The 72,089-nt window shown below is 42.8% G+C and overlaps 1 protein-coding gene across 1 annotated transcript; it reads left to right on the top strand.

The window, feature by feature from the left end:
* The first annotated feature begins 16,641 nt into the window (after positions 1–16,641).
* LOC111251752 (uncharacterized) lies at positions 16,642–65,093 on the top strand. The gene is made up of 7 exons (XM_086990480.1): positions 16,642–16,716; positions 20,140–20,349; positions 21,410–21,488; positions 50,808–51,013; positions 55,398–55,539; positions 60,467–60,606; positions 61,415–65,093. The coding sequence occupies exons 1-7, from the start codon at positions 16,642–16,644 to the stop codon at positions 62,165–62,167; spliced, it is 1,605 nt and encodes a 534-aa protein (XP_086846606.1). The 3' UTR covers positions 62,168–65,093.
* Positions 65,094–72,089: the final 6,996 nt, after the last annotated feature.

The raw sequence follows: 72,089 nt of genomic DNA, 5'->3' as shown, positions 1-72,089 counted from the left end.
CAGAAAAAAATGAAAAAGAGTGAACTATGCAACAGTATTTATTGGAGTACACGTCGGTGTCAGCGAGATGAGCCAACAGTTCGACATGAGGTAGAACCGGAAGAAACACCGGAATCGAAATATTGTAAATAAATTAAAAAAACGTATTAATTGTAAGTTTTATTTATTTTTTTTATTTATGATCAGATTAAAGTTTAAATAGAAGGGTTAATGTATTGTTGACAATAAACTAAATAACTTTTCCGCTGTCAACTTTCCGTAAATCAAACATATATCGTAAACCCAATGCACATTTCATGTCTCCATTATAGCTTGACAGCGTAATAAATACTATTGCCATGTAATCGCTAGGGAATCCTCACGGTTCTTATCATTTATGGGGAAGCGTACATTCAGGGATCCATTTGAAAACGCTTTGGCTTGATCCATCACTCGGACCCTCTGTTACCCTCCTGCTGTCTGAATAGAGGGCGACATTATAGAGAAACAAAAAACAGTAAAGCCTCTATGCCCAGGAACCTCCGCAGTTCACTTCGCTGGTTTGGCACAAACTGAGCTTCATAATAGATTAATTACTCTTGCTCTTTTCAATTTTTTTTAATCATTTGTTGTTCCAACGACATTTTAGTATATTTCACTGCTCCTGCGCTTGTTCTTTTATAAAGAACCAGAACAGCGATTGTTCTTATTGTCTGAAACGACAAGATATGCCACATTCTATTATAGAGAGAATAGACACTTTTATTTATCTTGCAGGACGCTATCGCTAAGCTTAGTTTCTCTACGACTAAGTCTGATTGCTCACCCGTGACATACTTATCATTTCTTTCGTTTGTTTCCGTTTCGTCACAGAGGTAGCCAGCTTGAAGTTCAAGGCGTCTAGGCCCTTGCACAGTCAGTATAGCACGAATCTGCGAAGACTGACTTTTTGACGCTGCCCCATTAATTCCCATTATCGACCAGTGGTATATAGACACGCACCTATGCACCACTGTTTATCTTCTTCACTCTTCTTCTTGTTCATCTCGATCATCCTGTCACTGTTTGGTGCCCGCCAATACTCGCACACGTTTACAACTCTTCGTAGAAACAATCAGGTCTCCTGCGCCGCTTTAGCGGCGCACATGCGACTGGGCTATCGTTTCGTAGCGGTGGTTTTCGCTGTTGACTACGAATTTGCATCCCCACAAAAGTGCCATAGCCGGCGGACACGTAGACAAAGAGCGGACGAGTTACGGCAAATTGACGCTCTTCGATCTCGTGACGTCTCTAAATATGTGTATTCAAATCTACGGATAGTACACAGGGAACTGTGTGAAGCGACTGACCTGTTAGGGCCGAGATATACGTCGCATCCAGCTAGAACCTGCAATAACAGTCCTCAGACCATCAGCAGCACGTTCTTCAGGCGAGAGATTACGACGAAGATGACGAAGGCACCGTCACAAGCGTCTTACAGAATACGAGATGAAAATGCACGCGCTTCAAAGGGCGAATGATAGAAGATGAGAAAAGGAGCAGGCCAAGATAATGTCAGGATACGCTATACAAGTGATCGTTGCTATCGATGTAGCTGCTGATACTTCTGTTAAGCTACGAAACATGGACCCTCACCGAAGATTTCTCACGATTCACTGTCTGGGTGGCACCCATCGTTTACGGGCGCTACTACCGGCAGCACCCCGAGGCCACACATACTGACGCTACGCTTGCTCTCCTAGTTAGATAGATTGATATACATAAAATAGCTCACAGAAGAAGTGCGATGGGTGCCCTAACTCATTATGATCTAGCTGACTGACGGACTTTTCGACTGGCTGACTGCGACCGTCGACAACGATGATGATGGCTCTGCAGGATAACGAAAAGAAACAGAATCGAAAGGACCAGAACACTTCGTTCGAAGAAAGCGATGGTCCGTAGGTACTCTATATAAACAGTGACACATACAGAGATCTGTACTAATCCACTATGTGACTGCTACTGGATTCGCCACGACGCAGACTACACGCGCCGGTCTCCTGATCGGTCGCTTTTAGGACGATCAAAAGCACAGTTTTATAGTGGGATTAACTTGGGCCGAGCACTTTTACAGCAACTGTAGCCAAAAAGCAAACTTATTGATTAATTGATACATGCCGTCATATTGCACGCAGCAGATATTGATAATAAACGCGAGTGGAATAGTTGGCGTTTGAGACAACAGAAATAATGATGTTGCCTTTCAGTCCATATTTGGAATAGACTTGGCTTCAGCATATGTGACTGTTTCTGTGCGTACAAACATCTTTTCTAGGTTCACGTTATGTAACAATAAAAACTAAAAAAAAAATACGTGCAGAACTTAATACCCGTACCGGCTAGGTAAACTCATTATTACCTAAAATTGCACAGGGCTTTTAGCATGGCTGGCAACTGTGACTGTGATGTTGGTATAGACTCTGAATGGTTTTAAACATCCTCCTCACTAGAGTCTTCATTGCTGCTAAAAAGCGTTCTTACTAGAGAGTTTTTTTTGTATATTTTGTTGTAGTCGTTATAGATTTTTTAGGGTGTGCTTTAAAAATTATGCTCTAGCGATGTCTGTGCTTTATTTATTCGTGAGTCGTTTGCATGTATGTTCTATCAATCTTGAGTTAGACCTTCGTGCTGATTTCCTAAGGACGAATTGTTGACGATAGGACCTTGTCACACCGTGATCCGGTCGAGTTCAGCGCCACCACGATCAACCACCCATGAGGCCAAGTCTTGTTTTTTACTTATCTTCTTTAAGGAGTGCGAGAGTTTGACCCAAGAAGAAACCGATTGCTCGACTGAAACTGCGTTTCAGGTTACGTGCGGGGTGATTCTTTATGAGAACATTCAATCTAGTGGAGTAGACGTCTAGGTGCCTTGGGTGCCATGATGAGGCCACCCAGTCAGATTAGCCCATCCTTATCCACCGAGGCCAAATATATCTGCATTTGATGTTACACAACCTCGCCGCAAATATGGTATGCTTCGTTCGCAACCTACTTGATTTTGTCGAGACCGACTACGCGAGGGATAGTGTGGCATGGTTCGAGTACAGACACAGCACGCGACATATCGGATCGGGCGACCAACTGAGGTGAAAAAGAAAAGGGGGAGATGCGTCATCTAACTGAAATTCTGATCATCCGCTAGGCACATCAGTCAATGGCGCCGCCGGGGTCCAGCTACAGCAACTCCGATAGTGATGATAACAGTGCTCCCATATCAAGGACAACAAAGGCCAACGATGATAATCACATCATTAGGGGATGGGCTGTTTGTTAATCATAACCTGATCCACATAGCAAGTAACGAATTAGGTACGATTAAACGCACAGATAGCCAGCCTCAGCTAATATTAAGAAGGCTGCTGTATTCTCTTGTGTACTCGTTTCGTATGTCTGTGACACGGTCGTCCGTCGCCCGTCGCCCTGTATGGTCGTTCGTTACCTCTGTGTGCCTATGAATCTCTTTTCTTTTCAGTTCCTCCTTCGTCGCCGTGATGTCTCCAAACGCGGCAGTGGCGATTTCGCGAAGCTGTATTTGATCTTTTCCGTGCCGCCGTCGCTGCTGTTGTGACGATACTATCGTCGGCCCGTCACCAACATAATGCTTCTCTCGAATGACCCAGCTACAGCTTCGCTAATGTAGCCCATTCGTGTGAAGCTTCAATCGTTTCTCCCCACTTTCTACTCACTTTGAAGCGGACCAAGAACGTTAGCTCACGCCGAGTGAGTCCAGAAACGTTAGGCTGAGCGGGATCTACGGAAGAACCTAAGGCTCTCACCGAATCAGGCAACGATTCAATTTTTTGTCAATACAATGAGACTTCCGCCACGTCTTTAGCATTTTTTTTTGTTTCCTAACGAAGTAACCAGCAACCGGACGGTTTCGTTTGTCGCAACTATCGTTTGTATCGATAATGTAAATACGTCGCTGAGTTCTCTTTGAAGCTGGTGAGATTTGGATCGGGTATGAGAAGACGCCGATGAGTGGCTGCATCGGCGGGATTCAGCTGCAATTGTTTTCATCGGTGGTGACCGTCTAATATCGTGCGTGAAGCTGTTTGACTGACAAGGGATGGGCATCGAAGATTAAATATCTTTTCACCGTTTGGCCTCTCCGCCACTGTATTCTTGAACATCGCACACTTGAACGTGTTCGGGACAGAATAGATAAAGATGAAATAACGAAGGTGTAACTTAAAATGAGAATGAAATGCATCAATCTACAACCTCATTCCACTCATCCCTGAACACTGGCTCATCGTACGCTGGCCTGTTAGCGCCAATTTGACCCTTTTTTTTCAGTGCCGCAGCTAATTTCACATTGAACTTCGTTTCATCCTATTTGTCTCGGTGCTTCTATATGTAATATCGTCACTATGACGTCTGAACAGCATCAGATAGCCATGTGCATCCATGTCGATAGCCAGATTAACTATTGAGGAAGAAATATGTAGATAAATTCATCTTGCCGCTTGAAGAACGCAGAAATATACGTGCAATTTACGTGCATACATTCATATTATTCTTCTATTACTGCTCTGTAGTTCCCTAACGAGGCTGACTAGCTTGCTAGGTAGAATGTCTCAGTCGAGGCTTCACTCATTTATTCCTATTCGTGTTAAGTAAGCAATCGTAGGACGATCGTCGTACTGAAATCACATCTACGATACCTATCGTACGTCTGAAGAACCAGATTTTTACCGAAAATTTCAAAAAAATTCTAGTGTTAGTCAGCTTATTCATACAATATTGTAGTGTAACTATTTCTATTCGTTGGACGTCAAGACTTCAGAGGCCGCTTCATGCCCCATACAAACGATGGCAGTGTTTAACTTACCAAGTGACTCAGACAAAATTATTGTGTCGAAAATATGACAGTGCCTTTTTTTCTAGCATATAAAAAAACAGCCGAAGTCTCTGTCCTCGAATCCACATATATATATATATATATGTGGATTATTCATTTTGAGTAGCTGCCAGACAAGCTTGCCGTTACGGGGTACGCTAGGGGTGAAGAAACGACACGGATCTGTCGACATATTTTTAAGCACACTTTAAAATCGATTGATAAAGAACACAATAACTATATACATTTACACACGACGTGAGTCTATCGAATTGGCTAATGTCAATTTCAACTCTGCGATACGAACTCGGCATGTTCAAGCTAGATAGAAAGATACGCTTCGTACGAAGATGGCTGAAACTATCTTCTCGTAAATATACATCTTGTGAGACGTCTCATACTTTTGAACGGTACGAAAAACGTATGACTTCAATTATTCAAATTAGTGCCACAGATATATATATATATACTTCACACAGTTCATTACATGCATCACAATGGGCTACATAATAAATAGTGGTAAGTTCGAATTCTAGGACTATAGTCTGATCGATACACCCGAGATGCAAATTGGATACATTATATACGGGACATTTACCTTATAAACACTGGTTATGTAGAAACATTCGGCTGGAACCGCTCGAATCTCCCAATTAAATACTCATCAGTATAACACTGACAGTATCAATAAGTGGACCATTAACACAGCCCCTGTGTCCTCTGCTTCCACTATCAAATATTCTGAGTCTACAGTTATAATATTAGCGATAATATATAAGTACTGCGCGCACTCACCTAAAGTAGGCCAATACCCGAAATAGGAAGCGCACTTCGGGTTTACTGAGAGGTTGGGAGCGTACGTAAAGTCAATCATCTAATGTGACACCATACTCGTCGCTAGGATAATAATGCACAAAATGCAACGTCTGTAAGCCCCGAACCATTAGTCCGGCCATCATCTCGCACGCTGTTCTTATGAACAGCGTGCTTGGATCTCATACGTATGTCTGCACCCTGTGTCGGTGGCACGGTGTATTAGCGTTATACAAACATGCCCTTCAGTGTCGGATAAGAAGTCTTCGTCTGAGTAAAAACGAATATTCCTCAACCTTTCAATTCGATTTGCACTCCGTAAGGCTGTTTCCTGACAGCAAAAAAAGACAACGGCAGTATCTGTAAAGGATAGTATACGACGACACTTTTGTCAGCAATAAAACAGTCGATTTAGGTATGTGTGCGTATAATTTTTATGTCTAAGATGGCCACAGTTTTGTTTGTTGTTCCTTGTGTATGCGTGCATCGTGTCATACGGTTATAGTCTGCTAGTCCCTCTAAAATTATACGCTACATTCATGTCATCTCTATTCGCTGATCTCTTATCAATAGTTCCCTCTTTCGGCCCCCTGATGCTCGCAGTCGTGAGTAGGAGTAGGAATTGTCGACCAGGACGTAGTCCGTTAGGTAGGCGTTCGCTTGTTCCACTTTCACCCACGTTTGTACAAACTATATGGAACTGGGAGTTGAGAGACTACACGGGGTATTATTGAGCCATCACCATGAGGCAGTTTGGCATCGGCGTTTCACTCATTGCTAACATTTAATTCCCCTACAGATTGCACTGGTGATGGTACTGAACTGATCAAATAGAGAAACAAGTCCACTCGTTAGTTGTACGCTTTGTATTCCGCCGCCGGTGCTTTACGAGCAGCGTTTAACATGAAACACATCGTGAAGCTTAACGACTGGTATTCTTAAACGGCAAGTGGATTAGTAAATTAAGCTAGATATAAGGGTCCTAGGCACCGAAGCGAGGATATCTCCTCGGTTAGCATTTAGACTTATTGAGCCCGCTGTCGATGCTGTTCTTCTGGTTGCTGAAACTGATTTACTATGCCTGTGCACAGATCCGGCTCCATCTCCGATCACACTGGCCGACTAAATCCAGCCGTAGGGTCTCTTTCCGTTCTGGTGACTGTGCGGTGCACTTATGTGGCCCACAGCAAGGCTTGAATCGAGAACGTGAGGGCTCATAAAAAGCGAAAGAAGCGTCGGGGACCGCTCTGTTGTGGCGTCATGCAGGACATTGCAGCAGGAACTGTGATACTAATGTGAAACGCTATCAACAATTATTACTCACACAGTAATGACCAACCAGCACTATACTGTTCTAAACTACGTTAGTCATCATATACTACAGGACCTGGCAAAAGCAAATGTAGATAAACTAACGTACATCACAGTAACGTTCCTTCAAATAGTAGTATCACAAACGATGTCCCCACGGAATTATTTTTCAACCGCCCCAATTTATCGTTCTCAGATACGTAACAACACCGCAGATCTCAAACTCAGAAGCTGTGACGAGAACTACATGTAATCCTGCAATAATCAAAGTAATCACGAAATCGGTTATGTCATCATGTTGTTTCCACTTTACCCTGCTGCTTCTTATATTGTCATGCTTTGACCCTATCTCACGACCCTGGCTTTAGCAGACAACGATGATGCCGTGGATAACAGTAAAGAGGTATCAATTCTCATACTACTGATACACAGCCAATACTGGTGATTTAGCAAAATTAAGCTGCTCACGCTACGCTCGATAAGTGAATCGCTATGAGTCTTTGTTCTCGCGAACACGAGACTTCCCCTATTCCCGTTCCATCGTTTGAATCTACTCCTGGATACCTTCCTGGCGCTAGGTCTTGAACATTGTTCTCGAAGGATGTCTATGTGCAACGGAGCGTCACGGCCACGTTGCCTAGTATAGTTTTTTGCGATTCGATTACAGCCATTGGACGGGGGACGGGGGACGGGCACGAAGGCTGTGCCAGTGGGAATAACCTATCAAACTAGATTCGTTTGTCGTTCACTTCTCGAATGCACCGGACTTTCCTCGACTTCACGATGCTCTGCTGTTTCACTAGAGTATGCAAACGAGAAGCAGGAGTAGAGATGGAACCGCTTTCAAGATCATCGTCAGAAATCGACGACACCCTAGTTACGCCAGTGTTGCCGTAGTCATCGTGGGAACTTTGCGATGCACCAATGAGCCATAGTATCCATGCATAGTGGTACTGCGTTACCTACGATTAGCTAAGTAGACATAACACGTATCGAGCGTATGCTATATACATAGTACATGTCCTGCAAAGGAAGAGAGCTGCGAGAAAGGACTACAATTTAGTGTACAATAAGCTTCTCTAAAGGTGAATAGACGATAATAAGAATAAGTATTGCAAATTACTGACGACGGTCATCCATATAATAGGACTAAACACGTTTTATCCTCTGCTGCAGTTGGCCAAAAAAAAAGGTTACAGTCAGGCCCATTGTCGCTGTCGTGATTATAAAACTTCACATGATTTTTGGTCTTTTAAAAGTATAGATAGTTTCTGAAATTGGCTACATCGACTTCTGCTCAAAATTCGCTAGCAGAAGTATACTAATTTCGACCAGTGACTTAACGTTTTCGATTTCGTACATCTATTTTCGATTCTGAGAAATATCCCTACTTGTGATCAGAATTTTTTAATGATTTTTTCGAATTATTCCTTTTCCGCAATAAAGTAAAGTATATCTTTAATTAATTTTTCAATCGTTCCTCAATTTTATTTTTCCTTTAAATATGATGTTAATTTTGAATAGAATGATGACACGCTCTCATTTTGAAAGACCGTATCAAAACATCGATTTTGAAAGCTTGAAAATCGATTTTGTGTGAAAACACTTAAATATATTACTTTCATGTATAGTACGTTTGGTTTGTTGTTTGGCGGATGTCCTTCATCTAGTAATTGCCATACATGCATGTACTAATAAAAATATAGAAAGGGATTGTATCGAGCAGCTACGATCTGCGTGTGGATAAAATTTAGGCCTTAAAGCCTCAACCGCTATTGATAACGCTCGTTAACGGTAATGATGCCATACTATAAGGGGAATAGGTAGCGGTCAAACAGAAACAATGATAGGTACGTTATCTGCTATTGGATTGCAGTGAAAGAAAAAAAGAGCAAAAATTGATGCGATAAAGATTTCTTCGTTGCGCAGATACCTGATTACCGCTTTCAGGATCTGTTTCTGGCATTTCGCTAAAGCTCCCATACCGTTATTACTATAGCACTATTGCCGTTATTAAACGATACGTAAAAGTCCTTTTCGTTGATTTCGGACATTCACCAGTGATGACAAATTACGACGGCAATGTTCGTGATAACTGCAAGCTCTTGTAATAACAATATATATACTTATTATATTACGTTACGCATCCTATTGTTACCGTTATACTCAATAAAATCTATTTGGATCGACACATTTGCCTATTGTTAATTACAAGCTTGAAAACCCGAGCGAACCCCGAAAAAAGAATTAGTTTGACACCGCTATTGCTATCCTTATTATTATTGCTTGAGGCTTGGGCTTTAAGTTCTCAAAGTCTAGGTGTTTAACGTCAAGTTGAGCTGTAATTCGAGCATTACAAGTACTATAGATGACTCAGAAGGATATTGCCACTATGTGTTTAGCACCGCAGACCCTGCTGCCGTTCTTCTACGGCGATTTCAACCCTCTAAGTCGGGTCCGATCTCGATTCTGTTAACTTATGACGACCTAAAGACACTTTGTTCTTAGATGTTCATGAGTTAGGCTGGCATGTATACGCGCTAGACAACTGGCAACCTTCATGATGACGAATACAACGCAGAAAAATCTACAGTTAGATTTACAAAATGCTTACAACTGAACAAAAGCTATTCTCATGCTTAAAAGCATTGTCACCAAGGGTTTTCCTGCGTAGATGGCCTGACCACGATAATGGCGCAATAGTGTTAGGCATGCTGCAGTGCCTTGGAATTGTATTGAAACAGTACAATACAGGCCCAATGCATGTAATTTTATTTATAGGAATTTTATCATAGCATAAATTTTTTGATTACGATACGCGTTGTACATATATCCGTTGTGAATATCGTTGCACTTTGATTCTTTTCGCTGTAAATGACAAACTGAAATATATTCCTTTGATGGCCCTTTACGTCTATGCTACAGAAGGGGCAACAGGCAACATTCCCTTGATAGACGCATATTATTTTTAAACAAGATCCAGCTTCTCCTCACGGAGATCTTTGCAGTTTTGGTTTCCAGCCGGGAGACCCTCCACAACCATTCAGCTATATGTAAGGTAATCATATCACATGGATCTTATTGTGCGGCATCGTGTACAGCGTAGGCTGCTGCCATCCCGGTGCAGGACTCTAGTATACATTCACACACGGGCACTTACATGTAGAGCACACTGTGTGCAATACAATGTGTGTCGATGTTGTTCCGCAAACAGCAATCCTTTCGGGTACCGCCCTCTGACACCGTTCCTAGCTTGTCCGACTGTTGTCGTCTTCTCGTTACATTATTTCTGTGGGACTCCCCGCCCTACCGTTACTTCCCTCTGTCCTGTTTTGCTTCAAAGGAAACAAGAGAAAGCTTGAGTGTCTGCATCATGTTTTCCTGTGTGTCCCAATATAGTTATAGCGGCAGTGGTGGCGCTCGTGCTAGTATAGTTATCTTACCCCTCACTAGTAGCATACACAAGATCGCATATATACATATAAACATACATCCTTTGCACTCACACCAGCACAACGCACCTTTCTTTTTTTTTTAGCCTGTCGTAGCTGCAGCCTTATCACGTTGTCCACCTAAGCCACCCGCTGTTCCGTTTGCTACATTTGGCTATTCCAGATATTTTACCCCACCCTTTCGCCCCAGCCCCCATCCTCCTCACCGGCGTTCTCTTGCCAATGGGATAACGACGGGGTTTAGTTAGACGCATCACTAGCCGGTAGGCCTGGTAGGATGAGGGTAATGTCCAACGCTAGTAGCACCTTCAATCAGAAGACTGTTTTTCGCTGGTGCGTCGTAGCCCGTTAGCTTCGACATATGAGGTCCAGATTATAGAAATCGTAGTAGATACTTGGGGGCAAAGGGAGACTCCAGCAAGAAGGCTTTCTGAAGAGTGTTCTTCATTCTTTTTCCACAGTTGGCTGCACCTGAGTTGGCTAGTTCTCGTTTACTTGGACAACTTAGACCAATCTCCTGCTGTTGTGTCCATGCTAACAAGGGGTGTCACTACGTCCTTTTATATCTGGATGTTCCCATCCTTCTTAAAGGCGAGCAAGCGCAAAAAAGGAGCTAAGAACGGCTGTTTTCGAGTGCCCCAGCGAGCCCCAAAATGAGCCCCTCTTTATCACAGGAAACCCCATAGCAGTGATGTCTGAAGTAGCGATGCTGGCTGTGATAGCATCTCTGAGTGGCTTCCGGTGGCAGCGCTGCGCGCTTCCAAAGGGAGAGAAATTTGACTTCTTGCTAATGTTGAGCAGTAGGCCCCACCGGAGAATAAAAATGAACTCAAAAGTTCATACTGCAGCTACTGCTGGTGGGCTACTGGCGATACAGCGGCTATCGGCTGCGCCAGCTACTAACAGCCGCTACTTCTTTTGTTGGCTGTCACGGATGAGCTGGCCATTGGGCTGGCGACCACAGAGGTCAGGCAAAATGGGGTTCATTTTCTCTGTTTAGCGCAGCCTATCCCTCTCCTTCCCTGTTCTGCCCGATGCAGACCATAACCAACGATGCAAGCTAGAACCATACTAGCTATTTCCCCAAGCCTCATACACACACACACGCACACACGACGAACCGAACCTTTTGTCCTACCCTTACCGTACTGATGGATTTAATTCTCAATGGCAGCCATCCAGCTTCGCTGTGGGTAGTGCCAAGGGACATAAGAACGCACGTGTACAGTCAAACACATAAGCAGATCCACAAATCCAGGACACCGAGGAGCTATTTAGTAATGGCCCTGGCTGTTGGCCGCAGGATACTCATCATCTTCATCTATAACCAATTAGAAGCAGCACCATAACAGAGCACTCAAGTAGTTCGTTTCTTATGTCTGCGACCGTTGCTTGCCGCCTTACCCTAAGAAGTAGTGCGCTAGACCTATGGGCTAACATCGCCTGTGCCCAAAGATGGTCTTCTGGTCCAAGAATAGGATCGCCTTTACAAGGCCGCGATCTCGTTTCCATTGCAACAACGGTATTGTTGCAGATATAAAGTGGTTGACTTAGTCAGCTTATTTGTTTGCTTCCAGGACTGTAGATGAATTGAGGAGACACCATTCGAACTGCTAGGTAGAAAATATATCACACGCCTTAACGCAATCTGATCCGATGTGATCAGAATGTTATGGTAGCTATTGTGAACGATTCAATTCGCTCATGTGGTCTTGTGACGGACTTCAGATGCGATATACGCTGTTTTGATTTTTAGAATGCCTTGGTTACGGATAGGCATTTCGAAGATGATTCAGCAGTTGCATCAGATAGCTGTGAATCCTGCACAAGCCTGACGTGGAAGCTCTACGGTAGTCAGTCCCTTACTGAATTATTCGTCAGCATCAAAAACATCAGCCATCTCGTCGCTGTCATCACTCTCCGGATACCCGTACAGAAGTACTCTACTCCGTGAGTCATCCACCTTCTTTCTGCCATCTAGCCGCCGTATGTTGTTCAGTAACGTTATGCCTTATGAGTCTCATGTTGTCGTACATATCGTGTTGTTGTGCACCGTCACTTGTCATCTCCGAGCAATATATTAGTGTTGGACATGGACTCTTTTCTCGGCATCGGCTGGTCTCTGTCGTTCACTGGCTCTTGGATTGCAACTGAGTATGAACAGCACCGATGTATGAGGGGATGGCGAGACGCACGAGGTAGTGCGATTTGTCGATGAAAATAGTCGGTATCTGGGCTGTAGTGCTGTCTCGTAGCGCTTTCGCGGTGTCCGCTAAAGCTACAACCAGCGTCCCCACTGACAAGGCAAACGTTACCGACCACAAGCCAGACAGGGAACATGCAGAAAGAGACTGGCTGCATGGCGGTACTTGGGTCTGGGCCAGTTTTGTGCTTTGGCACTCCTAAGGGGTACAACAGGGGACCATACTAACATTTCGCTCATTGCCTGCCATATCCTCTGCTTAAAAGATGAGGATGATGACGACGAAGCTAGATTTCTTGTCTACCAAAATAAATGCGAGAGAGAAAGAGTGAGAAAAGCTGCTGGTGCGTTGTGCTGTTCCAGTATAAACCTGCATTGCGTGTCAACAGAGCCACACCCCCATGCCATACAGGGGGTTCAGCTGTCATTTCAGTCAATCCCGGTTTCCTCTTCTTCTCCGTTACCTCATCCCTGCTGTGGCACAATTACATGAGGTTTGGCATGTATATAAGGATCTATGCACGCCTTTAGGTACAATCCGAAGCATTTTCTACAGCGGCCCGTGTGAGGCTAGCTGTAAAGTTCGACCAGCTGACCAGCTTAGTTTCAACCTAGTTGCCCCCCGCAGAGTAAAAAGGGATGATTGAGTGAGGAGTCTCTGCGGCATATCCTGCTGCGCAAATGCTGTTTCTGCTTCTGAGCCTGCTCGCCTCCTTTAAAGATCACTCTTGCTCAGCAACCATATCCAAACCCTCTAACTTTCTAAGTATCCCGCTATTTTCTTTTCGCTGCTATCTGTCCCGTCACTTCAGATCTCCCAAGTAGAAGAATCTTGACGTCTTTCATAGCAAAGGAGCATAGGCTGCGGGAAGTCTTGAAACGTCCAGAGATGCTCGGCCGGTGACTGACAACATCGTTCTTTGGCTTGACGTCCTACTGCTGCAGGCCACTCATTCTGAGTGCCGAATAGAGTAGATTAGAAACGAGTAGAGAAAGAGTCGTAATTAGGTCAATCGGTCGGTGGGGTGAAAGTTAAAATTCGGGTCAGGTTCCGCCATCGTCGTTATCTTTGTAGCCGACTTCGAGTAAAGCTGCAGGTGTTCAGTTGGTCTGTTGCCGCCTAGCTATACAGGCCAATTTCCGCACTCGCGGTCAATAGAAATACACACAGCGAATATGAAAGAGTAAAGCTAGAATAAAAAAAAGAGTATCGAACCGAGACCGCGGGTAGAAAAAGTAATATCGAGAAGCAACCGCGGGCCTGCAATAGAGGCAAAAGCAATGACGAGGTAGTGCGGCCAAACCGGTTTCTATTTTGGCCGTATCGGGTCCAACACTGACCATAATTGTTTATATCTCATAATTTAAGCCAAAGCCAAACAGAAGTCGCGACGAGGAGCAACGCTGCTCTGCGGCGGAGTGAACAGAAGGGTATACATCAAAGCTTTTCATCCTTTTTTTCTTTCGTATACAGACGATAAGACATGCCTCACCGGCAACTGAATTGTTCTTTGGATTCGCGTACCTCCCTGCCTTAATTACCTGTCGATAGGTGTAGCTCGTGTCTATTGCTTTCTTAAATGCTTTTATTAGAAACATTACTGGGTATGAGTGATGTGTATTTCAATGGCAGTAATTACCCTATATAACGATTGTCGTCCATATGAACTTACTATCACTATATGCCGACTGTTAGAGTATACCATAAAATATTGTCAATTTAATACGATGCATAGAATTGCTGGAAAAACCGGTTGATATTTTCGGAAAATCAACTGAAACGCCTGAAAACAGAGTATAAACTTACTAAAGCTCGTACCTTAAGGCACGCTTAAGTGTACGTATTTCTGAGTTAAGAGAGAGATCTAGATAACACAGTTAGTAATTTTTATGCCAAGAAGGTAAACGCTTATCGGAACTTTTTATTTTACATGTGGCCGCATATGGATCCGGTGTTCTTTCCTAAAGCAAGATTTTAATGTCTAGAGACTCGCACCTGTTACTTTCGAGCGCCTCATCATCAGCCTGCGTCATCTTGTTTTGTAGTGTGAGTCAAGCGGTTGGTGCATGTTACGCCTTCACAGAGCCCACAGAGTGAAGTATTATATGCATCACACAATCCGTTAGTGGAGTTTTACTAGCTAAGTTAAGTTACGTCTTGATTAATTTTTGACGGAGAAAAAATAAACCGAAACGATCGTCTTTTTTTTTTCTTTTTTTTTTTATTGATTTCAAACACTCCTTTGCTGAGAGCGTGTTTGTAAATTAAAGATTCCGTAGCCTTATAGTCAATGAAGCCTATTTTCATTTAAAGGTGACTCTAGGTAACATGCTTGTAGAAAGCTTTTCACTCAATTGATCCAACTCGGATGCCCGCGCCCATCGAATACTCTCTTTATATATATATATATGTGTGTGGTCTGTAGCGTGCTCACACATGGTATGGCTAAGTCGAAAATTATAAACACGGCTAGTAAAATAAAGTTCATGGCTTTAATGTGCTCACAAATCTATTTCCGTCGCCCCCCCTTCTTGCTTCTACTTGCTTATTCTCGCTACGCTGTTTCTTTATCTGCTCTGTGGGGCTCGTTGCCTCTTTGCCTTCCCCTGAATCTGTTTTTTCACTCTTGTGTTGGTGCTCCACATTTAGAAAAGGTTAGACATTTTCTTTTGTGAGCATTTGCTCCTTTTCTAGAACTAACAGAAGGCTCCCGAGTGACCCAGCTCTAGGAAGGAGAAGCAGTAGCGATACCAGTGGCAGACTGTATACTATCTTTCTCCGCCGGTTAGAGACGACGGCGAAAGAAAGGAGAGCAGAGGTGGGTAAAATGTGTTGAATGAATGAATGATGTCCCCTCGAACCCCCATTTAGCCCGCGATGTTAGCTAACTCAGTTTCATGTCGTCCCAACTCGACCTCTCCTATTCGATCCAGAAACTTTTATCGTTCTTTAACTTTCTGACTCGTTTGTTTTCTATTTCCCTTTATAGCGTCTTTCGCATCTTTTTCGTGATGTGTCTTTGAGCGTGTGCTTCTCATCGTATATTTCATACGCAGACATACTCGTGCACTGTATTATAGCGTGCGTAGACTAAGCGAATGTGAGGTCGCAGTGCGAAACGGGTACCAGTTTACGCCGTGGCCGGCTGGCGGAGCTGTGGACAGGCTTTACTTGCTCATGCCGGCCGATGAGAAGGCAATGAACATAAAATGGGCCTCCCCGCTCGAGGACACCATTGAACCACGACTAGGCCTGCCAGGCCTTCCTCCCGAATGACAGAGCAAGCAAGGGACCAACTAACACGCCAATGGACGATAAGCTTATTTGTGGCTATGGGAGCCACCGCTGCTGCTGCAGCCGCGGTTACCGTCACGGCTGTGATGGACAAACGCTCGAATGGACTGTTATTCATTCGCCGTCGTAAGGCGCTTCATCTTCACGCAAGATGCACGCAGAGCAGTGTAGACCGCTGCAGTGGCAGTGGTAATTGTGTTAATATGACAGTCGTCATTATTGTTATGTGCTCATCATCGTCATACCGTGCTTCCGTTGTGCGATCACCGCGTTGTTAGGCTTACCTCTATATTAGCTAAGATGAAGGAAAAGAACAGTAGAGAATGAGTAAGCGGCAAATGTTTTGGCGTACTTCGAGAAGGGGGCGGTTTGTACGTCCTGAAAACCAATTACAGCGCAATGAAGAATCTCCGCTTCACACATAGGTTGATTGACTTTTTTCGGTAGAAATTCATGACGCAAGTTTGTCAGAAGATCACAACCTACTGTGTTACCAGCGAGCACACGGTGTCTAAACAAAATTTCGTTACATGACGCATTATTATCGACAAATTCTAGTAAACTAGGGCTTGACGATGATAATATATAGCGAGGGCAGGTCGTACGCCAGTAAGTAGTCGACCCTGTCGGAACGGCCGCGCTGTCTGACCGACTTGTGGACAGTGTTGACTTAAAAAATACCAGAATTAACGATCTCTATAATGGTTGAAGTAAAAAACGGAGGGGTTGAAAAACGGAAAAGAGGGGCGGAGAGGCGCGGCGAAAAGTGTTTGCGGGTGAGTATATTTCAACGTCCGCAACAGTAGCGAAATTGAACTATGGGCTTGGATCTTATAGATTTCGGTTTATAATACGGCGACAGAGAGAAAAAAGCTTAACTGCGGTGTCCTTTATATTGATGTGCATAATTAACAGTATAAAGAGTAGACTTTGTGAGATTTACTTTCGCGCAGAAATGTGCGGACATGAACACAATATGTGTGGGAATTTAGCGCTATTTAATGTTGTCTTCGCCGCGAAATCATTTGAAAACAGGGCACTTTTGTATGTTAAAAAAAAAAAAAATATATATATATATATATATATGTATATAGAATAAGTTTAGAATCGTATCTACAAGGTCAACGAAGTGGCTTAGGATCTAATTCTGTCGTTTTATTAGCCTTGGTATAAACTTGGCTAGCAACTGTTTATACTAAGCCAGAGCTTATACGTGACCCGTGGAAGCACACGACTAAAAAGCAGGAGCTAAAATATCTAGATGAAGCGGAAAGCAATCAACTCAAAAAAGTAACTGTCTTCTATGGGGACGTTCAAGTCATGTATTGTGTATGTAGTCGTGATTACGTGCAGTTGCCAGTAGTTCTTGTTGCCGTCTGCCTATTAAGAGTAACCAGCGATATGAGACCGTACAACAGCTCCTAAGAGTAGCAACGATGGTAACATGTATATAGAATCACTGCGTTGGAGTTGCGAGAGCAGTGAAAACAGTTGGAGAGACTCACTTCCCGCTATGTATCGTTTGCTGATCCATACAATATATATATATATATATATATATATATATGTAGTAGATGAAATAAAAGAGTAGTGAACGAAACAAAGGAAGTACTGCGGATGCGTATGGCAGGCGGGTGGAATGCTCACCCCCACGTGCGGGGCCAAGGTCGCAGCGGAAACGTTTTGGCAGCTAAACAGACATCCCCTCGCCAACTACGGATAATGTATTCGCATCTCTATATATATATATATATATATATATATATACGCGTATATATATGATGTACATGCTAGCGACGACTGCAGGAGCACCGCAAGCGAACCGCCATCGGGAGTCGCTTAAGCCAACGTATCGTACCAACATCAGCCACGATATGTCTGAAAGAGCTGCATTGACCTAAATAGCCGCTCTAGGACAATTCCCTATAGAAGGACATTTGACTACCCTATTCGATACTGTACGCGTTTATTCGGCTATCTCTGTTTTGTGGCCTAGAAGAGACTGTAGTGTGGTTCCTATTGGCGCACGACTGCACTACTGCCAATCTGTTAGTTCAACATGATTAGTAGACGAAATGATAAGACAGAATATCCGATTATGTGTAGGCTTCAGAAAAACTGTAAATTTGGAAAATAAACGGCAACAACTCCGCAAACGATCGAACGATATTTAATCTCTATGTATTTAAACGGCGATAGCTATAAAGGATCATTTAGGACATTATTAGGATGACTGGCGGTTTATTCCGCTAGTCAATATAGTGGTCGGTTCAGCGTCCTGATCGACCGTGTCGAGCTCTAATGAATGGAAGTTATTTGTCAGAGAATGAAAATACGTGCGCCCAAATGGTAGCCCCGTGGCAAATCGATATATTTTTGTGTGAAAAAAGCGGCAGAAAACGGTTCCTAACTGTAGAAATTTGGTACACTATTTGTTGAAGCTGCTTCTCTGTTTCCCTGTTGACTGGGCACATTTATTAGATATTGTTTTTTTTATGAGGTGCAATCATTGATGTCACATGAATCAAGTTAAAGTGATTATTACGATCTCAAGACCACCCAATAACATGCTCGATTTCTCTATCTACAAGATGTTAATTGTTTACGCTGGTTACTGTATATCACTCAAGTTTATATGATATTTGTTTATCCTAACTTAAAATGACTGCAGTTAGTTTTAACGGCTTCCGATGCTATATTTTCCGTTCATTTCAACAATTTGTTGTATCTGCAACTAGCCGTCAAAAAGGAACTTTCAAGAGCGATTTAATCAAAATGCTCCAGCCCAGATCATTGTCGTTCCTTAGCCAAATAAAGAGTTAACAGGATTTCACAGATTGTCGGCTCGACGAGCTAAATTAGTTCACAAACAACCCCCCATTGACAGCAAAACCGAAAAAGCAGATTTTGATATAGCCATTTGATAAAAGCCAAACGCTTATATCAAAACAAGCAGCCTTTTTTGTGCGGGGGATCTGCTCGTCCTCTTATACCTGCAGAGTCAATGCTGACAGCCTGGCCAGGTAAAGAAGTGTCTCTCAGCGTTCAGTTTGTGAGGCAAATATTTCAATGTAACAAATGCATTTTTGGATTCCGCCGTCTACAAATAACAGTCACTAGTAAAACTTGCAGTTCCGATACAACAAAAATATCGGATCCGACCCATTCCAATATTCCGCCCTCTGGATCAATCGCATTTGCCATCTGCAGTATACCACAGCAAGCACACACGCCGTGCCCATACCATAGCTACATGGGTTTCTCATAGACAATACTTCGTCGAATAGATTCGCGGACGAAGGCCTCTAACGTAGGACTGGTAGGATGGAAGGTGTTCCGGATCGAAAGAATAGGTCAAATAATGACGAGGAGGTGTGAACTCTATAGAACAGGTATTTTCCCTTTTCTGTTCGTTATGCACTGAAAAGGGACGGGGACAACGTTGAGAGTTGTTTCCTTTCAACATCAGGATCAACTAGGAACCAGCGTTTCGAACGTTTTTCAAATTTTCAATGATTAGGTCAAATGATTGTAATAATAGGACTACAAAGGTAGCACTAGAAATAAAGTCACGTAGATGGGACCACATCGATTCTAACTAATCCATCAATAAGTTATTGACTATATACAGTAGTAACTGAAGAAGTGAGTTCCTTAACCGTTTCAGAACAAACATAGTAGATAACTTAATTGACATCATTTTCTTTAATAGCACTCCGTTATTCACTTCGGCTAGTTTTAGGAAATCCTGGCATCAGACGAATCCTTTTCCGGCGGTCTTCTGCTACTCTCTGTCTGTTTCAGCAGTCGACACCCGCAGCGATGATCTCTTTATCTACTTATTTTTTCTTATTCAATGGCGCTTTGTTGACTCTCTATCTCTCTCATGTATACGAAGGAACCTTTCCGAGAAACTTCTTTTCATACCTGTGACGCTTGTTCTCGCGGTGCCCTACCGAGGCCTTTTCTGGGCTCAAAGTAGAGGAAAACCACCCTGTCGAGAGGGTGGCCGAGTTTCTCTACCGAAAAGGGCTTCTTGTCAAAGCGTGTCAAACAACCGCGCTCCCGCTGACTGTGAATGAACCGGGCTCGCGACTCGTCGACGACGCAACGTTGAAGCAACGGCGGCGGCGGCGGCGGCGGCGGCAGAACAACTAGCCACTGGTGGTGCGTTCTGACGGTGACGGGTTCTTTGAAAGGGCAGCTGCTACAGAAGGCGATGGCGGAGTGGAAAGGACAAAAGTGGCAAGAGTAGAAACTGCCGCCTGAACAACCGTCGCAACAACAGTATCAAAAGAACCCCGCGCAGCAACGGCTGTGACAACCCTCACTCCGGAACGGTCCTGCTAACCGGCGCGCTGTCTTTCCCCATAAATAAAACATCGTATCATCAGAAGGATTACCGGTCGGTATGTCGGTCTTTCATATTTCCATTGGCAGCAGATTTCGATCACCTCCAGCCGCTTCGAGAGATAAACATCGCATCCGGTGTAGTTTCGATAGCTAGCCAGCCAGCATGGTTGACAGACCCGTTAGTGGAAGCAGAACGGTCGGTAGAATCTTCGCTAGAGTGATTCTTCTTATGCGACACCGGCGGTGATGGCGCCGGCAAAAAGCAAAGCGTCCATCGCATTCCCTTCTTCCACCAACACCTTTCATGGTACGTTTAGCGGCGTCCATTTCTCTCCTCGCTTACTCACGCCTCCTCAGCCAGCAACCCTGCGTTGATTTTAACAGACTTTCCGCTCCCAAACCTATCCTTTTCTTCTAACAAGGTCGGTCTTCTAGGCTGAACGATGCTGCTTCGTGGCGGTGCGTTACCTATCTCCTCGCAAAGTCTCTTACCGTGTCAACAGTGTTCTAGGACCACTCTGCCGGCCACTGCGCCCAAGCTTTCGTTCCCTCTGACCTTCTGAGCCAGAAGAAGTATCGCTGCTTTTAAACGCAATCGCTTTTGCCAGCTGCTGGCATGGCCGTTTCCGTTTGGCAATAGAACTTTTGAAATACTAAAACCTGACGTTTCATTCGACCCTTCGAGCTACGAGTCATGCGAACTGGTTTCTGTTCCATCAGGTGACTGCTCCGAGAAAGCCGCCTTTCCCCACCTGTACTATCCTCGTCGTTATCCTTGTTTCTATCACTGCTATTGCTCGCTTTCCTACGTTCCCGGCGCCGCCAGAGGACGTCACAGTGCTGTTGTCAACTCCTCACTTTTTTGTCCTGCCAGGCCGCATTTCTTTCCCTTTTCCTTCTCTCTCCTTGTTACTTTCTATCTCTCTGTTTCTGCCAAAGTCAGCTTCTTCTGACGAATCAGATTCCGCAGTAGCTGTTGAAGATTTCATCAGGATTCCTCAGTACACGTCAGGTCTCGCCGAGTGGGCCTGCGCAGATAGCATTCGCTGATCCCAACTTGCCTGCGATGAGAGACGAAACTCAATGGAACTCTTCTTTCTGCTCCCGCCTCCTTAGGTATTCCAGGATCGACGACGCGGCCGTACATCGAACCAGCGGTGCTTCCGACCCCAGGTCTCCGTTCCTACTCTTGGCGGTACGCTCAAATGGCTCACTCACTGGTATATTGCGAGGAAGACAAGGCTTTGTGTAAAATTTTCATCACTTGCTGTAGGGGTACTTAAAGCGACTTAAGGCAGGCACGTAGCTCAAAGCGGTGCCACAAGTCTTTAATGTCGCAGACATTTTCTCCTCAATAGGACTGAGCCAAAGTAACAAATGTTTGGGAGTAACTACGAGTAAAAACAATAATTCGACACATCGCTACAAGTAATTAATGATACGATCTCTTAATGTCCCCTTGTTTTTTTATTGATTGTACACGAGGCCTGCAGCAAAGCCAGGCCGATCAATAAACTCCTTAGCCTTACTTTTTTAGCAAAATACGATACGATACAAAATCACTGCATTTTACTTTTACCGAATTAATGATTTACCGAAACATGTTTTCATTAAACCTTCGTTAATAATTCTAGATAGTCGAGATGAGCTAATTGTCATCTAAAACATACAAACTGCTATGTGAATGTACTTTTTAGTTATCCTATACCAAGTTAGTTACGTTTCCGCTAATATTTTACCTTCTACTCTTATCGTCAGCAAAATTCTGCAAAGAGTCTAATAACAGACTACACAATATAGCTAGCGTTCTTACAGGTGCGCGTCAAAGGTAATAACTAATAACATGTACTGGTACATAAATGTTGTATGTTTAACACTACACGTATGAAAAATAAGGCTTGATTTGTTTTTGGAAGGACTACTCTAATAGAAAATGCTTGCGATTCATCTTTTGGGAAATTTAGTCACTCTCTCGTTTAAGAAATAACGGACCCGATACCAACAAATATCCTCTGCCGGTTGGAAACGGTTGCCAATTCAAGTAGACAGTAACTCGCACCCACCATTTCTGAAGACGAGTAAGATTATTGAGCTACTGTTGTTTTTTTCGCTATCATGGACATCATGAAAACAAACTGAGGAAAAAAAAACGGGCAGTAGTATTGCCGGAGCGCGGCGTATGCCAGTCTAAACAAAAGAGGCTACGATTTAACAAGGACGTTGGAACACTGGCTTTCTGCAGCGACAGCAGTAGTTAGTAGTCAAGTGTGATTCACGATTTCGGGTAGACAGCGAAGGGCAGATCCTGAAGCTAGCTCAATCGGCTCGACATAACGAAAGTAAAAATATGAAGTGACAATGTCTGCTCACGACGGCCAGTGATGAGAGGCAGCATTTTATGTCTAACAGAACTTCCTCTCGTAAATCGACTTCCGGCCGTAGTGAACACTGGGGATTAGGGATTTCTTATTTCAAGTGTCCCTATCTTTTCTATACTACCCCTCAGATACATACCACTCACAGAGCGGTGCTTTGCTTGAGTACGCATTGGGTACGCCAAAGCTAAATTGGCGGGGCGGGGCGAACGGTGGAATGGGGGCAAGTGGTGGTTGGAGCAGCTGCGCCACAGTATTGGACCCCCTTCTGGCTGCTCACTATATAGACTAGTAAACTTGTCGCTGAGGCCGCTAGCGACCACTTGGCTATGTCCGGGCAGGCAATCGGATTGCTGTTATGGTCAACTGAAATCCGATGAGGCGTGTCTCCTCAGCTGACTAATTTTCATCGTTGACCCGCAGCTACGGATTTTTTCGCTCGAGGCAGACGGGTGTTGTAGAGGAGACTGGAGTATCACAGGATAACGAAAACGAGAAAGTGACTTGCTAAGTGAAGACCAATACCAACTGAATTTGGCTACAGACAAGCAGGATAAATCCCTACAGTCGCTATATAGCACTCGGTAACTTTCAAACCGTCCACTCCCACACTGAAACTAATCGTTTTCTTCTTATGAACGCAAGATGACGCTGAGTGAAATGAAACATCAGTCAATAAATAAACAAAGGGCAAAATAAGAATTTTAGAGTCCGGTGGTAATATTTGACGCCAATATTCGTGTTCAATCATTTTTATAAATGCTGACCGGTGAGCCAAGGATGCCCTTGGCCAAGTTCGACTTGGTCAACAGAAAGGCACCCTTCGTCGCCGTTTACATGTCTGCAGAATCCACCAAAACCGTTGTTCCCCTCATGGCTAACTGGCGTCTTATATAAAGGTCGTATCCTGAAATACCTTGAAAGATTTCATCGAACCTGGCGTCCACGTCGTAAGGCGAATGCGTTCAAAAGCCTTAAGCAAATTTCCTTCTTACTAGAAAGCTTGTTCGTGGGACTCAGTATGCATAAGGAAGGTAGTAGCTATATAATAAAAAGAGAGTGAAATAGTGTTTTCCAAGCTCGTTTAGGACGCTATGCGGTAAACAGCAATCGTGCTCGTTTTTAGCTACCGCTCACCGCCACGTCCAATGAAAAACGAGACGGCGTCGAATTCCCATAAAACAGCACTCGGATAATGCTGATCAACAGGCTATCTGAGGATTTCATTAGCATTAAGTACACGCTACTACCGCCTGTAGTTTTATACACATAAATGACAAAAGAACTGACACGGTACGAATATATTAACATTGTCATCGCAATGCGCACCTACCTTAATATCACGCAGATATCTTTGCAACTTATTCCCAGCTAGCCTGGTGAAGCGCAGCAGCTATATATATATATATATATATATAGACAGACACTAGGAAGATAGGACAGTGTAATACAAAAACATGGTACCTCGTTTCTTTTACCTATTTTGTTTCTGTTCTTTGTTTCTTTTCGGTTTCTTCTGTCTGGAATGGATGCAGAAGCCAGGAAAAACATATGTATGTATAGCATGGTGGCATTCATCCGCAGTTATACATGTAGTCATATAGTCGCCTCGCTTTCTCACTTATCCTTGCCTGCAGTTCTGGCCGAACTTCGAAATCGGAATAGTTGTTTGGGAGAAGGAAAGAGAAGGTTCTCGCACACCTTCTCGTAGTCATTGTTGTTGTCGTCATCGTCGTTCGTAGCAATCCTCCTCATCATCACCATCATTACAGCGTCAGCATCGTCGGTGTTGGCCGACTGTGTATGTGTATTTTTCACGCGACCATCGAGCCTAGTGGTTCGCTCCATCCGTCTCCTCCAAGCTCCGACTGCAACTGGCCACGATCTTCCTCTCTTGTGTACCTTCGTCGCAGCTACCTCTCTCCCCTCATTCACGCCCTCTCTTCCTCTTAAACACAGATTCCTTAGCCGTCGTTTTCCATCCCTGTAGTCAGCTTTAGCTCTATCCATCTCTTACTTGCTTTATCCCGCGTCTCGTATTCCTCGCAGCTTCTTTTTCGCTCATTTTCCGTCCGGTGATGTATCTATCATTCGACAAGCAGCAGGAGCTCGAATGGGGATGTATGTATGCGGCCATGCCTGAGCTAGTGCGACTGGAATGCTCATACCTAAATGGTTTTTCTATCACCGAAGAAGAACGGAGCGGGTGAATCTCTTCCGGAGAGAGGTCCGGCAGCTTCTGCCCGCACCAAGATTTCAAGGGAATCCCGATCTCGTCAATCGTAGGGAATCGTTCCGCACTCGACCAGCGCCTGCAAAAAGAGGACAAAAAGACTGTCTGCGTGAGCATCGTTGTCGCTGTCATCGCGTAGCCGTAAACGCACCCCCCACTGACAGGCAAAGTGCACCTCACAGATCCATGCAAAAGTTAAGTTCGAAGGAATACACATAACCGACGTTTCCATAGCGACTGGCCTTCTTCACAAGCTTTTCTCTGTGCCCTTTTTCAGTCACAGAGCGGCCATGATCGCCATTGTCAACTTTGGTTGACGGTGCACGCTGTTCTTGTGCACTGGCTAGGGGTCTTACGCGTCGTCAATCCTAACCCATAAAATGTGTACGGAGGTGCCAGTGTCACAACGTTCTTCTTTTGCACCTAAATGAGATGACAGACCGCAACTTGCATTCAAACTTGGGCGCCAAGAAGATGATCCATCGACTTCATACGACATAGTACTGTACTACCACTATCTTGCCACCACTCTCCTGTGCCTAACCTTTTTGGTAGCGTAGAGCTATCAAATAGTAGGTAACATGCCTTTTTGGCTGAGAAATCTTACAGTTTTGCTTCTTCTTCCTCAAGCAGGCTGCAAAATCGAGTTGCAAATCATCATGGAATAATACTTGTTATAACGCTCTGTGGGTATGCATTTGCCAATCGAATCCATTCCTACTGCTTCTCGCTTGGTAAGAGCGAGCTTATCCAATGCATAAAGTCAGCCAAAGGATTGTACACCGGATACAGGAGGATAAATTATGGGCTACTTCTGCTACGAATTTTATCTCGAAGGTAGAAGCAAGGCTTTAATGGTTCATGTTACCCCCTACTCTCGATAGTAACTACTTTGTACAGCATCATATATATTGGCCACTCGCCGTCGGCGACTTATCCATACATACACGTTGAACGTCCTTCCAGCTCCTTCAAATACTCACCACTAGACAAATGCTGACCAAATGACCGAGTTTTTAATGAAAAAACGTAGTGCATTCGACATCGCTGTAAAGCTGTGCAGGCCCAAACCTGTTCCTCCACTTCCACAGAGGGGCATCAACTCATTGTGGCGCTGTAAATGGGTCTCTTTGATTACCGTAGATGCTCGTCGCTAAGTGAATCCATTCACTACTAGGAGGAGACTTTGAAGAAGCGTTTGTTTGTCTCTGAGCAGGCCATTAGGAGTGGTAAGGTTGATATTTGCTTAGCGGTATCTCCTGTCCTTTTTGCCAGCTTGCTCAGATTGTGCTATAGGTGTAAAGATAGTTGTGCAAAACGAGAGCTGCTAGGTTGTGCATTAAGAGGTCCTGAACTACGGTAGACAAAGAGTAGATAAGGTCTAGAAAAGCTGAGGAAGGCCAAGGTGGCATCGTCCGACGGTAAACACAGGGTTTACGCAGGCACAGGCGATAAACAGCAGCCATCGTACAAGACAATCTGACACGAACATACAAGAACAAAGAAATCACCGACAATAACAAATCTGCCAACGATTAAGAGCTGATAGTGGGCTAAACGTAGGATACGGCGGACCGAGAAGCGGCTTTCTGTTCTAACGAATCAGAAAGGAAAGAGCACATGGAAGTATCGGTTTCGACCCGATGCAAAAATTGAAAGAACGGGTTATGCAATTGATTACCCCCAGTGGACATCTTCATAGATCTACTCTACGAATCTTGCATAGATATACTCTATTTATGTCGTAAACGTCTGAGCTGAATAGCTGTTATCCTTCCACCTGTGAGCCCACGAAACGCACCATTTTCCATTAAAATCTATGACAGTGTTTTATATATCTCAGCGTAAGTCAGAAATTTAGAAGCACGCTGTTTCCTTGGCTGCATTTGGGCTTGGAGCAAAATTTATGCAAAGAAAATGCAGGGACAATTTTTCTGTTGGCCGGACGTTATATTATTATTATAACCTCTATTTGCCTTAGAGCTTAAGGTAAGATAAGCCGTTATTATAATACTCGTGGCTTCAATTGAAGTATGAAATCAAGTTAGAACGTTTAGATAAAGCGCAGTACCGATCAGGCTCAGTTGCAAAATGTATGTGGAACGTTAATTTGAATACGGATATGCGGCTTAGAGTGTCTGTTACTGACTGCAAACAAACAATCCTGGTTTCTAGTTGTCTAATAGAAACAAAAAGCTTTCAAATAAACACTGACATACGGTGCATCAGCATCGAACGGTACGTTCACTCTACCTAAACAATTTAACTAAATCCTTAAGCCGCAGGACATACGGACTGATCTAACAGCGATAGCGACGACTATGTATAATCATTTCGGTAATTAGAAATTATATTTTACATCTCCCAAAGCCATATAATCGCACCAGTTCATGATAACAGACAAGTTATGGAGAAAAATACGTTTACTGACAACTTGACGTAACATTAACTTGTGTATATTTTGACACACCCCAGTTATGTAACGTTACTAATATAGCAGTGTGGTTTGTACAGATAAAGCTTTGGGCACCACATAGTAAATTCACAATTGATTATGACTTTTAACTTTTCTCTTGCTTTCTAATTATATTTTCTAATATTGAACATAAAAAAAAAAAAATATATATATATATATATATGTATATATAGAAAGAAACAGGGTAAAGTGCATATAATGATGAGCATACTAGAAGAACTACCGTTACAACTAGTAGGGTTTCAGTTCTAACGCACCAAAGTCATCATAGAATAATATCATACACCTATATAAGTTTCAATAAGGTATTTGAAGTTTTTTTCTATTTACAAGTGCAATATCAACTCGTCAATAAATGCAAACTCAACGTTATGCGCCGGCTACGCGAAATTAGATGACCAATGATTGCGATCAAGTTCTAAGGACAAAGTACTTTTGTCCTCGCGTGGAGGACGCGAGAATATCGAAACATATACTCTTTATTTAATATGTATTTTTCAACGTTTCGTGGTTATTCACGCAGTACCGTAGGTCGAGCGATATAAACATTATTATTATTATTATGAATATTTCAGCGTACAAGAAGGTAATCATAAAGGAGGTGCTTTATTATTCTCATGAGGAACACATACTTTATGTTGATCTGATATGTTTACCCGGATTTTGTAATAGCCTAACGTAGAAAAGCTACATCATGTTCTGCTTTGACGGCAAGCTTAGGCGAATTTGCATTTAACACTATGCGAACACTTCAACCTTATGCAATGAAATATTGTAGAAACTTGGCCCTAAGGTGCCTATTGGCCTGCTTGGATTTCAGGTTCTGGAGCGGTCACAGAAGGGTCACTCGAAACTCAAGTTACTCCCTAGTCTAGAGCCTCGACATTTCCAAAGAAGCTGAATCTTTTCGAAGACTCAAAATGTACGGTTTTGTAATCGAATGCATATAGAGCTTCTGCAGCCTATGTGCTAGCCTCAGAAGTAGGCCGAAACGAAAGAAAACGATTAGGACACTCAGGGCGAAACTGGCCACATTGTGAAGATGTTATATTGCCGTTGGCTAATACATCAGTAGCGATATATTGAACACATCGGACAGTTCGGTATGAATCTATCGCTTGTTCAGGATTTGAGTAATATTAACGGACAGACATGTGAACAGCGTAATATTGAGTGGGTAAACATATTTTATCTAGCCTGCTTTAGCATGCGGTCGCTCCGTAGAAGCTATCCGCGTGTCTCTTCTCGTTTTACCACTGAATATTAAATTCAATATTTCCAGAATAATATGGTATTTCTGCTGAAAATTTGTTACTTTGTTGGCCGACCGCGCAGTTGAATGAAAATCTTAGCGTTTCTATTTTACTACTTTGTCTAATGCCTGTGATGACGTTACGATGTGATCAAATGTCATATGGATACGATGGTTCTCCGACGTGGAAACGTTGGCCTTATTAAGGCTAACGTTGTGGTCAGATAGCGTGGGATCGTAAAATTGAGTGTGACCAGACGAGTTCTACGTAGAGATAGGTGAACGCGTGTTTGTTTTGTATGAGGATGCCAAAATGTTTTCGTTCCGTGGTAATGATGCATCCAAAACAGCTGATGTATCCAGGATTACTAAAGTACATTAAGTGATAGCTGCTATGGACTTCCTAGGTTTTGCTACTTGGCATGGCGCTAGTCAAAGACCACGGGTCGTTACTTGTTTTGCAGCTGATTCCGACAATTCATGCGTTGTCACATCGGCCGCGCTTGACGCAACCGCATTTGTGGTCATCGGAAACCTTTGAGTGATCTGTTGGCGGAACGAAAGCTCGCCTTTCCAACTGTTAGATATCATACAACAATGCAAATAAGCACTCGGAACCTCACAGCAACGCTCACAATAAAAAATCGTTGTTGACATTACGTTCATACAAGTAAACGGAGAAAACAGATTAAGGCCTTCCTAGGCCGCCATTAGAATTTCCGTTTAGTTCAAACGTTGGCGCCACTTGTCGGCTAGGTGGCTTTATCTCTGTTGGTCTCAATGTTGAGGTCTCATCAGATTGTTGCGCCCAAATGATTTACCATATTCTTCCCCATTAGTTAGCTGCCAACTGTTGTCGCCGAAAAGGGGGGGGGGGGGGAGAGAGAGAGAAAGGAAGCACAAACGAGACGCACTTGAACAACCTTCAGACAGGGAGTGCCTCTTGTGCGTTTCTATCCAAATTTCTATTGTATCGTATATGCCAAGATCGTTGTTTCGTGCTTACCACGCCACAACTTTTATAACGAACGCCGCAGTTATTTAAGGTTAACGTTGGTCAGCTGCCAAAGTGTCGTGTAAGACAAATCAGCTGGTAGCGCTTCGCGACAGGTCTCAGAAGTTTTTTGGATTATGGTCTCGCGGTACAGATAGAAGCGTGACAACATATTCTTTTTTCACGTAACGTGCTTGCTTTAATTAACCACTTGCAATTAACCAAACGCATTGCTTATTTCCGCGGAACTCTGAAGCCGGCCTCTACTGGCCGCCTCGTTTCATCGTTGTGATGAACTCTTCAATCACATGCTTCAGAAATTAGAACTACTATCAAAATCTCTCTACCCTTATATTTGTTCAACGCTGTAGAGGGCCGCTTGCTTTCCGGTGAATATGGTTACATATATATTCCTATGTATGAAATAATGACTGAAACAAATTCAAAAGATCGCGCTGACGGTGATATTTCTATATATGTATAACCATTTATTATCCGATAGGGCGGAAGAATGTCGGTATCCTCTATCCACAAGTCTAACGAAAAACCAACGAGAAGACTATGCTCAAACATAAAATAGGTTTTATATATACAACTCGATTCCGAGCTAGGCGAATTTTCGGTTAGGCAGGAAAATCTAAACGATATCAACAGTTAGAAAGTCTTACCTCACAAATAGTGAAATGTAAGGGTCTTCCTATTACGAGCTTACTCTTCTTTGGTATATAACGCGCTCTGCCACGATACCGTGTGCCATGACCGTGCGACGATTCCGCTTAGCCTCTCGAAACCGTTTCGTCGGGGTTTGCTTTACTCGTCTGTTAGTCACTGAGTTCGATTGACATTTAAATAAACTTTCTTTCGTGCGTCGCTATCGCAGGCCTGTCTTTGTCCACATCTCCTTTTCAACAACAACCACAAGATGACGGTCGGGATGTCAGTAGTAGGCGGCTGCTATTGTAATCGCAGTAGGAGATGGAAACGAAGTATGCACCAGGAAATAGGAGCCTGACTTCGAGAGAACACTACATAGTGGTGTTCGTAGTCGCGTAGAAATCAAGATCCTACGATTGTGGGCACGGTAGACATCGGATATGCCCAGCCTGCAATCACAGTTCTCTGTGGAGCTTTTAGCACTATGAATAGGATCGTCTTGATTAACGTGTGATCAAGTGACATTTCGACCTTTATTTCGTTTGCCCCCCCCCCCCCCGAATATGCCTCGTTCGCTGTGTCACGATAAGCCAGCTGACATTCACAAATATCAACCAAACAGAAACTACCAGCAGTTAAAAGAGGAAACCGTCGCACCCTTCCGATTTACAGACGGTCATACTCGAGCATTACGCACTCACCTACCTGGGGTGAGCGATGGTGCAGCCATACTGCGTTGCCTGTCGTTCCAGCTAGCCTGTCACGTTTTTGGCTTCAGGCCGGTGGGGAAGAGGGCGAATACGGGCCTTTCACACCACCGGTGAGGTTTTTGCAAATAGCTGAATAGGCTTTCAGGGTCAGGCATATGAGGCTCGTTTTTTTTTTACAATACAACTAATTCAGTGCGGAAGGGAAGCGTAAAGAAACGTGGTTGAACGAAACCCCATAGGAAACTGTGACGCTGCTAAAGAGTGATGTAACTACATAAAATGCTGGCACATTTAAATAATCTAAGTAAGTTAGAATTTGAGGCTACCTGCAATTATCATAGATAACTGCTTCAAGTCGATGAGTCATTCAATTAAGTGGATGAAGTTCTTTGACTAAATTTGCATATATAGATATATATATGATCTGTACCTTATTTCTACTAGTAAATTTAATAGTAAATAGGTCGATTGGTCGACTTTCTCCGCTTATCATTCTCGTGTTTGCTTATTATGTGGTTAGCTAATATGCGTAAGCGAGGCTTGCTTAACGGAGATGCATCAGCGGATAAACATGCTGCCGGAACAGGCCTGTGGCCCCTTTTCGTCTTGTTTGACAGCACTAGGAAAAGCCCACGAGCCGCAAAATAGCGGCGGCCAAAAGCATCATGATGGGTGGAAACGTGCTGTCACGAGTATAACCCAAGAGAGATAGATGCATTACTGCACGTGCTGGACTATATTTTTTTCGGTTGATCCTGAATGATGGAAACATGGTCGAAACAGGAGCGGCTGAAGGTGGAAGGTAGGGGCCCGGTCCTTCTTTTATTATTGCTGTTGTTGTAGTAATGGCCATCGGGGAAACGTTCAGACTGTTTAAGAGAATTTTGAGCTGACCTGTTCAATAACAGCGGAGCATTGCACTATTGACCTGTACGTGTGCTATTTTTCCCAATATAAAAAAGAACATAACTATCTAATATGGGTATTTCAAGCTGATTAAAGGTAGACTTTTCGTGTATAGCATTTCTTTACTATGGGTAAATAGAAATAACAATCATACAAACGTCGATTATGTGAAAAGCACATTTTTTTGGGTTACTTGTCTGGGTTTTATTTCGGATCCAAAAAAATTTTCATGGCAGCTGTTGTCAACAAACACACAGAGTATATTCTAGACGAGTTCGTTTAGAAAAATTGTTAAGGTGCTTTTGCGTCCGATTTTTCGTTTCTTTTTTTATCCTGAATAGGGCCAAAGCGCGAGGGAAGGGTCCGGGGTCGCAAATACCTAGCTGTAGAAATATAAATGTCTAAGTATGATCAAACGCTAAATAAATACTTCTTTATTATTCCAAAGGGAATAAGTTATGCATAAATTAGCTAAATATGATGGCTAAATCAGATATATATATATATATTGTTTTAGTACTATACGCAGGTACCAAAAAAATATTGAGACCTGTTGATTATTTTATAGTATGAGGCTGTTTTGAAAGCTTACCAAAGGTAATTGGTACTCCTATATTAATTACGATAATTTGCGAAATGAAAAACGCTTTTCTCGCTTTCATTGGGCATTGTATTTCCCCTTTCCTAAAAAGCCCAAACAAAGGACCTTAACCTAAAACTTTGGCCTTCTTACGGAAGTCTATACGATTGTTTAAAACTCGCCTTTAAAAAGGTGCGTTACTCTCAAGTTGGGTGCAGTTGTACAAACGGGCAATTTAAAAAAGAAGTGACGAAAAACTGTACTTCGAACTTTTAAAAATAACTTAAATTCGCAGTACTTATACTACCAATCCCAGTTTTAAACAACATTGATCGGTTAGGCATACTACAAATATAATCAGTCGAATAGAAGTGCCTTGATTGGCCTACTCTTATTGACTAGCTCTAATTTAAACGTATTGTTCGATTCTATAAGTCTTTAAGCATTGATGACAAATGAAATATGCTAGAAGGTGCGCAGCAGGTGCATGATATATGTCGCTTCTATTTAAAAAGGGGTTTGGTAGAAGTGACATAGCCAACACGATTTCAAGTGCGATGGGCCGAGTACCAGATAAAGGCACAACTAACAATGCCATTATGGGCTCTTTCTCGAGATCTGTGGAAGCTTCGTTCTAAAGGTTGTAAGGTTTTTCATAAAATGGTCAGTGGGTTTTTTTTTTCTATAAAGCAGACTCTTCAGATTTTTTAGGTGAACTTTTCTTTGCAATTCATTTATATTAGGTAATACAATACTAGGTCGTGTAGCCTTACATTTAAACACTACGTATGACTTATGATCGTTAGAGAGCTCATTTTGTGCTAGGCTTTCAGTGGGTTTTCTATGAATTGTTTCGGAATATTCGTAATGGCGACAAGATTTTGGGGCAAACTGCTGCAGAGTACACAATTTGCATAAAAAGCGAGTCTTCTATATACCTATGTATCTGCTTAAGGCAGAGAATGTTGCGTGGGGTTCCCCCTCGTTTTTCCATCCGGTTTTTCCGGTTTACGAGTTTTGGCGATAGACAGCGAACTAAAGTCACCAGCTTTAGCATTGGCTTACCGCTATAGTTTCCCTATCGCCTGCCAGCCAGACCTAACCCAATTCTTCACTACCGCCATTTGATAGGCCGTAGGCCCAATCCCGCTGCGGCCGGCATGGCGCTGTTAGCAGTTTCAGAAGTTGCCTTTACTCCTATTACCACCAGTACTACTCCTATTGCTACTAGCCGACTTCAAACCTAGTGCTCCTGGCTATAGTAATGCTTCCTGTATAACTCGCTGGTCCAAGTTTTGCGCCTAGGGAATCTTACTCGAGGGGTAGAAGGAAAAGCGGCAGCGCCGTGACCATTGACGGCAAGACGAGGGTACTACGAGCTGGTGACAGAATCCCCCTGGGGACTGCTAACGTTGTCGTTGTCACTTCGGCGTCCGCGGCTTTAAAGCATCAGAAGCCGCCAATTCCTTAAACGTTGTCGAAAGAGTCTTCCAGCATAGCACAGTCGGGGCTGGTAAGTGACCAAAACGGACTCCTTCTTCTTCTAATGCAAACTCTTTCTTTGAAACTGCTGGTGCCTGTCGTTAGGTTGCGCTTGACCCGCTACAGCATGACGAATGAGAGCTCTTCCCGCATTTTCTACGAAAAGCAACTGGTGTTCCCTGTTACTGTGAGTTAGGCAAAGAACACAACTAGCAAGCTTGAGCCTTGAAAGGAGGAGCGAGCAAAGCTAGCTAGACCTAACGCATAGCTTAACTAGCTTCAGCCTTCCCTTGGCACTCTAGTGGTAAGCTTACCACTTCGATATACCGGGGGGCAGGTCGGTTGTCTCCTTTCTGTGCTAACCAATTGATTTCGTACTGAGTCGGTCGACAAGTACTGATGTGAGGAGAAGCACAATTTTCTTGTGACACGTCTGCCATTCGCAGGACAAGCCACTTCGACATATGAGATGGCTGTATGAATGCCTGAGTACGTTCATGCTGTAATTCTCCCTTAGCAAAAACGGCTACCCAGCTGAACTTGAACTATCGAAGTAGATACTTTAGATTTCGCCGCCGCTGCTACTATCGCTTATTTGAAATGATTTGTTGTAGAAATGGACCTGAAGCAATTTCAAGATCGGCTTTGTCCTCTGGGCACACCATAGCAACCACCAGAACCACGCACGATGGCGCCTTTCATGAAACCCGGTTCCCGTCCCGTATCAGGACTGCTAGCCTTTCTGAACTTTCTGAACCGTTCGATTTCCCTACTGACCTTTGGTACCGTTTTCCTCCGACATGAAGTAATCTCGTGACTACTGAATAAAAATTGAAGTCATGAAATTACATCCACTGATGCCAGACACTCTTTTGCAACTGAGAGATGCGAGGAGATGCACAAATCTAGTCATTTCAAAATAGCCCGGGTATTTCGGCTTATTCGTATTTTCTAATATAACCATGCATTGGCTAACGCAAGCATCAAAGCTATGACTTAAGTATTACGTTGATCTAAGCTTTGATCTTATAAGAGCTGTGTTAAATTTAGCGTAAACATCCTAGAATTGAATATTATTGAATCTACATTTTTCGTCAACAAAGGAGAATTCTATGCATTGTAACATCAAAATGAACTGCGTAACAAAGGTTTAGTAGTCACTCCTAAAAATTTTGGCAAACCTAGGTTTTTTTTTAGTTACATAACACGAAACTCTTGAGAAAACTCCTATTATCTTCGTTTATGAATAGGCAAAAGAGGTAGCCAAGAAGAGAATGCATCACATTCCCTTTCAAGTATATACTATTATATAGTTTCATGGATTTTCTCCTTGTGGTCGCGTCGGTACGCAGCGTTGACAAATGATCTCAAACGTTGAGGCTTCCCCGTTTCTCCTCCTTTTACAGAGGCCATTTACAACGACCTCTTGCCACGGTGGTTGGTTTTGCCTCTTGATGTTGCTGGGAGTTTCGAGTAACCGTCATAAACCTGAGGTCTCGTTGACGGAGTCGGGTTGCCTCAACCCCAGGCTAGTTGACGCGCGAATGTAAGCTTTGCGAGCACAACAATAGCGGACGGCAAGCCCTCACCACCGCGAGAAACCTCTAGCCTTTCAAAGCTGTTTGGATAGACATTCGTTAATAATTCGTGCCCAGTATAGCCAGCTGCATAGCACATAAGACTACGAGGACTGCTATCAGAGAACATTTCGCCTTTAGAAAGGCTTCCTTTCTGCAAGATCTTTAGGATTTTGCCTATAGGAGTTGCGAGCGAAGATGAATCCACACAAGCTCCTCTGGGTGAAGTTTTTTCGCAGCAAATGACCATATAAAAGGGCAGAGTAGGACACTGGACATTTGGCGTATCTCTTGAATCGTGTCCACATGAAGCCACCAACAACAGTGCGGCTATAGTGCGCTGCCAACTTCTCGCTCATCAACCGGGCGAGAAACTTCTCAAGGCACTTGCTTTGGGTCTCTCTAACCTAACGCGGCTGTTCGCAAGCCCTCAAACCCCTGGTACTGTGAGTGCGTGTCCATTGGAGCAAGTGGGCATTTTGGGTTTTATCTCATACGGTTTGGACCTAATTCTCTCGGCTGACATATTTTGGACACATTTGTTAACCACTTTATGCTATTATTCAGCAACGAAGAATATACACCTCTATCAAGACCCTCTTTACCCCGCTATGACTTGGTCTTCGCTCGTCTGCCCAATCAACCTTTTTTGGGTAGATTTGAAACACCGCCTACCCTAAAAGTGGGTGGCGGGAATAAATACGGGTGAAAAGCAGGTCAACTATTTCGGTGTGTTTGTATGCTCAGTGTGGGATAATAGTAAAATGGGCGGTATTAATCGTGTTAGCTGTTTTGAAGTTAATGAGAAGCCCGATGAATTCGATTGAAATGACTGAAATACGTGAAAGTTACATGTGTGAAAACGTTAAGCAGTAAGTGGCCCAACCATAAAAAGGCCAGTATCTGAAAATATCTTGCACATGTACTTCTTATCTATTCCCTCGCAGGTTCAAAGATATGATCCTGAGTATGTACGCTTACCAATCTGGCTCATTATTCTTGTCCCGACGCCAGCTTGGAGTAGATGTAAAGAACGGCCCGTCGCCTCTGTTCACAGCTACAAATTCACATGTTGGCCTGTTATCTGCGTTCACACACTAAGAACGAGAGTATATCCGTATGCATTCACAGCCACGTGGCCTGATGTTTGTCCCTTGGTGAACTGTCCAACCATGGGTTGATTCAGCTGCACGCTAGGAGTAGTATGTACATACTCAAGCTCGTATTGCAGCGCTTTCTGCTGGCGCGCTGAACTACTGCCTTTCATTTGGAAGTACACATATATATATATAGTGCATCTGATTGCAACCTGTCTCTTCCTGAATGTTTGTAGTCAACGATGCAATTCTCTCATTTAGATGTCTGCTTCACTGCATACGACCGCATTATACATAATATATAAAATAAATATATTCCACTTTATATGGGTATGAGTGCTGTGAGGCATCGTCCCTCCGAGCAATAGAGTTAGGTATGGGGTTATGTTGGTGGGCTGTAAGGTCTGCTGAAAAGGTCTGCCGGGCGGAGATGCGCGCAATTAATGCTTGGATAGACTTGGACCCGCCGTTAGCTACTGGTCGTTTTGATGAGAGTACGAGCGCTATGACTCGCACTACACTGGCTCTTCGGGTTGGAGAAGCAGGCACTTTGCAACTGGCAAATAAGAGCAGTACCGGATAGAAGTGGACGGCTTGCATAGAGGAGAAGGAGGAAAATAAAAGGGATCCGGGTTAGAGGGGTTGCCGAAACGGACCGCGACGTCCATAGATTCGTTTTTATCCGAAGCTAAGGGTTTAGCGTGGACGCACGGGTCCACGCAAGTGGAGCGCGCCTCTGTTTCAGCATAGATGCGAAGAACCGCTGGACGCATACGCCCTCCTGAGGAACGCAAACTTATGCTCGACACGACCATGTGCCAGCATCTCCCTAGTCGCCATTTTGAGTTTGTTTAAACAAAATTCCGCTGCGTCGCTTTATTAACGGCATTACGCTATGTGAAATAGTAACGAAAAAAACCGCGGGGCCACTGTTGGGTCGAAGAGCACCACGACGAAGAATACGACGGAAAGTCAGTGGACAAAATGTTTAGCGGACATCGTGCGTATGTTACGATAGGTGCATCTATGCGAAGTAAACGGATACAGAAAGAGAAATGAAGCTTACAGGCGGAAAAATGACCGGCCAAGTGGGTTAGAGGGAAATCGAACACGAGTACCAAGTGGCGTGGGGATGAAAGAAGGAATGACTGGTACAGAATATTAGTTAAGCGGGTGCGGAAAATTGACCGGGCTTTCAACATATGGCTACTGGATGCCTGATCAATGCCAATGGTCAGTGAAAATGCATACTCCACGATAAGAATTAACCGTGCTGTTCGTAAATTGTTGTGACGAAGGCAATATGGTTAGATCTAATTTAGCCGCCTGCGTCTGATTTCAGTAGTATTATATAGCGGCATTTGCTTGTGGGTCTATGTGAACGAGCTTGATTGGGTTGAGACAAGAATACCCTGACCGCCCCCACGGGAGAGGTAGGAAAATTGCAGCAGGAACCGGAGATGAATAGTAGATAATAATTAGTTATAATTAATGCACCAGAGACTAGATGCCTGAGCGCCGTTCTGGTTCAACTCAGCCTAGGTTTCATGGATCGCTGTCCTGTGAGAACGCTCGCGGATAGCCAAGTAATATCCAGGAATCTCCATGGGACGTAATAGGTCTACGCGTTTCGCCATGCTGATAGAAGTGGGGAACTATAAGTTATAATGTTACTCGCGTAATCAATCACGAAACACGTGGTCGTACTAACTGGCATATTTTAATGCATGAGGTGCATTAAAAGAGACATTTAAAAAAGAAAAATACTTGTATCTTTCTTTTTCAAATGTTAGAAAATAGACAAACATTTAAAATATTCGAAGACCAATATTGACACACAGCAGTATGGCTAAATGTTTGTGCTAACCACGTCTCTAGGCTTATGAGGGTTCGTCCTACATGTAGGACTGCTCGCGTAAAATGACTCGTAACTTTGTCAAAAAAAGTTATAAATAACTTAATAGTATTAACTTAGTTCAATGTTACAATTACTCGATCCGCTGGTTCTCTACTCACCACCACATAAAGCTACTCATAAGAATGATCACTAAACAATCATTGAAAAAAGATCGTTGGTCGTTTTATAATTTTATTATTTTATAATTACAATTGCTTTGCCGAACGAGTCGTAAGTGAGACCCCGAATATTATTTTTATTTGGCCTAATTATAGTCTAATTATAGATTAGGTAATTTCTCAAAGTCTAGTAGATGTATTGTGTTAAGTTAAACTTGGCTAGCGCGAAAATTTACGCCCGCCACGAACAGTACGAAGGCAGTTACTATTGTTCTCTGTTGTAACTATTTTTTAGCATTGATCATATGTTCGGCGTAACACGAAAGAGCTAACATGTGCTGCTAATTAATACGTATAAAATCATCAAAGTAATTATTATATTTATAAAGATGTCACTGATCTTTACTGTTATTATATATGCAGCGGTTAATACGTGGAAGCTTCTTAACAGGCTGCATGGCACAGACGTTTGGCGGTCTTCCATTTTTACCGTGCGTGCCACGCACGTGCACATCACTGTTGATGTTGTACTTTTAAAGCGGCATAAAATTCGCTGATAAGGAACACAGTAGCGGCGGTAAGGGTCCCATCACGAAGGGCAGGGAGAAAAGTGTGTGGTGGGTGGGGACATCGAGTGAGGCGAGAAGTTACTTACCGCCATTATTTACGCATTCATCGCAGCTATCCATCACCGTATGAGGGACTCAGAAGCACAGTATACGTATACGTGCCAAACGAATAGAATAAACCCCCCTTTTTTGCCCGCTGCTTGACGTGTTCGCAGTGGCTTAATTACGTTAATTTTCATCTCGCTCATACAGCTTTACGAATATGTCTTTCTCGTTGTTCCCCGCCAAACTCTGTTAGTTTACCATAAAACCTGATATAAAGTTATGCCTGCGAGTATAAAAGGCGAACCCCCTGAATGCCTCGAGTATCCCATTGACCGAGACGTGCACAGTGCGCTAGCCGTATCTATGGTACGACTGCTAACCCGTAACGCATGTTGGGTCGGGTTTACCCATATGCAATGGACAACTAGTACTACTATTATTATTTAGCCACTTTAAGCCATCGCTTATATTGCGCACGGCTCCTCCTGCACGCTAGTCCTTGCAGCCTTTTTCAGTTGTACACGCTATCCCTTCCATATCGAGAGGAAAAAAAGGACAAAGCGGGCCAAACGATAGTGAGCTGTAAAACCGTGAAGCATTGAAAACTACCAATCGTATGAACGTTTGTCCTGCATCGGCCTAGAAAACAACAGTCATAATAATAGCGACGACAGAGGCTATGTGTGTGTGTGGCTGCGTATTGAATTTTCGTACGCAGAGCTCGGTGAGACTGTGAATATGATAATATATAAGATCGCTAGAACTAAACTCGTTCCTATTTCTTGCTGAAGGGTGGCAGGACTGTTGTCGTTTGACGTTAGTTGGCAAGATACAAGATTCGGGTGTAAGATATCTAAATGCACAATTCACCAATGTTAAGGATTAATGTAGTCATCGCTCTGGCAGGTAGTATTGTTTCACTTGCTTAAAATTGGCCTAAAATAGATTGTCGAAAACCTAGTTTCAAAAGGGAAACACCTAGGCTTTCAACGAAACTTTGCTTGATATACCTGGTGTGCAATTATTCTTGTGCAGAAACATATAGTCATCCCTGTTGTATGAACGGTTACAGGCAGGTCGCATGCGACGAGTGGGTGATGACAAACGTATCCAACCGCTTATTACAACGAAGTTGCATCCACGAAACGATCGCAACTATTGTGACTCTGTGTGTTACAAGCGCTTCAAATTTTCACAAACTGACTCATTTTCTCGTATATGTAAACTCGTCCTAAATCGTTATGCGAGGATTTTTCAGTACTTCAAAACATTTGCTCAATCTACTCTGTTAGTGCTCTATATACCAATGCACAATCAACCTCATACGCCACTAACTAAATTTAATTCCGACAAAAACTAAATCATGAAATTACATAATATATATAATGATGAAATGATTCCTATATAATACACGTAAATTCCCGCTGATTCCCTTGACCGGTTCCACTCGATGTATCACATGTCTAACCTGAGAGTAGAAAAGCACCTGTGATGTGTATATATATCAAGAGTCACAGAGGCATATAGATATGATGAGTGACACCGCACGTGTCCAGGAATGAAAGGCCGTATATAATTTATGTTAGTCCTTCTTTTTTGCGCTGCATACAAAGTACCTTACCTTTCTGAATTTAAATTCTTCCGGTAGACTACTTCCGGGCGAAGCTCAGACTTCGTCTACATTCATAAAAAATGTCCATGAAACATATATAAAGATACGAAAGGAGCTATAGTTGGAGATGCATTCGGTCATATGATAAATCATTATCTTCTGATAAAAACTCGATAAGAGCTGTAATCATATTTACTTTCGGTTAAATTTTTTCGATGTTTTATATATTAGGCACTTTGTGCTCGCTCTCGAAATAAACTAAATACAGAAGTTACGATACTATCTAGTATATAGACCAATATATTTGTCATCGTAGTAAACGCATAAGATTATTTATAACCTCTCGCCTTCATAGCTCTCTGTATATATATGTTATGAATATTATAAATTCTGTGAATTACGCAGACGCTTCAGACCTTCTCTCACCACCCCTTTGTCTCAGACTGGTTATGGAACGTCGTTGTCATAAACAAATATCAGGCGTCGCTGGGCGGAGGTGTAGGTGTTCCGCCAAATGCGCAGGCGTTTAGCTTTATGCCATTGCGTCACCAACTATTCGTATTTAAATGAGCTGTTTCCGCTACCGCGACGCGCGCCAGCTGTCTCTGTTCCGTGTAATGCTGATTAATGTCCTCTATTAACCATGCAATTGAATGCGAGCTTTGCGAAAGCCTGCAGCTGGGTTAGTACTGCTGCATGGCCATACTTGTATAAAACCGCCTTTGCTTGGGTTGCTTGTTTATCTGTTAAAAAGCACAGATTTTTTGTCTGTACCTTTTATGCGTTATATGCTGTTCTTAGTGGATCGTCGCCACTCTCATACAACACTAAAGGCTGGGAGTAAACAATGAACATTGTCACAATTTCGAAATCGGCTTGTGCATCGCACTGAACAGTCTATACGTCTTGTCGGTGATATTTTTATGTACCGACAGAGACACGGAGCGTAACAGGAACACTTTACAAATGGTTAATACTTGTGTTGTGTCTCATACAGCCGACCTGATTACCCTACATCTTGAAAATTGGATCATTTCTTCTCCTAAATAATTACTTTTAAAAAGCCATTTTTTTATTCTTACAGTAGTCTTCGAATCTAAAAAATTAGCGTTTCTTCAATGGTTTTAATTGTATTGTATGTATGGGTAATTTCTTTGCCACAGCCATGCGTACCTAAATGTATGTCTTACATAATTTTAACCAACTGCATTTACTCGTTCTATGCGTCAGTAGCATTTCAATTGGCCTATATTTGTTCATAGTTTGTTAGATACAGAAGCATGGCAGTTTACTGACGCAGTAGCAGACGTAGCGACAAGGCCGAGGACGACGACGGCGACAGTATGATAGCTCAACCGTAATTTTTTGACATGCATTTTAATTGGATTAGCTTGAATAAAGTATCTCGTTTGAATCTACCCGTCCATCTTTGGTAATTGAATTATCAGGGCCTGCCGCTAGCGTCCTCATACCCGATGATTTTTTCGTGCGGCCGGAAAAGCAAGAGCTAGCTTCTCAAGCTGCTCGCCCCGAGGGAGAAGACGGCTGTCTGCCTGTCACTGCAACAACCTTGAGAGAGATAGTCGGACAGGGAATTTGGTCCGGTATCCAAACGGATCTCTCTTCCCGATCTCCTTATGGGCTATCCTCACCTGAACTGCGCCCTAGGCGTGGGTTTTAATTCTGTTCGGCTGGGTAGCATTAGTTGCGACTGTGTTTGAGCGTCGGCAGCAATTGCCAGAACAGAATTCGTATTTCGGCTTGACATTACACAAAAAATCTTAATTATTATGCCTTTGACACAGTTCCTTAAAGTATAGTTACAGCCTCGCCGTTGATTTTATTTACAATATTTTACAATTGTGTTCGTTAAATCGAAATGTTATGTACCCTAAAACAAGCTTCCGTTATGCGTTCGATAAAGGCATTATTAAGGAAGCTTGTCCTTGTTGCTCAGGGGGTGGTTCACGCTAGAAGAGTAAATATACAGCTTTGTATAGTATTGTTAATAATGTATTCCAAACAAATAACATTCTGACAGATTATTTTTTGGTCAACCGAAATTAGTAGTAACGACGCAAAGGAGCTCATAAAGAAACCGAAGACACTAGTGATTCCTCCATTGTTAAAATAGAGAAACATATTGCAGGTAGTTAATAAGCTCTGGAAAACTAAAAGTTTTATAACATATATACAAACATATACATTTCTATAGAAAAGTTAAACTTAGCAGTTGTGATCCTTAGCATCACAGAGTGATAACGGAGTTGGCTGAGCTACTCTATACCGGCAATGCATTATGATAACATCCATGACTGTGATTATAGAGGTAGAGTAGGACCTCCTGTGAAGAAAGTCAAAAGACCCATGCACAAGTGAAGCTAACTTTTCTGAATAATATTGCGGGGCAAAGGAAAAGTAGACGAGAAGGCAAGTGGCCCTTGCAAATTTGGCTATGCCGTCCTTTCTGATTTTCTAATTTTCCACAGCGACCTGCAGAGTGCCAAAAGGAATACTTGACGAGCTGTGAAGGTCTTGCTGCAGGATACTACATTTTTATAGATTTAAACAATTGTCCCTGATGGCCATTTACTGAATACACGCCTTGCGCTCGCTGAGGGTCTGATACTGACAAAAAAAAAAACTGTGAATTCATTTAATCTTGATTAAATCCACTTAATAATGGGGACCAAGGTAATCTTATTGCCTTCGATAATAACCATAAGTGTATAAGAACACATCTCTTACGGGTTAGGCAATCACGCATTATTTTGACTTTAAAGGGCTTAAAGAGTTGGTTCTTCCGCAAAACTTAAACCTTTAAGTTAATATTTTTTTTGCTAGGGCCTCGTGACGTCGTGCATATAGTTTCAGAAATACGACAAAAAAGTATTATGAGAAAGTAATAATATTTATTATTTCAAATCATTCTAAACATTTTGTTTTAGCTGGAAATTCAACTCAAGTTCTCGATGTGTCTTAGGCGTCCCTAACCGCACTGCCGCGGCTCTAATCTAAATTTAAGCTCATTTAATAGGTAGTTAATCCAAACAGCCAATCAACTTGATTGAGAATATCCAAATTTGTAAAATGGGCGAATAAAATATTATTATATATATATATATATTATAGCTCTATATATAAGTCCAACAACGCCCATTGTCGATCCTGACAAGTCAATCAGTATACGTATATTATCAGAGTTTCATGGTACGCGCTTCACTCGTTAGGCACACAAATAGCTGCGAGTATAAACGCCCAGCAAATCAGGTACGTCTTATCGCGTTCCTATAAAAAAAAAGTAGCCCATTGCTCGCTCCTATGTTCTTCCTAATACAAACAGCCATCTCACACGTAAGTGACATACGAAATCGATGGGTTGGTTCGTTCGTCAGTCTTCAACACCGACACAATTGGTTTCCAGCGTTGTGACTAGGAAACCTGTCTATCAGTCTTGTTTATGTCGCCCCGTCTTCGCGTACGGCGATCGTGCGGTCAACAGCAAAGTTGTACAGTGATATAACCGCTAAAGGATAGTTGCAGCACCAATAGTTATCCTCACTTTCCCTACTCCGGTATCTGAACTCGGCGACTCTTCGTTCGCATTCGATCTCTCTTGCACAAAACACATTGGCTGTATCCTATGTGCCACTGAGGAACGGAGCCTCCGAGAATGAAAGCAATCAGCAACACTTGACAGAGGTATTCCCTTGAGTGAACAAGGAATTCACTGTCATTGCACCACCCCACCGAAGCTGACGCTTTCGCGCACTCTTCCTATTCCTCGAACGCTTCTTCTGCAAGACGAAACAAGCGTTGCTAATCATATCTAATCTACAGACATAGTACCTTCCGTTCTCTACCTACATAGACATAGGCCTTTTCTATATTTGTAGTTCTATCTCTTTTCTTCTTGTATCTTAGACTGTGTAGCCTATTATACGTAAATTGATTGCCGCTAGACATTGCCCAGCAACACTGTGCACCAGGATGGCCTCGCAGCGTAGGCTGTGCATTAATAACGTACATCTATATATATTTGAGGTGACTTAAGGAAAAAATAAAAATGAATCGAGTCGCCAGCGTATCTCGGGCGCAGTTTAGTAGGCAAAATGTTAGCATCTCACGATCGGAAACATTTAGCAAAGGTCAGAATACTATTGCCGATATTATGTTCTACGCTATCTATCTGGGTGCTAGCACGGATCATTGAGCTTGCTTATCTGGCCATTTAGTATCAATTGGTTCATGAGGATGACCTAATCCTCATATTGATCAATCATCGCTCAAATCATTTAGATGATTTAGTGTTTCAAGCTAATCACTCGAGTTGATGCTATTCAGTGGCCTAAAATTCTGCGGATTGAACGTCCGCGTCCTGCTTTAGTTAATTATAACACCGAATCGAAAAGCGCAACCGAGCTGTCGAGCGCCGATGGTCCTATTCGTATTGCATTTATATCAATATCTGGACATACGCATAGGCTTTTACGGTCTATAAAACATACTCAAAAGCCCTGATTGAATATATTTTGACCACCAGATCAAAGCGGATTGCATTTCTCACCTTATGCCCAGAATTCCGTATGTATTTGCCTTTGTCAAATGCTGTCAACTAAACTAATCTGCTAACAAAATCGAGTGGCGAGTAATTGACTCTGTATTTAGGTCACAATAGAGATCGTTTGGTCGCCATGATGCGATGTAGTTTTGCGCTATGCTATGTTGGAGATTGAAGCAATGCAGAGCCTCGGATCTGCTATACAAATTGTGTCCTACACCTTCTCTCGCGTCCCCGCCACACTTCCCTTCAGGGGCTTATGCACTTTAGTGTCGTCTCCAGCATCGCGGCACCATGTGTCAACGGCTGCCTTCGCAGCAGCAACCATATCAGTGTTGACAGGACATCGAAGCGAAAATTGCAGAATCCTATGTATGGCACAAGACTTCCGCATTTCCTCTCATTCTCTATGGAGACTGCTGCCGATAAAGGGACGGGCGACATCCTAACTGCCCCCTGGATTGAGGGTGAGAAAAACCGAGATAGCATGAATCTCTCTGTGTCTGTTAAAGTAAACGATGCCGTCCCGTAGTAAAAGCATTACTACTTACTGCTGTTGCAAGCAAAGTCGGGGAAGGTCGCGCGGTGAGGCTTGGAGTTCAGAGAATGGTTGCTAGAAACACTGCACAGTGAGGTAGGTTGGGAAACCCTATCGAGATCGGAGCAAGGGGATGTGACTCTAGGTTCGATGTTCCATAGATTCATCATTACGCCTCGCTGGTCTTGTCGCCGCTTTGCTTCTCTAGCCCCTCTACGTCGGTGAATCACCCTCATCTGAGGGATTCGCATGGGAGGACGACTCGCAGCGTACCTATAGCCCACCCGACGTTCTTCTTTCCCAGCAGCCGATGTCTGGGGAAGCTGCAGCTTCGTCGGCTTTGACTGGCTGTTCTATGAGAACGATATGACTCTTGGACTCCACCGCGGTTCTGTTTGTTCTCTGCTCTCTCTCTCTCTCAATTTAGCAGCTATTTCTTTGTCCTCTTGGATTCTCTTCCCCGCCTGAATTCTATCTAGGCTCTTTGGTTGACGCGTGCCTGTTTGCCACCCACTGCTGTATGTTAGTGCGTATGATCTGAAAGGATAGTAATATCGTTACTGCATTGCCATATTAATGAAGAGAGACAGAAGTATAAATGGTTCTCTGGCTAGTTCTACTCCTGGTTCGATCGATATCGCCATTATGCATTGCTACAAATATTCAAAGGAAGTTTAAGCTAACGTTCATTACTTCTCCGTACGTAGCACATACTCTATTATCGATACTGCCGCTCTCGTTGGTTACTGGATTAAGTTATGGACTGACCCTCGTAGGTGCTACATAGTTCGCTAGCGTACTTTCGTACTGTCTTTTGTAGTATGCACTGAAAAAGACACAGTCCAATTGAGTATCGCAAATATAAGTCGCTATATGTAAAAGTATTGACTGTGGCTTTGGCTTGCGACTAAATACATATCCTATCTTAAGGTCGAGTTTGGTAGTAGATTAACTACTGATCGATTGACTGAATACAAGGATTCTCTCTGCGTTACAGATATTTGACGTATCATTTTCCCCGTACTGCTAGATTCTAGATGGTCGGTTTAAAGAATATTAAAATGATAGTTTCGATTTGGGCAGACGAGATAGAAACACTATGAATGAGGAAAAGCAGTACAGGTTAGTGAAGTGAACTGACTTGACAAAGAGAGATAAGTATAACAATATAGGCTACGGAAACACCTGAGCCTTGTGCCTCTTCCGATTATTAGTCCTGTTAGTTGTCTAAGTACGTGCTGTTAACTAACTGGTAATACTCTGGATTATAATTAAATCGACCCTGCTTGTTGGTTGCGCTTCCCATCGCCGAAGCAATCTATTCCTTCGTAGTCATATTAGTCCTATAAGTGCTGTTTCTTCAGTGATCTACAGTTCAAGAGCCGTCATGCAGTCAGGTCTACAAATCCTTTCTACGCAGTCTTTCAGCTGAACAGGTAGCGATCGTTGAACATAGGACGATCTGGTCAGCGCTCGATCGGAATGTTGCTGCTACCACCACAATGGATGACGATGATGCTGAGATGATCGTATGACTAACCACAAGGGACACGATCCAAAGGACCATAGGCGCAAGCCTATCAAAGCTTCTTAACTCGAAGCGGGCGTTATGCACCCGTTAAAAAAAGGAAAGGAGAAGGAACAAAGTGAGAGAGAGAGAGAGAGAGACAGACACGGAGAGAGAGAGAGAGAGAGAGAGAGAGAGAGAGAGAGATGAATATCCCTTTCGTTTGATGAGGTGAGAGATGAGTCCTTTGAGGAGTGGGAAGGAGACACGAGCGAGTATGCAGTATTGGCTACCAGCAGTAGTCCTAGGGGTGTTAAGATGAGATGATATTAGGAGCTGAAAACAGCTAGGTGTTTTCCTTAGACCGGCCTAAGCTGCTGCCCATCCACTGTCTGACGCCCTCCGGTGCCTAAACTACGCTCTTTCCCGCGCTTTACTCCACGCTGACACCCATCTAAGCTGCTACGTAGTAGCATTAGCACGCTCTATACCGCGTACGTGTCCCTTCAGTCGCTTGCAACGGACATAAAAACCTCAGCCGCCGGAAGCATACCGCCAGCTCAATAAGCTTCATAAAGTCGCCTTCGCCATCTTCCTGCTCGCTGGCAAGTTAACGGAAATTGGCTCGATGGATACGCGACTCGTAGAGTGACGGCAGAAGCGGCCGTAGTGACTATGATGATGACGATGAAAGACGACGCGCAGAGCCTAAGTAAAGGACGCGGGAGATACCGATGGGCCTAGCGGAGGGCACACGGCAGTAGATTTTGGTCTCGATACGGACCAAACGGGGTAAATTCACCGGACCTCGAAGATCTCATAGAGTGATCATGACGGATCATGGCCGCCCTAGCCGGTTTGTCAGCTGGCCTTTTTATGCTGGTGCCACGCTTCTGGGCTGCTGGCACCACTGCATCGCCAGCACCGTCGCTACACTAGCTCTTTCTAAGACATTCCAAAGCGTGGGGTTCCTTATTGGGGTGGGGGGACAAACGAGTTGCGGTCATATGCCCACCAACTAGGAAAAAAACCACGTGTGGACTTTGCTTAGATCAGGTAACCGTTCGCGCGAAAGTTAGGGCGGACCTAACAGCTACGTAGGGAGTTAGTTCTCGCGACGGGTTCTTTTTGATCAACTAAAAGATGATGTATAGGCGTTAAATGCAGTTGCAGTTGCGATTTGAGTGACGACCTAATCAGGGAAAGAGAAGATTTACGTAAGAATATCGTTGGGTTCACGATCGCTGTATCGTTCATTGACGATAGTAGAGGCTAAAAAATTACAGCGCAAAAACAATGCGTACTGCGGAGCAATGGATGATACCTTGTAGTAGTCTTACTCGGTCTGAATGGTAGTTGCCTTCCGAAGCATTACTGTATTCATATATTCTACTGACGACGGTTTTTTAGCGGGAACAATTTTTAAACACCAAACGGAATAACGTTGTTACAAAATTATACAAGATCGATAAAAATATGATGTTGCAGCAGGAATTGGCGTGGCAGCTTTTCAACGAGATGTATAATTAGATCACTTGTAAAACTATGGTATCAAAAGAGCTGATCCTTACAGGTCCTATACGATTCAGTCGATCGTAGTGGTTGACATATTGGATCTTTACACTCTCTAATGAGCGGACGCTAAACGAGCGAATAAATAAAGAAGTAAATCAAGCACACGGTAAAAATAAACTGCACAATTGTCTATAGTAAATGCTAAAGTGCCTATTTGCATTATTACTGTTAGAAAACGAAAATTATTGGGGTTTCATGTCTCGCACTGTAAACAGGAAGTGCCCTCGAACTGCCACTACAATTTAACGTTTCTCTTTCGTAATTGTACATTTGCTTTTCCAGCGCACTATCAAGCTAGACCATTGGACTGAAACAGCTAAAAAGCTAGGATTCTATTGAGAAATTACGTAGCTAAACATGATAAACGCATCTACACACGTTGCCATCGTTTCAGTAGTTAATAATTTGACGAGAACCGTCGTGTCTATTTCGGCTAGAAGAATGTCTTGTAGGTACCCAATCTTTGCGCAATAACATCTCGGAAACCGCTTTTCACTATCGCGTTTATATGATACTAGACATATATGCATATACTTTTAACAGAATTTGCCCACTTAGTAGTAGCGAGGCCTCTACTGAAGCTCAAACTGAACGAACGAGAGCGTATGTAAGCGACCAGCAGAACGTGCTGTGTGTACGTGCGTCTATGTGTATGGTTGTGAATATGCAGGCACCTTTTCTTCTTTTTCTTGAAGTTCGCAAATTACTCACGGCGGCATAGCCCATTTTTGTAGATCAAACTCAGGACTTTTCGGAATGAGCGAGCGGGGTGAGCTGAATCTGAAAATAGGAAGCCTTCTAGGCCGAACCACGTGCAAAACGAAGGGTAAGATAGGTCTATGTCAGCCCTCGAAGCGGGTAAAAAATGTAGTAGTGCTTCTTTTCTCCCTAAGTCTATATTTCCTAAATCGCTGTAGACAGACAGCAGATATGCTATCCGGGCTCTTGGTCGCCATTTGATGCGACAGGCTACTTGCATTGGATCGAGGCTAGTCAGACGAACGAGGGTCTATTAAAGAAGAAAGGGAAGTTAGCGAGACTTGGCTTGCCTGCCTTCATGGGAGTAAATGGCACACCATGCCCGACCAACGGTAGTCAATGACGGACCGCGATGGGCAGAGTGGGTTGCTTTGCCAGCGCCGGAAGCTGTGTGTGTGTGTGTGAATGTATATTGATCTGAGTTGTGCGGGATGGGTCCTTCACACGCCGAAGGACTAAGGAGACCGCTTGGCCCTAATTGCGCATGATTTGTTTAGCGTAGAAAAAAAGAAGGTAGTCGACACGGGCGAGGAAGATGAGACGACCAGACGTTACTCTATAAATCCAGCCCGAGCTCAGACCTATTTAATCTTCAACCATTGACAGAGATCCTAACGCCGAAAATCTGTAAAATAAGAGGGTGGAGCTGAGTTATTCAAGTAGCTAAACGACTTAAGAATAGGGACTGATAGTGCGGAACGGGGAGATTTTAGAGAGAGAACAGGATGTTATCCCTTGACGGCGGCCGTCTTAACGGCGGAGAAATATCGCGTACGCGAAGTATTAGTGGTAGGGGGAACGAGCAATAAAGGTACAGTACTGCTATTTTACGATAGACAGGATAAGGGTAGCAGATGCACGCATCTTTCCCAACTAAGCATATCAGCAAGCGTGTCTGTTATTACTCAATTAAAGCATTTACAGTTTATTCAGTAATACAACTAATTTATTTTATGATTCCTTAGTTTTCACGTGCATTTCTATTTAAATTCGCAGGATTGCCTCTACGCCTGACGCATTTATCGGTGCCATCGGTCGTTGTTGCGGGTGAAGGTACCTGGTTAAATTGCAGCTATGATCAGGGCGACGACGTCATCTATTCACTCAAATGGTATAAGGATAACGTTGAGATATTAGGATATATGCCCTTCGATGAACCCGTCAAAATCAAAAGCTACAATCTCACCGGAGTGTATATAGACGTAAGTAGTTAAGATCTGCCGGTAAGCAGTATTGAGCTTAAGAGTAATAATAATAAATTAAGCTCAGCATACTTAGCCATCATATTTTAATAACCTGCAGATATATATAGATGGTATAACAGTAACGCTGGCTTTTTTCAACAGAATTATGTTTGTGGCTACTTGTACTAACAGTTATGCACCTTTGGAACTGGAGGATTTATGGAAGCTGAACTTTTAGCCAGTCTATTAAGCTCTTAATTAGTTCCAACATGTAGGTGAACTTTTACAAATCAAGAATTGAAAAAGTATGCACCGAGTATGCTTATACGCACGGTGTAAGTTTCTTTGTATTATCTTGTCTTTCACAAAATCATGGGGCGTAAATGTAGGTAGTGCAATATGATGAGGCTTCCTGCTGGATTAGGCCTGTCTTTGTTTATGTATTTTATCACTTAGACGTTGGCATCAGGCTCAAGTATTGGGCAGCTTTTTTTTTTTTTTTCGGTCGCATACTCCTTCTTGCCGATTCCTTCTGCTGCTCGATGCGTAGCAGTCGTGACCTCGTTTCGCTTTGTTGCTGAGTCTGATCCCGTATTGCGTTACATCTTGTTGCATCGCTTGCTCTAAATATAGAAAGGGTCTCTAAGTACAATGCGCAACGACCGATGACCAACGACACGGACATGCACTGTCTGCATTAGGGCAAGCATAGGTTAATCGTCCATAGCAGACAGACGGACGGACAAACAATGCCGCTATTACCTAGACAGGCACTTACACATCTCTGGCGTTAGGGCTGCTGACTGCTGTACAGCTGTAGGGAGGATACCTAGCAGCACACTGCACCAGGATATGTAGTACAGTTATATTTGAGCTAATAGAAGCTGAAGTGCCTAAGTCGACTGGTCGATATAAGGACAGCAGCAGTGACAAAGAGACGGCCAGGCTACTTTGGCGAAAACAGCATTGCTACACCCGACCAGAAGCACCTAGAAGCAGAGGGCGAGCAAAAGCAAACGTGAAACGTACCGAGAGCGAGGCAATAGAACTAGCGAACAACAGGGAACGAATGGACAAATGTCTAATCCCTTCTTAGGTTGCGGGACATTAATTAGACTGATAAGCAACGACGCCATCCCATGGCGTTCCCCGCTGCTGCTAGCGGATAAGGCACATACAGTGTTGTACCTATTTATCGATCTACGTATCGTACATCGAACGCTAGTAACCTAATGAACAATAAAATATTCTTTGAGGATTCGGGTCTGTCTTCAGCTGAAGTGGACCATCCTTTCGGAACTCACGTGAATTGAATGAGCTGGACCGCCATGAATAGAGGACGGGCGTAGATCAAAAGTGGACCTCACCCTAAGACAGCAAATGCATATATATATATGCACTTGAAATAGCAAAAAACCGCCAGCTTGCCGCTGTAAACTCAAAATAATTCTATAATTCAGTGACAGAATCTGGGCAGGTGTTACGTCGAGCAGTTCATCAATGTACTGTAGAGGTCTATTTGAAGAACGTACGTATATACTGTAGAACAGAAGAACCACTGTGCCATGACTTAGTTTCGTAATTAAGTTAGAAAAGAGCTGAAATTCTATACATTTCATGCCACTTCTATTTTCTTTATGATTGGTTGTAGCGCTTACGGGTGCGTCATACGGCACATTCGAACGAATCAGCAAACGATGCAGAGCTCTAAAGTTTCAAATACGTGCACCCAAATAGTTCAGTCGGCGTCACCTGTTTCGGATACCCTACACTGTTTTACAGATATCGGCACTTGAAATGTATTCATGAAATCTCTTAAGTATATTATGACGACACAACTCTGAATTGAAAAGAAAGCCGGCAGGAGGAATGACAGCGCAGCTTATCCTATCCCATAGTCTGCTACCTAAAAAGGCAGCAGACTACACCCTGGTGGCAATAGTTGGTCTCTTTCTTTAATTGCCCTTTCACAGTATTACCCTTCGCCCCATGCCATGAAACCTGTCTAGGGTTTGTCACACAGAGCCCTGTTGTCGCTCTTGCATATAGCACACTGAGTGCAAATAAGCGACGTCTGTGCAATGGGATAGCGTAGACAATCGAACGCAAATTACACTCTGATTGATACAAAAAAGCAGTCAATACACAGATAGCCTCCGATACCGATTATTCTTTTTACCATCAGTTACAACAAACGGAGCACTAGTGCCACTTACTGATCCGAGTCTCGGAAAAAAGGCGCAGATCGAAGGTGACGTACATCGTCCAAGGTACCAGATGAAAAAAGGGTAGATTATCTGTTTTGTCATTGACGTTGTGGCATACCTCTATCGTGACCTTGCCATCGAACAGTGTCAGCGGTAGCAGCAAAGAAACATAGCTGTGCAACGCATTGCACATGGATGTAGCTTGTCGTTACCATCGTGTTGCCTGATACCAACTTCGGATACCACGATTTGTTTCGCTATGTTACATGTCTCCTCTCTGGTCTGGCAGCGGAGTTCGATTTATGAGCTTTATGAGGGAGTACGCGAGAAAGAAAAGCCCGCATTAAGTGCCAGCAAGAACAGTACATGTGGTAGTAGTTGCAATTATCGAAGAAAAGTACGTATGGCGTAAAAGTGTAGCTGAGTTAAATCGTTGTAGACCGGCCGGAATAAAAGCGGGAGCGGTACGACAACAAACTCCGCTCCATAGGTAGCACACTTTCGTATTTTGCAGCCATTTTGTTTGCAGTCTATAGAGGAAACAGATACCATATGCAGATGGACCAAATTATGACAGCGGTTTGGAACCCAATTGCGTAACAGCAGGACAACACTACGTAGCAATCATCATATCTGGCCTTAATTCGAAAATACTCAATACCACGATACGATCAAGCTGACTGGAAACATTCAACTTAATTCTTGCGCACAATGGAGAGCCCTCGCATCGAACAGTCTGATTGTCTTTCTTTTTCATCGCCTCCTCAGAGAATACACTAATGAGTGATAGAGAACATGGAATGCGAGAGAATAGCTCCGCCAACATGGTAAAGGTTTTCGTGGCTACACTTGAATATCATGCCTCCCCTCAGTAACTGATTCCTCCCTATCGAAGTATCTATGACTAATCTATTCTTTGTACTTAATCTAGTAAGCTCGTTAGTCAAATGCTTTTACAGTGCGTTTTAACCATTTTGTCAGTTCTCGCCAGTATAGTGGGTTTATAATGTTATGAACTTTAGCAATGTTGCGTTAGGATCGCACGCGCACAAGGGTTCTCACTAAGCAGTTGAGGGTGCTATCTGCAGGAGCAGCGGGAGCGCGTTTACAGCCTGAGAGAACTTGGATAGGTAAAAAAGCAGCAGGAGTCAGTCACAGTTCGTTCGTTGCTGGCGTTGATACCGAGGTTATTGTCACTACTTTTCTCTCTATAAGTATCTTTAGCTGAAATCTTCTTCCTGTTGAAATTCTTGTTCCTTCTTTACCTATGCCCCTCCGAGTCTCTCGTACGACTCGATTCCCCTTAAGAAACAAAGACCTTCTCTATTCTTTTAGACCTTGCTTAGCTGTGCTCCTTTGTGTAGGCGGAGCCGTTGTAAATCCCTGCTTCTGCCGTTTTCGCTTTTCCTGGTTTAGCCTCGACAAACAAGGAAGACACACAGACATACCATTACGAACGGGATTCGCAGCGAGGAGCAAACTTACTAACACTCCGAACACTCGAAACGCAGCAGACTCAGCGAACCTATCCTAGCCCTAGTCCCATTATTACTATACATGTATAAGAGCAAATCTATATGTTACTGACTTTTTATGGGGCACAGTGAGAGCAGCAGGACAAACCAGCGAAACCAGGAAAACCATCGAAACTGTCGACGTTAACCTAGGAACACAGCCAGAGAGAGTCCGCTGGGACTGTCGTTGCTGTAAGACAGTATGTGCCTATAGTATGTGTAAGTTTTGGGGTTAAATTGGGAGGTATGGTGGCAGGCGAACAGCGAAGCATTCAAAGAAAACTCCATCAGACCCAGGTTACGAATCGTGTATATGGTGTGCTGTCACACAGCAGACGTTGCAAAAGGGAGGTCAGCGCCGACGCGAATTTGGCGCTGTATTTCACACTTGGTTCGGCTCCTTACCCTCTTCTCTGTCAGGATGGACGCTACAAGAAAAATAACAAGTAGAAATAAGGAGACGGCGATCGGAGTTAGAAGCAGGCAACATGACAACAGACTCAGTGTTGTGTGTGCTGACGTGATGTCTGACATTACGCCTTGTCGGCTATGTCGAGGCTCGTTCGAGGCTTGCACATTTCAGTGGGTCAATGCGAGCCGATATTGCCTGTTTTCGTTTATATTCGTCTTTATATAACTCAGATTTTACGTGCGTATGTCACTATGCACATTTATTTTCAGCTGGAACGGTCGAGGCCGAATCCTGCTAACATCTATTTGAGTCACACCGACCGCTACTCCGAAGGCCGTTATCGGTGCGAGGTGTCGGGAGAGTCTCCTAGTTTTAACACGGCGCGCGCCCATAAGGATATGACTGTCGTAGGTAAGTGCATTGTGTAGGAAAACGACACATGTTCTACGAATATTATATGGATTTATTGCAATATATTAACCATCCTTAACCAAACACATGTCAGACAGAATAGGCATAGTCTGATAGCAGCAATTTAGAGAAGAACAAAGTACGATTATCTGTTTGTTATGTAGTTATGCACAATTACAATATATTCTAGGGCTTTCGAGATCGTTAATTTATACAAAGATAGGTATATAATCTGTTAGGCGTGAGGCTCCCCTATGTCGACCCATCGTTTTAATCTACCGAATTTGCTAGCCAGATATAACTAAGCTTTTACGGATTGACTATCATTGATGGTATTAGATGGACACTCCATGAATGTATCATAAAAACCTGTCCTTCACTTTCAATTATTAAGCAGTTTGCTTCATCTAGTCATCCGTCTCGACGTTACTTAGGTCTTCGTAGTTACTAACGTATATTTTTCTCGATATCTAACTAAATTACGTTCTGTGTGGGGTTGAGAGCGTACTTAAATGTACAGGTTGAAAGGTCCTCTATATTTTAACGTATCTAAAACTCCCATAGCGTAATAACCACATTTGTATAAACATTTTAAGTGGTCCTTTCATTCGACTGTGTCCGATATTCAGTGCTGCTTCTTTGAAAACTGCTTTTATATCGCTATGTAAATCTCTTTCACGTTTTCTTATGATATCAACAAGTGGTTGATCGAGGGAGCGTTCTGTTTACTCCGGTACACGAATGTCTCTCGACGTTTTCTGCCTCCGCATTCTTATAAGGCTGTCGTCATTATTACGATTGCGTAAGGCTGCTTTCTGCTGGACGGCCAGAAGTGATCAAAAGATAAGCGGCGCATCGATGCGGCAAAAATCATTCACGTGGACGAATCTTGTACGACGAGATATGGCCTAGTTTATTTCCTGTTATTGAAACAAGACCATCCGCGTGGATGTTCATTCCTCCGAAATTTAGAGAACAAAATCGTTTCGTCTCGTCTCCTGTTTTGCTCCTCCTCTTCCCTGTTATTATATATCTTGCGTCGCCTTAAATCGTGTCAGGTATAGGCCCGTCAAACTCATCTCTTCTACGCTTGGTAAACCGCTCAATTATTTTTGTAACATATCTTCGGGCAAGGCTCGCTTCAGGCTTAGTCGTGCGTATTTCCAGCCGTTTACCGAAAAAGCGGTGGTGAGGAAAGGAAACGGACAAAAAATTCTTATTTTGCCTTTTTCTATATTTGCCGCTCGCCGTGGGCTTTCTGCGTACGCGGTGTCTTGTATTACAAAACTGGCCCCACACGGCCACTGCATGATCAGGTTGGGGAGCTCAATAGTTGTTGGCTAGAGACTCCACAACAGTATAAATATTGTGTAAACGACCTACCACTAGAATAGTCTGTCCACCTTTAACATAAGCAGTAGCAACCGGCTAGGACGACTACCCCAAAGCGGCAGGGCGGCCCCCTTGAACGCAACCGCTTTGGCATGATGCTTCGATCTGCTTTTCATTGGGGTTTCTTGTCAATTTGACAGCTATGCACAAGCACAGAAGATCTTGCAAAATGTGGAGATTCTCGGTAGGTTTCGTGGAAGATGCTGACGCAAGTCGAAGAAAAAAGAGAATCAAAACACAAACAGTTGGCTTCTTTAGAGATCTCGTTTCTTCGTCATATTCGACCACCATCTTTTGCTGATAGCTTTTGTGCGATGAGATGTGGCTGATAAGCAAAAAAGATGCAAAAGCGAAAACAGGGAACCGTACGGAAGCGTATACAGGTGTCTGTCTAGTTCCTATGCAAGATCTATTCTTTTTAAGCAAACTCCTCCCAGCTACTAATGAAGGTAGGCCAATCTAGGCAAGCGCTAAGCGAATGCGCTGTGTATGCATACCTACTGCTGTGTGCGCATGTACAATAAAAACGTGTTCTATTCGACGCCAATGTTGGTCGATGTCGGACCATCGTAGATAAGGCGTTAGACGGTGGTTTGTGATCCACTACCTTGACGTGGATAAGAGTCGATCTAAAATTCATAGGAAACAAGTCGGCACTGAGGCTAGCTCAATGTCGACTTTGTTATCCTCGATTAGGTCGCGGTTGAGGTCGAACAGATCTACAAATAGTGCAGCCTTCCAACGGCACTCGAAGTAAACATAGCCTACTTAATCTATCGATGTTGAAATATCAGTTGATGTTGGGACATCTAGACGTTTTAATGCTTGCGTTTTAACGTGCCAACAGGAACCCCTTCTCGGCAGACAGCTATATAATTATACTTAGGTCTAGGTTCGAACCCGGGCACAGATGAACCTCATTTCGTGCTGGAAGCCAGTCAGCCGTCCTGTGAAGTACCTAACGGCGATATCGGTCGTAAAATTCGAAACAAAGGCATACCTATATAATCATCTATTTTCACCCAAATCAGGTTGCTGTAGAACTTTGCCTTATGGAAACTGCTTGGTATGAAAGCTGTGTTAGCCTAAAAGTCATCGCCACTTGAAGGCAGGACAAGATCAGGAATTTGTAGTGATTGATTTCTGGGCTTTTGGGTTTATTCTTTTTACATTTGTTTTTGATCGCTCCTTTGGTTTACATTTTCTGTATCCCATTGTCTCTCTCTCTTCCTCTCTGTGTCTGTCTGCTACTGTCCTACAGAGCGGAGAACTCAACACATTTTTATATATATATAGGAAAAAAAAAATAAAAACAAAAGTGTTCAAAAAAACCGGCCAGCAACGTTATAAGATGACCGTGACAGCATTAACAAAATGTAGGCAACAGTTCAAACTCTCTTAATACTATATATACGTACAGCGTATGTATTCCACAAAGACACCGTTCTGTTGTACAAGGTCGTATGAATTTGGCCAGAACTATTTACTTGTGACAGTTCAGAGCGCCACCGGATAGCCATGGAATCGCATTAACAGGGTGACACAGTGCACATTTCATTATTGGGTTATCTTCATGATTGTGATTCTTCATGCATTCACGTTTTGAAGCTACGGTAGCAACGCTCGTAAGCTTACTGCGGTCTGGTTGTCGGACGACACCCCAGTATTTTCGCCGACGGTTCGCTTCAGATGCTTTGGTTCCCAGAGAACCGCATTCAGTAGCAAACACGAATGGAGCGCAGGGGTACACGACTACGCACACCGGTTGAACGTTGTTGCTTCGTTTCTTCTAGCAAGCGTGGCGATGGTAGTTGTAGTCGTGATGAAGTTAGTATGGGCGTATGAAAGCGAGATAACGAAAGACAATAGCAGGATTAAAGAGAAAGCAAGTAATTGGACCCCAGAGTTTATGGGAAAGAATGAGGGGGTTGAATTTTTCATAAGTCCTGTAATGTCCTCCAGGACCCTTCGCGAGCGGCTTTTGAGAGCTCTAGCCGATAGTACGCTTGTTAGTGTAAGGCCGGTCAGTTCGCTCATTTTCTATGTGTGGCTCAGGTAGAGGATGACTGACGCACTACTACAAACACCATTTTACCTGTGTCCTGATGGCGATGACGGTGATGATGCTAATGACGATAATGATGCTTTTGATAATAATGATGAGGATGATTCTGATTATTGTTACCCACAAGGACTACGATAATAATTGCCATCGTTAAGGCATAATTAATTGCTTCCTGCGAGCTCTCCTCAAGAGAACGAATTAAGAAGGTTTGTGCCGATCGGCCTCGTAGCAAAAGGGATAAATGGAGACTGGGGTTCGCAAGTTTGTTTGCCTGCAACATGCTGATCAGGTTCGTCCTTTCTGCGTCTTGTCTCCCTCGATCCGTCGTCTGTCGACTTAATGATCAACGAGAAGGGGACAGCAAAGTAAGCGGGTAGAATATAAACAGGTGTGGGGGGGGGGGGGGGAAGATATGAATGACGGAAGCCGCAGGGTATCCTGAAACATTGTCAGAAGCAACGATAGGGAGAAAGACAGGGGGCAAAAGCAGGCGTATCTGATTCACTTCCGTCGGCCACCGGACCGTCTCGTCACAGCCATTGTCAGTATTTCACTTACTATTAACAGGCGTTTAGTTTAATTGGTAATATTTCAACCAAAAAGCAACTGAACAAGAGTTGGGTCTTTGTTCGATAAATACCTGAAATTGCGGTTCGTTGTTGTCCTGGTAAAAATGAAGCATCAAACATCTATGACTCAGAAGTTTCTTCAGCAGGAAACTTAGGGAAATTGAGTTCGCTGACTGGCTTTCAACTTTCGGATGTACTCTGTCATCATAGCAGCGTATTTTACTTCAGTTAGTTGTCGCTGTTCCTGTCGTGTTTCCTCTGGCTCCTCCTGTACCAAACCCCCCAAAAATTGACGTATTTCGTCCTTCCACTTGGATCCTCATTAGCTAACGTTTCTAAAACGACGCTCGTATCGATGGATGATGCATATAAGGACAAGTCCACTACACCTCCCTTCTTCAGGTGACTCTATTCATGATACGCGGTTCCACCTAACGTCCAGGTTACTGGACCTCACTACATTATAGCAGCCTATTGGTAGCGGATTACAACGAACATCTTCAGAGATTTTACTTTACTTGTTAAAAAGAAAATTATCTTTACATTGTTGAAAAGTACATGAAAAGCTGTATTAAATATACGATGTTCTTCGTTTTATTGCTTTTCCAATTAGATTGTATAAAGATGTGCATTTCCAAGCTAAAACGGGACTAAAGTGTGATTGTCCACATGTAAGAAGACGGTGAATACTTCTATGGACTACATAAATCTGTATCATTATAGAGCCTTTATGGCAACTTGCACTCCTCGCGGGGCTCTGCTTCTAGTACAGAGTGTTGTGCAATTATTTAATTTTCGGGGTGCCCTTGTGCCTGCAGCAGAAGAAATTGTTATAGGCATTTTACTTTATTTTCCATCTAAACCACGATTCAACTTTGTTGGTGCATGTTGGGTTTTTCAGCAATCCCATCAAATGGACTTATCTTGTCGGGCGTGTTAGAGCGACGAGCTTACGAAATCGGCGATTTGGTCAACGTGTCCTGCAGCTACGGACCGAGCAAACCCAACGCTTCCCTGGATTGGTTCATCAACGAAATCAAAGTAAGTAAACGAAAACTAACTATTAAAGACGATGAATCAAATATCCTATATGATAACAGTACAAATTCCTTGTGCTTATGCAATTACATATAAAGAACACAATTATATGGGCCTAAGTCGACATTTTGCACGATCCGGGATAACCAATTGGAAATTTCAATTGGATAATATGAGTTAGTATACCTTTAAAACTGAAGCGAAAAACAAAAACTACGAATGAGAGCTTGCTATGTATATATATATATACATGAAAGCCAGGTGTCTATGAGGCATACACTATAACGCCAGACTGGATCCGCCCTGAACTGTACACACGCTTTTAGATACAAGGAGCGATGAGCAAAGACTTAGATCTGCTATTGTCAGAGCATGGCAGTTACGCCATGTCACTCAAGAGGGTGGAGTTGTCGGTACAATGACAATGAATGCGCCGTTATAGCCGTTACGACAGACTCTCGATAAGTATACACATACATAAGCATTGACTATGTGTTCTGCGGGAAAAGATCTAAGCGTGTAAATTATTGGCGTGATGTTACTAGGACTAGCAGGGCAGATGCCAGTGCTTTTTAGGAATCTGTATTACAGTATTATGCACAGGCCAACGCGTCAGACGTTCCATTTTGGATAAAGTAAAGCGTCGTAATCATTAGCAATTATATGAAAAATGAATAGGAGAAAATTAATAGGCATACGTTATAGTTCTCTGTTTCATTATGTGTGTTATGCTTTTAGAGCTGAGAGATTACCCGCTATGGATGCTTTTCTGTATTGAACAATATCTGTGCTTTTTGCACCTCAATTTCAGATGCCGGCAGGGGCAGAGCACATTCTCGAGTCCTATTCTATGGATACTGAAGGTCGAAGCCTGATAACCAAGACGTTAACTTTCACGCTTACACCATCGCACCTTTGGCGGGGTGAAATGAAGTTGCGTTGCAATTCACTTATTCGCGTAGAATTCAATGTTAGCAGTGAGGAAATCAAGCTTAAGAATAAGGGGACACATGTCGAAACATCCGCGAGTCTGGACGGTCCAATTGTGACAGGATTGCAGAAGTCGTACCGTTATCCGTCTGATCATGTGAAACTCAGTTGCCGGACCGAGACCTACCTCAATTCAGATCGAAGCCCAGTGCGACTCATGTGGCTTCTCAATGAGAAAGAGATCACGGGCTCGAAACTGGTATACACTACTCAAAAGATGCAGGACAATACGACGCATACATTCCACGAGCTTAGTCTCCGACTCAACGATCCGGCTTTCCCGATGATCGGCAAGGGCCAGGACACCAAACTGAGATGCGTGTCGACAGAAGAAATCGAGTTTAGTCAGAACGCCGTACGTGTTCTTCGACTACGTGAACACTACTCATCGGGAGCCTCATCCGATTCGGCGTTGGCGCTTCAAAACCACGAGAATCGGATACTCAGTTTTCTGGCCGCTGCATACTACACCTTTGTAAGCACTCCACATTCAGCAGGCTCAAGGCCATCGTCCTGTATTGCTATAACAGTGACAGTTGTGCTGTTAGTCTCAGCGTTCTGTCGAAGTTTGTAAGCGTGACCGCATTGAAAAATTTGATGCTCATAGAAAGGCACAGTTCCACGGGCCGTCCGATTTCTACGGGTCTGCGATTATGCACAGATACCGACGACATCGAGTACCATCCATAGAAGTTAGAATCCGTTTTAGACTGACTGATTGACTGACGATATCCACGTACATCTGAAATGGTCAACTAATAAAAACGCTACCATACGAGGCACAAAGCAAATATGGCTGTCATGTGCTACTGCTGCGTTTGCTAGTTCAAATTTATGTCAGATTAAAAATACTTCATTCAGCTCTACAAAGGCTTTCGGCCTGCCCGAGAATCAAGCAAATGGTGTTCATTTTTGAAAATAATGATCTACGGACTAACAAGGAACTGCCCCTTTTTTTCTGTTTTTACTATGATTCCATATAATACACAATGCAAAAGAACGGTTAGTAAGTCTCTTTACTCACACGACCCGTGTATTGTTTAACGCGGCTCTAAACAACGATCTGGCTTATTCAGACTGAAGGTTCGACTAGCCGGTTCTGCACACAAACTAAGACAATAATTGACAAAAACAAATCATATCTTCTAACGCTCGCCGATCTGAACGGCAGCATGCGACAAAAGATGTAACACTAACATTCACAAAACGCTAAGTTGTCTAGATTCGATATAGGCGTGCAGTGAAAATCATAGCACGAGACAGCAACGCCAAAAACCACGAAGACAATACTATCGCTGACGACAAGAAGAATGGCCAGTAACAAAAAAAAAAAAAAGCACAAAGAGATAAGGGTGCACGCAAACGAAACTATTCTATTCTTTCGAGGCAAGCACGATACACTCACTGCACGAGCTAAAAGTGTACGAGCTGTCAGCCATAACAAAGGCAGGGAGTTCAATACTGTTAAACGAGAACCCGTTTTTGCGCACCAAGCCGGCCTTTGGGGATATATCGAATGGCCGTACTCTGGTCGGATGTTTCACATATTCAAGTAATGATGCGTGACTGAATCTATGTATTGTTACGCAACGTATGAAAAAAACATCATCATCTCTCAATAGATGTGCAACCGTGTGTGCATGCGTGTTCTAGATAGATATAGCAACAAAGAAAATGGTTGAAAACGGCACTTTTCGTGGAAAATAATTGTCCTTAATACAGGTAGCTTCAAAATAGTCAAAGAATTAGAAATCTTTCAAATACTATCTCCTTGAACATGTAAAATAAGAATTAACACAGCGACAACTGACATATGTAGTACGCGCGTAATTTCCCATCTAAATATATTATATATAGTATCTGCGATTTTTCTCAACTCTTCCGAGCGGTTAGTTACGTGGTGTAAAATCACACTCGAATGTATTATAAAGGAAAGAAATTTTTGGCGTTTCGTGACTTTGGAAAAATACGTCTAACGGTGCGCGGTAGACTCAGGTATTGCGGCATAAGCACTTTGAGGCAAGACCCGAGTCATTAACACTTAAGCGATAGATAATTGCAAAATCTTATTATTGTGAAGGAACCCTTAGAATTTCTCAAGCAATCTTTTCACCCACTATATATATATATATACATACACGTTCCAACGAATGTTCTGAAGCCTCTAAACGTATGTGTTGATTTTTTTTATTTCATCAAAAAGACTCATGTGTCAAGCTTGCTAGAAAGGCTTGACGCTGTTTTTAGACGGTATTATAGAGAAAACAAGAAAACATCACCGAGTGTCAGCCCACGTGACCAAAGACAATTTAATCTTCTTCCGCACAACGATAAGGCTGAACGTTAATGCTGCTTTATTTCTGAGCTACAAAAACAGTGTTGTTCGATGCAGATTCTCTTCCCTGGCCACGCGTTCTATCTAAGTCATGTAAAATATCTTGTTCCATTATTACCACTATGCTTACCCATTATAATTATCATCATTAATTATCGTATTGCTGTTGAAAGTAATGTAATGAAACGATGGAAATATCTCATTATTTGCGCTTACAGTGTACGAAAAAAATCTCTGTGTACACGTCCATGTACCCATACGATGACCCAGCCTAAATTGAACCTTTTGTACAGTGGCAAACGTTGCGTACGCCTAGAATTTTTCCGATGGCGCCATATCTATAAAAATAGGTAATTACATCATATTATTTATGCGAACGTCGTCCGTGTTATTACTATGTCCGTATATACCATCCTATTACAAGATACGTACACGATTTGCTATCCCTGTGATACGCTTGTGATACGGCCGATCAACAGCCGTAGTTATTATTATTAATGCCGATACGACGAGGTCACAACAACGATGATGATTATTAAGGCTTCGTCCTATTGCTAGCAATTTACTTGGTGGACATACGTAAGGAATAGGGTCACACCAACCGTAAAGCTGTCATCGGCTATGTAAGATAAAAGTCAACAAATATATAGGCACATAAGCACACGTTAGAAATCTACCCTAGTAAACAACGGCTTGGACAGTTCGAACAACAAAAACCTCAACGCTTTGTAATATAATGATGATGCGTTCTATGCCAAAGATAGGTACTACGAGCACTTTCATAACGTCCTACGAAGTATGGCTAGAGCCTCGTAGATAAACATATTAATAACATAAAAAAACATAAAAACATAAAAACAGGACTCTGCAATCGATGTCTCGGTAACAAGCGAACGACTGCGTCTCGAAAAGAACACACAAATAGATTTGTGTTGGCGACAGACGATGGTGGTATACAGCCAACTGTTGACTCATTCAAACAAACAAACAAACAAACAAGAAACATAAATAACAAATCGTAATGCATATGTAATGAAAACGCTAGCGAAGAGAAAAATGCCGTCATGGGTATGGTTTAACGGAAAATTGCCACTGACAGAGGATGTAACAAAGGAAGTTCTTCTATAACAAAGGCAGAAATAAATGTATAAATTATAATGTCCACTGTGATGTTATTGTTTGTTAAGCGTCAATATTAACGTATATTCCGATCAGCTTAAAGTGATATGGCAGTATTAAAATTCATTGCAAATTGATCGTTTTCGTCGTAGTTTTGATCGACGTTTCCAGGAGATCGGTTAGACAAGAGGCACACCTTTCCCCCTGGAACGGAATACAGGGGGTTGCAAAAATCAAAATTTTGATATTGGAAATAGCCGTGCTTAGTCGACGTAGTTTTTCTGTTACAGCATAATATTTCGATGTGTAAGAACTTCCTCAAATGGGGTTTGCCCTAAGTCTATTGTGAATTCTACCGACAGCTACTTAGGGTTCGCTTCACGTTACTGTCCCTATCGTCTTTTCGAATAATCATATGGATCCATAACAGGGTTACAGTGAAAATTAGGTCCATCTAAATACTGCAGACTTTAATCAGCGATTCGCTGTTAGCTTAGATTTTAATTTACAATTCACATTCATAGCTATTGATATTTTTGCGGCCACAGCCAATAAACGTGTTTCTCGGCTATTTCCCATAAACAACATCGATCAAGCCACTATGGTACGATGTCTAAAAGCATGTTAAAAGGTTGTTGACCCGCGGTTGGCTCTCAGCTGCTACCCCCGGTACATTGAATCACCCCGGACCTCATCCGTGAAGTATTACTACGGGGGTTACTCAAGAGGAGGCCTACGGCACAGTTGGGCCCACTTCAGTCCCCTGCCAAAACCCGCGAAGAGCGGAGTTACATTGCAGAGCATCAGGCCCATTGTGAGTTATTATACGCCAACTCTTTTCATCATTTGTTGTCCATCTTGTCTAGTGCCGTTGACACTACTATTTTCTTGGCTATGTGGCATTTTTATCGTAAAGTTATGTTAATTTTGTCGTTATCTATCTCTACCCAAAAACGACTGAAGCTCTCTTGAGTGTGTGATATCCAACTTACCGTACGCTCGTTGCTTTGACCTTTGAAGAGTTTTTATGAAGCGAATCACGTAAGCCTACTGGTCTACATGCACAGATGTCTGCCACAAATGTAAAATCCATATACATTTTTGTTTTAAAACTGTGCACTTCAGCCATTTCCTAAGGAGAAATTACTGACACTCTTGTTAGAAAAAATATCGTTAAGTTAATTATACACTCGTGTTAATTACACTCATAGTTAACTGTTTCGTTTATTATTATGTAATCATCAATAGATTTCGATCCCAAATAGAAGATTTTAGCTATTGCGAATCTGTGGGGTCCTTGATAAGAACCAAAGTAGCGGCAATAAACAGTTGAAGCTGTCAGGATATGGAAGTGCGTTACTCTGAGCAGTAGTTGTTTTGCAACTAGCTTAGACGATTTCGCAATCACGTAGTGTTTGTCCTAAGTTGCTAAAAATATATTGCGCAATAGACGGAGATTGTATAGGATAGCCTTAAATGTATAAAGAAGTTCAAGCTTTCGTAACTTGTACTGGCATGCACGTTCGCATGCGTGTTTACTAAGAAACGTTACTGTGCACGTGCATATCTTTGTTTGAAACGATTCTAGCAGTTTTCTTAAAAATTGCATATCTTTTTCATATATAGAGTTTTAAACTTTTCAAGCTTTACATTGGATATAATATAGAATACGGATATACAGCTTAGTATATCCACTTAAGCATCAGCAGACTCAAAAACATAATACACTTGGTAATCTGGATACTTTCTTTTGATTGGTAATTATTACGTGTTTTTAGTGTAATAAACTATTAAAAATAGCTTTATTTTTGCTACCAGCTTTATTGTCAACTTTCCGGGGGGAGGTGTATACAACGCACACTTAAACGTACACAAAATGCACCTAAATAGCAATCTGTTCTCCTGGTTAATAATGTCACTTTAACCTCAAGGTCGATTAGAGTTGATTCTCGAATCCTAAAAAGGACAGAAAAATATATAGGATGGCAGAAGCGGAAATTTTGAAATCTTTAAAAAAAATCAACTGAATGAAATATCATAAAAAAACAAAAAACAAAAAAGAGTGTCCTCCCCTCGTAGCGAGATCGACTTGAACAATAAAACGTCGCAAAGAATCTACGCTGCCCAGACAAATAGGATACATACAGATTCCGTTTGGCTATACAGCGCCTGTGCAAGGACCTTCGGCGATAGTGCAGTTGCTATACGACTGTCTATCGCTTTAATGTGCTGTCGTTTTAAGGCATCAATTATTTGGATGTGAGAGAAGAAAGGGTTCTAGGTATTCTTTGAAAATGCTTCAGGTAATAGAGAGGAGAGCCACGGCACAGACGTCTACTCGTCACGCAAGAGCCCTAAGGCACGTAAGTGTATCTTCCGATGTTCATCTATAGAAGCCGAATATAGGAGCACAACAACCAAAATAAATTTAGCGAATTATAGAAGGTTGAGCGTTTATACAGTAAGTTTAGAACTGAAAAATTTATTTCGTAGTTTTTCTAATGTGCGATGAACCAAAAATGCATTCTGGTCGCTATCGTTAAAATTATTAAATATCCCAAGCAAGAAAAGTTAGAATTTGGTTCGAACGTCCTGTAGGTCCTATTGCTTGCGGTACGCAAATGTAATCTCTGTATCATGAACATACGTTCCTATTCAATTATCGTAAGTGGGGTTGGTGAGGGAGGACGGGGGGTATCTCTGGAATGTTAGGCTCATAGATGTAATAAATGCTTCCAAGCTGCAAGCGTGACAAGGTTCAAAAATGCAACTGCCAACACATAATCCGTGACAAATTAATCCACTGTCAAAAGCATTACAAAATCATACGGAATCAATTGTTGTTGATTTACTACAGTTCAGAAGATACTCTTTTTCTATATATATATATATATATATATATATATATATATATATATATATATATATATATATATATAGAAAAGGTCACCTGCTCGACGTAGCATTCGGTGGAGGCAATTAAACTGTTGCCTATTGGACGACATCCCACATGTTTTGCGGTTAAACTTAGAAGACCTTCGCACTCTTTCTACATTTATTATGACAAGCATCATTTTCGTATGGAATCGCGGAGTCGTATGATGGAATCACGGAAAGTTCATCTGATAATCCCTTACCAAATCAAGTTAGCTTCGTTACTTAGTCTGGCGATGTCCGTTCTGTTTGCTAAGATGTGGTAGGATTATCGTGTCCAGATGGTACCAGGGTTATTTTTGTGCCGAATATTGCCTATCGCTTGGCCTTTGAGACGTTCGCCTTAACGAATTCCTGAGTGTATGGTATAGGATCCGACGGTCAATCATCAATAAACAATTTTAGAAATGTCAATCTGTATGATAAACACGAACTTGCTTGGAGGCATCTAAATGTCCGGCAGTGGCAGCCGTAGTCGCTGGCGGCCATTTTATCTGGCTGTTTCTTTTTCGTCAGCGTACTTGAGAATACTAAACCCTGGGAAGGCTTTTAATGTTAGATAAAGTGTCGATGTCCTGACGTTGCCTCCGTGCGAGTGCTTCGCTGCCTGCCATAGTTAGCTAGAACCAGAAAGGCAGGACGCCTTGTGAAGCGTAGTCCAACAGGCTGTATGACATACGTACTTCATACGCGACTTGAAAAAGTCAGGTTGATCTGTTGTTTATAAGATTTTCGTCAGCGGCACCCTCCAAAGCAATATTTCGCCGACACAGCTTGACAGCCCACCGATGTCAAAGTAACCGATATTTGTAGTCTCAGATCAACTACGAAAAATGATTTGGCATATTAGAGAATGAAGGAAGAGCATACTTTTAGTTTCAATTTCATTGAGTTACAAATATAATGTGCCTTATAATACAGTATTGGTACTGCGCTTGTCCGACCTGGACAGATCAGTTGCCGCTGTTATATGGGTCAGTAGCATGAATAGCAACCGCTCGACGAGTTCGCTTGCACACGTGCTTCTAGGCACGTTGAAAGGCAAAAGTTCGCAACACGTGACAGAACAGAAAGGCAAGAAAAAAAGGAATACCTTCTTACCTCTGTCCGATAATGAGGGTTTTCTTTATCTCTGAATGATCTTTATGGTATCGTGTCGCTCCGTTTTGCGTTGTTATTGGGCTGAAAAGGTTCCCACTTGGGAAATATTCGCGAGGTGAATGACTAGCCCTAACGGAACCCGATTTTAATATTGTGCTGTACAAATTGCAGTTACAAAATGAAAGATGCGAACTTTCAGTTAGGCAGAACTTTTTTTCAATTAAAATTGAAACGTGATGAACTCGGTTTCATTCATTCATTCGTATTTAACCACTCAATTCGAGCGAGCATAGGTGTGTTGTCCAACTTTCAGCGTCCCAGCTGAGCTATAGGTTTTTACGAAATTGAACAGGCCAAGATGGATGGATGGATGGATGGATAGATGGATATAATTTTAGTGGCCGCTCGGTAACGGCACCCCCCATGCGTAGACTTAGTCCATCTTGAAAGTACGCTTTCAAAGTCTTCTTTTATTCGCCTTTGTTCTTTTTAATGATATTTGTCATGAATTGAAAGATATTTCAAAAGTATTTGATAAACACACGATGCTCGGGATCGCCCCATGCGTCTTACAAGATCGGATTTGTCCATCTAGCATAACGTGCTATGGTATGAGTCATACTAGAACATGTTATGCAAACAAAATCGATTTCACAGAAAACAGATTGAGGAAACAAATCAGATCTAAGCGCTTTCAGAAATAACGGAGTAATATCCGGACAGGAGCTAAGATGTCAATGTGCCCTATTTCCTGAATACTGCGGCCTTCAAATTGCATTGCTTAGAGGAATACTCGTCTGTGCCTTCAAGCATGTACATAGAAACCAACTATAATTATCTCATATATAGAACGCCGACCTTCGATATGGTATACTATAGGGGAGGTCACGAGCATGTGCAATTTTTTCAACAATAAACGCTAACCTCTAGGCTTAGTTATTGTTAATTTTTTTAAATGGTGTGTCGTGTCTGCACGTGTATTGTAAATACGTGATCAGGGACAATTTCATACTCTACTACCGGTTTGGAGTGTATTTATGCTGTCCATGTTGAATGTATGGTAACTGGTATTTCTATCTATGCAGTATTATTGCCACTGCCATGTGCTGTTCTCATAAGTTCAACTTAGCTGTTGTGACCGGCAGCAACGGACTAAGTTCGCTAACTATCGAAGAAAAAACAACTTCACCAATGGCTGAGACTGAAATATGGAGCTCTTTTTCAAGTTGATTCGAACTACTCTTCAGACCTATCGTTTAGAAGCCACTTACCGTTGTGTAACGTCAGATCATAGAGTGTTTAAATGTAAGTTATAAGGAAACATCTGTCACTGAAATATTGCCTAACAGAAGCATTGAAACTTTTAGCCAACATTAACATCCGCGCGTAGGGGGACTAACGCATATCGACGAGAAATTTTGCCTAGGTCGGCCTCATTAAACATTGCTGACAACAAATACAAGATCGCTATTCATTGACCGTACAGTTTCTGAAATATAAAAAAAAAAAGTTGTACTTCCTCGCTCAGCCGCCATATCCACCGTCAATTCCAATACAAAAGTATGGAAATGGTCCACAAATCATTAGATACAATAATCGAGAAATATAAATGCCTAATTCGTACTGCAAATTCAAGTTGTTTATTTGAAATTTATTGCTGGAGGTAACAACTTAGTAACAACTTAGTAACTAGTAACATTTTGGCTCGTTCGAGATGAGACGCCTGGAGGTCGTTACAACAAATTGCGATAAGGGTTCATTTCTATGTTTGGTCGTAGTCATTAGTGGGATCCATAAAAGCTGCTGCTGCTGCCCATGATCTCTTTCTAAAACGATGTACCATGATTCATGTATTCGCGCGTATGTTACCGAACAGTCGAAGACGTGATATTACTACCATTGCGCGATAGCCATTGTTGAGTACAGGCACTTCTGACTTAGATGGAGACAACACAAACGACGTGTATGATTCAGGAGAGAGAGATAACTTGGTACGGATAAACTACGGTACGGCTTGGAGAACGTACGAAGCCGAGATAATCTGAAACAGAGAGAAAATAATCGCTCACAGGCTGCAGTGATCCATCGAATTGGTGCAAACGAATGCCCGCATCATCTGTTTTGCGATCAGTCACTGTTACAACCCTGATGAGGCCAAACAAAGTCAATTGATTGCTAATTCGATAAAAAAAAAGTTACCAACGCGAAACCAGTAATTAGCCAGGAACTATTTCGAAGTGAGCTGGTCATTGTTTAGATCGTCGTAGTTAAAATTTCCTTTTTTGAGTTTGGCGTCCCATCTGTCGGTGCGATTTTTCAACCTTAAAAGTACAGCTAAGCTGAAGGCAAATCAGAACTCGCAAGCGAACCACCTAACCAAGACAGCGTCTAAAGCCAGTCTCTTGTTGGATCGTGCACTGCATCTGTATACGGCGTGATACATATAACAACGAACAGAATCTATCGAATGAGATCTTAACAGCATCATTTTGATTAAATTTGCTCTTCCCTGCTTGTCCGTTGATAGTTGGCCGAAAAACTGGTTATTATAATATATACTAAATAGTATTTTTTGCATCCCATACAAATTATTTCGGCTAGGCTTTGCAGTAGGCAAATCTAGGGGTAATAAGTCGACAGCTAAACGAGGTGGAACCACATTGATTTTTGCCTTTGTCATCACATAGCGGTTGAAGATTGTTTTTATAACAGAAAACCTAAGAAAACAAAGGCTCTATTCAGCGCAATTTGCCCTACCTGGATGGCCGCGTAGCTTGTTTCAATTAGACTTTGACAGAAATGTATGACAAATCCATTTCCATAAAACAGGCCTTAGCTAACAATAATAATAACTCGCCCCCTTCAAACGACGTCTATGATAAGTACCAGTTCAATCTAAAATTCGTTTCTTTTTTTTGGGTGTTATATGGTAGAGGTGAAAATAGATATCGGATTTTACTATCTATTTTGATACAACTGCGGTACGAAATCATACTTGACGCAATCG

The sequence above is a fragment of the Varroa destructor genome, unplaced genomic scaffold (assembly GCF_002443255.2).
Source record: "Varroa destructor unplaced genomic scaffold, Vdes_3.0 BEIS01000005.1, whole genome shotgun sequence".
NCBI classification, from domain to species: Eukaryota; Metazoa; Arthropoda; class Arachnida; order Mesostigmata; family Varroidae; genus Varroa; species Varroa destructor.
This window is presented reverse-complemented; position numbering and strand designations above follow the sequence as displayed.

Coding starts and splice junctions, on each gene's coding strand:
- LOC111251752 (XM_086990480.1), top strand. CDS start 16,642: ATGGTTGAAGTAAAAAACGGAGGGGTTGAAAAACGGAAAAGAGGGGCG. Junction 16,717..20,139: donor GCGGCGAAAAGTGTTTGCGG/GTGAGTATATTT, acceptor GTTCTTTGAAAG/GGCAGCTGCTACAGAAGGCG. Junction 20,350..21,409: donor ATCAGAAGGATTACCGGTCG/GTATGTCGGTCT, acceptor CCGCCTCCTTAG/GTATTCCAGGATCGACGACG.